Source organism: Balaenoptera ricei, chromosome 8 (assembly GCF_028023285.1).
Source record: "Balaenoptera ricei isolate mBalRic1 chromosome 8, mBalRic1.hap2, whole genome shotgun sequence".
Taxonomy (NCBI): Eukaryota; Metazoa; Chordata; class Mammalia; order Artiodactyla; family Balaenopteridae; genus Balaenoptera; species Balaenoptera ricei.
Window position 1 is genome coordinate 78,590,298 of NC_082646.1, and position 72,089 is coordinate 78,662,386.

The 72,089-nt window shown below is 36.3% G+C and overlaps 1 protein-coding gene and 1 long non-coding RNA gene across 2 annotated transcripts; one reads left to right on the top strand and one right to left on the bottom strand.

The window, feature by feature from the left end:
* Positions 1 to 37,290: 37,290 nt before the first annotated feature.
* On the bottom strand, positions 37,291 to 38,624 carry LOC132369894 (NF-kappa-B-activating protein-like). Its single transcript, XM_059929601.1, has one exon. The coding sequence runs from the start codon at positions 38,593 to 38,595 to the stop codon at positions 37,339 to 37,341; it is 1,257 nt and encodes a 418-aa protein (XP_059785584.1). The 5' UTR covers positions 38,596 to 38,624; the 3' UTR covers positions 37,291 to 37,338.
* Positions 38,625 to 42,709: 4,085 nt separating this feature from the next.
* On the top strand, positions 42,710 to 54,048 carry LOC132369895 (uncharacterized). Its single transcript, XR_009504485.1, has 3 exons — positions 42,710 to 42,852; positions 44,042 to 44,117; positions 53,666 to 54,048. It is a non-coding gene; the product is annotated as an uncharacterized LOC132369895 (long non-coding RNA).
* Positions 54,049 to 72,089: the final 18,041 nt, after the last annotated feature.

The following is a 72,089-nucleotide window of genomic DNA, read 5'->3' on the forward strand; positions in this document are numbered from 1 at the left end:
CCCAAACTCATTCTACGAGGCCACCATCACCCTGATACCAAAACCAGACAAAGACGTCACAAAGAAAGAAAACCACAGACCAATATCACTGATGAACATAGATGCAAAAATCCTCAAAAAAATACTAGCAAACAGAATCCAACAGCACATTAAAAGGATCATACACCATGATCAAGTGGGGTTTATCCCAGGAATGCAAGGATTCGTCAATATACACAAATCAATCAATGTGATACACCATATTAACAAACTGAAGTAGAAAAACCATATGATCATCTCATTAGATGCAGAAAAAGCTTTTGACAAAACTCAACACCCATTTATGATAAAAACCCTCCAGAATGTAGGCATAGAGGGAACTGAACTCAACATAACAAAGGCCATATATGACAAACGCAGGCCAACATCGTTCTCAATGGTGAAAAACTGAAAACATTTCCTCTAAGATCAGGAACAAGACAAGGTTTTCCACTCTCACCACTATTATTCAACACAGTTTTGGAAGTTTTAGCCACAGCAGTGAGGGAAGAAAAAGAAATAAAAGGAATCCAAATCGGAAAAGAAGAAGTAAAGCTGTCACTGTTTGCAGATGACATGATACTATACATAGAGAATCCTAAAGATGCTGCCAGAAAACTACTAGAGCTAATCAATGAATTTGGTAAAGTAGCAGGATAAAAAATTAATGCACTGAAATCTCTTGCATTCCTATACACAAATGATGAACAATCTGAAAGAGGAATTAAGGAAACTCACCCATTTACCATTGCAAGAAAAAGAATAAAATACCTAGGAATAAACCTACCTAAGGAGACAAAAGACTTGTATGCAGAAAACTATAAGACACAGATGAAAGAAATTAAAGATGATACAAACAGATGGAGAGATATACCATGTTCTTGGATTGGAAGAATCAACATTGTGAAAATGACTATACTACCTAAAGCAATCTACAGATTGAACGCAATCCCTATCAAACTACCAATGGCATTTTTCACAGAACTATAACAAAAAGTTTCACAATTTGTATGGAATAACAAAAGACTCAAATAGCCAAAGCAATCTTGAAAAACAAAATCAGAGCTGTAGGAATCAGGGTCCCAGACTTCAGACTATACTACAAAGCTATAGTAAACAAGACAATTTGGTACTGGCACAAAAACAGAAATACAGATCAATGGAACAGGATAGAAAGCCCAGAGATACACCCACGCACATATGGTCACCTTATTTTTGATAAGGGAGGCAAGAATATACAATGGAGAAAAGACAGCCTCTTCAATAAGTGGTGCTGGGAAAACTGGACAGCTACATGTAAAAGAATGAAATTAGAACACTCCCTAACACCATACACAAAAATAAACTCAAAATGAATTAAAGACCTAAATGTAAGGCCAGACACTATCAAACTCTTAGAGGAAAACATAGGCAGAACACTCTATGACATAAATCACAGCAAGATCCTTTTGGACCCACCTCCTAGAGAAATGGAAATAAAAACAAAAATAAATGGGACCTAATGAAACTTAAAAGCTTTTGCACAGCAAAGGAAACTACAAACAAGACGAAAAGACAACTCTCAGAATGGGAGAAAATATTTGCAAATGAAGCAACAGAGAAAGGATTAATCTCCAAAATTTACAAGCAGCACATGCAGTTCAATATCAAAAAAAGAAACAACCAAATCCAAAAATGGGCAGAAGACCTAAACAGACATTTCTCCGAAGAAGATACAGAGATTGCCAGAACCTCATGAAAGGATGCTCAACATCACCAATCATTAGAGAAATGCAAATCAAAACCACAATGATGTATCACCTCACACCAGTCAGCATGGCCATCATCAAAAAATCTACAAACAATAAATGCTGGTGAGGATGTGGAGAAAACGGAACTCTCTTGCACTGTTGGTGGGAATGTAAATTGATATAGCCACTATGGGGAACAGTATGGAGGTTCCTTAAAAAACTAAAAATAGAACTACCATACGACCCAGCAATCCCACTACTGGGCATATACTCAGAGAAAACCATAATTCAAAAAGAGTCATGTACCACAATGTTCATTGCAGCACTATTTACAATAGTCAGGACATGGAAACAACCTAAGTATCCATCGACAGATGGATGGATAAAGAAGATGTGGTACATATATATAAAATATATATATATTTATACTCTTTTTATTTATATAAAAAGAAATGAAATAGAGTTATTTGTAGCGAGGTGGATGGACCTAGAGTCTGTCATACAGAGTGAAGTAAATCAGAAAGAGAAAAACAAATACCATATGCTAACACATATATATGGAATTTTAAAAAAAATAAAGGTTCTGAAGAACCTAGGGGCAGGACAGGAATAAAGACGCAGATGTAGAGAATGGACTTGAGGACATAGGGAGGGGGAAGGGTAAGGTGGGACGAAGTGAGAGATTGTCACAGACATATATACTCTATCAAATGTAAAATAGATAGCTAGTGGAAAACAGCAGCATAGCATGGGGAGATCATCTCGGTTCTTTGTGACCATCTAGAGAGGTGGGTTAGGGAGGGTGGGAGAGAGATGCAAGAGAGAGGGAGATATGGGGATATATGTATAGCTGATTCACTTTGTTAGAAAGCAGAAACTAATACACCATTGTAACGCAATTATACTCCAATAAAGATGTTTAAAAAAATTTTTAAATGGAAATAAAAAATAAAGAACCACTAATGTTTTCTAGCTGATGAGGAGGAAACAGTGGTTTCAAGTCAGAAGGGAAGAATTAGGAAGAGAAGCCAGTTTAGCAGAATACAACAGATTCTCTGTGATAAAAAACGTTGAGGGAAAGCAAATGTTGAGGCCTATGGATTAAAATATGGCTCAGGGAAGTAGGCAAGATAGTAGGGCTGGAAGTGGAAGTGACTCCTGGACTATATGGTTCTTTTATACCTCAATATTCTAGGAAATTAAGGATTCTTACAAGCAATTTATGCATCCAACCTGACTCTTACACATTATGGTGTGGTTTTTAAATTTTTTTATTTTTTAATTTGAGGTATTTTTATATAAATTGAGCTGTTGTTGAAGCTACTCTATTCTGATTTATAAGTACCAATTGGTTCTTGTTTGTTTGTATTTTTTAACAAATGCAACAAAATCTAATTAATAAAAACATTTTTAAATAGGATCAATTTTTTTTGGACAGGGCACTCATATGCACTTTATAATTGTTCCTGGATATTTGCCATTATATTTGTTTTCTATTTTCAAAATGGTGGCTTATTGATTTGTTGGTTGAGCAGATTGATTTACTGGAAATATAATTTCTGCATAACCTTTGGGTAGCCATATTTCCTTCTCATTAAAAGTTTTCAGACTTCCCTAAAGCATAACTTGACAATTTCTGTTTTTATTTTTCAGGAAGATTTTTATCAATTTAGGTTAGTTTAACAAGGTAGCACATATAACAATCAATTGTGAATTTCCCATCCAGATCCCAGAGAGAAAAGTATAAAATGATTATTTTCACATTCTTCTGCCTGATTAATTGTAATTGTAAATGATGAATTATTCAAAATGTTTTATTTATTGGTACTAAATAGTTTATCTAGATTGTATAGTTCACTTTGTAAAAAAATAAAAGGAAATAAATCCTTCTTAGATTTTGATAACCTGACTATAAATTATTAAAAGTGAGACAAAGTCTGACTTAGCTAATAACCACAATTCAAGATAGTTGAAATCCATTTAGTTTATTCTATTTATAATCATATAGAGTATTATTAATTGGCAGAATAGATCAAGTAGAAGTAATATTAAAAAGTGAAATATGGTCCAAATTCATTAGTCTATTGTCATAAGCAATAGAAAGCCAAGATTTTATTACATTTGGGGTTATTTCTAAATTGAAAGACATGGGTTAATCACATACCCAGGAATCTTTCTACTTATCTGAAGCTCACATTCTTCAATTGAATGATGAAATGTTTTATACAAAAAATAAATGTTTGTGTTGATAAAACATGAGCAAAAGAGAGCTCTTGATTAAGGCAGTTAGTTTACTGAAAAGCCGTTATTCCTTCCCTATAATTTTTTAGACGAGAATTCAGTTTATTCTTGTTAGAAAAAGTCACTGCTCTAAGTAATATAGATTACTGTAAACGATTTAAAAAAAAACTGAAAAACTTTAAATTGTTGCTTACACACAATTTCAAACAATAAAATCCAATGACAATAATTTTTCTTCATATTTCTTAGGACCACACCTAAAAAAATGTGAGGGTTCTTTTGGCTTTTTTTCCTTGTTCAGGATTCTTTGAAATATGGTCTTTCTTTCTGAAAAATCTTTGTAATGAAAGGCCTGTCCTTTCAACCCATCTGGTTCCAGTTTCCTTAATTAGTTTACCTTTACTAATAATGCTTTTTATTTCCTTATACAGACTTAAATCATTGTCTAGTATTCTTTTATTTCAGTGTGAGGGTTCCCTTTAATATTTTTTATAGAATAAGTCTGCTAGCAATAAATGCTTTCAAATTCTGTTTATGTGGGAATGTCTTAATTTCTCTTTCATTGTTGCTATGTATAGAATTCTTGGTTGATAGTTTTTTGCTTTCAGCACTTTGAACGTCTTCCCACTACTTCTTCGCCTCCATAGTTTTTGATAAAAAGACATCAGTTAACTTTTTGAGGATCTTCTATATTTGAGGAGTTGTTTTTATCTTATTACTTTCAAGATTCTTTTAGTCTTTGTCTTTCAATAATATGATATTTGAGTATAAGTAGAAGCCCTCTTAGTTTATCCTATTTGGAGTTTGTTGAGCTTCTTGAATGTTTATATTAAGGTTTTGCATCAGATTTGTGAAGTTTTCAGCCATCATTTCTTCAAATATTTTTTCTGCCCTTTTCTCTCCTTCTGGGACTTCCATTATATACATGTTGGAGTGCCTGTGTTTTCTCAGAGATCTAGGAGGTCACGTTCAGTTTTTTTCATTCTTTTTTCTTTCTGTTACTCAGACTGGATAGTCTCAATTGATCTATCTTCAAATTTACTGATTCTTCTGACAGGTCAAATCTTCTGTTGAGCCCCTGTAATGAATTTTTCATTTTAGTTACTGTGCTCTCTAACTGCATAATTTCCTTTTGGTTCTTTTCTATAATTTCTAGCCCTTTATTGTCTATTTGGTGAGACATTATTCTAAGATTTACCTTTTACTTCTGGAGAAATGGTTTCTTTTAGTTATTTGAATGTATTTATAATAGCTGATTTAAACTATCTAGTAAGTCCCATGTTTGGACTTCCCTATGGTCTATTGCTACTAAAATATTAAATGGTATGATATAGTAACTGAAAATCAGATTCCCTCTCCTTCTCAGGGTTTTTATTACTGCTGTTTGTTCTTGTTGCTGTTTATTTCTTTAGTAACTTTCCTTAACCAATTATGCACATCTGTATTCTTTGTTGCATGTGACCACTGAAGTCTCTGCTCAGCTTAGTAATCAGCTAATAATTGGACAGAGATCTCTTTAAATTCCTTGAACCAACAAGCCTCCCACTCTTTGTTGAGATGTTTTGTGTGTATATTAGGGAACGCCTCCAATGTTCTAGCAGTTTGTAACTTTACCTTAACCTCCATGTTCTGCTGGCACAGAGACTCGATGTTAGCTAGAAGGTAAAGAGTAGGGCCTTTTCAGGTCTTTTCTTGGTATATCTACAGCCTTACATGTGCGTGTTGTCCTCTAGATCCCTAGGAATATTTTGGAACTTTTCAAAACTCCCTATGGAAATCACATTCCCCCAATTTTTTTCTAATTTTTTGTTGAAGTATAGATTATTTACAATATTATGTTAGTTCCAGGTGTACAGCACAGTGATTCAATATTTTTACAGATTATACTCCATTAAAAGTTATTAAAGATAATGGCTATAATTCCATGTGCTCTACAATATACCCTTGTTGCTTATCTATTTTATAAATAGTAGTTTTTACCTGTTAATCCCATACACCTAACTTGCCCCTCCGCACTTCCTTTCTCCTCTGGAAACCACTACTTTGTTTTCTATACCTGTGAGTCTGTTTCTATTTTGCATATTCATTCACTTTTTTTTTTTTTTTTTTTAGATTCCACATATAAGTGATATCATACAGTATTTGTCTTTATCTGTCTTATTTCGCTAGACATAATATTTTCTAGGTCCATCCTCATTGCTGCAAATGGCAATATTTTATTCATTTTAATGGCTGAGTAATATTCCATTATATATATATAATCTTCCTTATTTATTTATCTGTTGATGGACATTTGGGTTGCTTCCATATCTTGACTATTATAATAGTGCTGCTATGAATATTGGGGAGCATGTATCTTTTCAAATTAGTGTTTTCATTTTTTCTGGATATATATACTCAGGATTAGAATTGCTGAATCATATGGTAGTTGTATTTTTAGTTTTCTGAGGAATCTCCATACTGTTTTCCATAGTGGCTGTACCAATTTACATTCCCACAAACAGTGTACAAAGGCTCCCTTTTCTCCAGATCCTCACCAACATTTGTTATTTGTAGACTTTTTGATGATAGCTATTCTGAAAAGCGTGAAGTGATATCTCATTGTGATCTTGATTTGCATTTCTCTAACAATTAGCGATGTTGGCATCTTTTCATGTGCCTGTTAGCCATCTGCATTTCCTTTTTGGAAAAAACATCTATTCAGTTCATCTGCTCATTTTTTCATTGGGTTGTTTGGTTTTTTGATATTGAGTTGTATGAGATGTTTATAAATTTTGGATATTAACCTCTTGTCAATCATATCATTTGCAAATATTTTGTCCCATTCTGTAGGATGTCCTTTCATTTTGTTGATGATTTCCTTTGCTGTGCAAAGGCTTTTAAGTTTAATTAAGTGCCATTTGTTTACTTTTGCTTTTATTTCTTTTGCCTTGAGAGACAGATCTAAAAAAAATATTGCTATGATTTATGTCAAAGAGTGTTCTATCTATGTTCTCTTCTAGGAGTTTTATGGTCTCAGGTCTTACATTTAGGTTTATAATCCGTTTTGAGTTTATTTTTTATATGTTGTGAGGAAATGTTCTAATCTCATTGTTCTACATGTAGCACTCCAGTTTTCCCAGTGCCACCTACTGAAGAGACTGTCTTTGCTCCATTGTATATTTTTGCTTCCTTTTTATATTTTTGTCATAGATTAATTGATCATAGGTGCATGGGTTTATTTCTGAGCTCTCTAATTGGTTGCATTGATCTATGTGTCTGTTTTTGTGTCAGTACCATACTGTTTTGATTTCTGGAGCTTTGTAGTATAGTCCGGATGACACCTCCAGTTTTGTTCTTCAAAGTAGATATAGAGGGAATATCATATCTCAATATAATGAAGGTCATTTATGACAAACCCACAACCATCACAATACTCAGCAGTGAAAAGCTGAAAGCCTTTCCTCTAAATTCAGGAACAAGACAAGGATGCCCACTCTTGCCATTTCTATTTAACATAGTATTGGAAGCCCTAGACTCAGCAATTAGGAAAGAAAAAGAAATAAAAGTCATCCAAAATGGATGGGAAGAAACAAAACTCTCACTACCTGCAGATGACGTGATACTTTATATAGAAAACCCTAAAGTTTCCACCCCAAAAAATTAGAATAAATGAATTCAGCGAATTTGCAGGATAAATGATTAATATATAAAAATCTGTTGCTTTTCTCTACACTAATAATGAACTATTGGAAAGAGAAAGTTTAAAAAAAATCCCATTTTAAATCACATCAAAAAGAATAAAATACCAGGGACTAAACCAAGGAGCTGAAAGACCTATACTCTGAAAACTATAAAACACTGATGAAGGAAACTGAAGATGATACAAAGAAATGGAAAGCTATCCCATGCTCTTGGACTGGAAGAATTCATATTTTTAAAATGGTCGTACTACCCAAAGCAATCTACAAATTTAATACAATCCCCAACAAAATAACCCTGACATTTTTCACACAGGAACAAATAATCCTGCAATTCATATGAAACTTCAAAAGACCCAAAATTGCCAAAGCCATCTTGAGAAAAAAAGCCAAAATTTTCCTTTTTTTTATTCTGCCTCTTGTTTGTCTCAACAGGTATTGCGATCTCAGGCAGCTGTGATGTTAAACAATAGCCAATAACTGTTTCTAACAAAAGCACTGGAGATAAAGCTTTTATCACTGACTGAGCTCTGGGTTAGGTCAAATAAAGACAAGTACTTGAATGGGGCTTTTCTAGGGAGCTGCAAGACCAATCAAATAATGACAGTTCTCTGAAGATGAGGCTGTTCAGGAGTTTCAAATCCATTCCACCCCTCCAGGGGCTACTGAACTGCGGTTTTTCACAGCTACCATGGTTGCAAGGCTGCCTATTTTCAATGCTACCACAGAGTTGGGAATTGGGGAATGGGAATGTGGTAAAGTTAAGTGTGACAAAGCTTGCTGTTCTTATAGAAATTCAGCAATTTTTCTTGAATAAGTTCTCCTCAGATTGCTGTAAGCCTTAATTTCCAAAGTTCTGAAAATGTTGATTTTGAATTTTTTAGCATCATGCTCATTCTTTTATGGAGGAGTAGATTTTCAAAGGTCATGAGTCTTCCATTCCTTAAGTGCGCCTTCATTACATCTTTTGTTTCTAACAGCCAGCTTTTGAAATCAGAAACTGTGATTATGTTATTTGTTGTTCTAGCACTTAGTTTATCTGTCTCCAGTATTTGATTAGTAAAGTCATGTTTGATTAAATAATTCTTTTCTTTTGGTGTTTTATCCATATTAATATTTCCAAGGTTCTGAAGCTAACCAAATCATCAGCCATGCTGAAGAAAGCTTAAACCAACATAAATTTAATGAAAACATTTTATAAGAGACTCAATATACGGTGACATAGATCAAATCATCAATATTATGTAGACTTTTGCTAGCAACAGGCAATGAGCTAGACTTTGTAACTCAAGCTAGATAGAGGAGCAAAATCCTATTGTTGTAGTGAATTTGGTAAAATGCATTACCGAATTGGTTATTACAATAATAACCATCAAGCTTTGATGTAAAAAATGGAAATGATCCATTTCTTAATGTAACCTTAAGTGAGAGAGACCAGTTAGGAGACAGCAGCTAGATTCCAAGCAAAACACAATAGCATCTGGATAAAGTTAGTTGGAGGAATTGAGGAAAATGGATAAAGATGTTAGAATATTGATATTCAGAGACAGTCCCCTGTGACTGCTGAAAGACACATATCTTTCATCTTCACAAATTTTAATAGGCATATGTAATTCAGATGACATTTTATTAAAATATTCTGTACTTGTTCTATGATTATTTATTTTGATTTAGCAGTGCCATTTTATTCTTCGAAAAGCTTGTAAATTTTTCTATACATGGAGCTGTATATCTTCAACTGTCCTCTAAACTAGATTAAGTGAAAATAGGGAAAAACCCAACCTAGTTAATATGTTTTGTAAATAAATATTAAATTATTTTGTTACAGGTGATGTAGAACATGAAAAAATCATGACAGCTTAGTTCCAAACTCTCACGCAGTGGCTGAAGCTCCTCAACAACAGAACTAATTTCTATTGATCCAACCTGCATTTGGATATTTAGAGTGATGGGAAATTCACTCTTGCACATAGGCTGCTTCACAATGGGTTAAATTAGATTGTGGGAAATGTCTTTTTAAAATTTACTCTAAATCTGTTTCACTATAGCATTTGCTATGATTGTGCACCCTAGAGCAGGATTTCTCCATTTCAATATCATTAAGATTTAGGGTTGGAAAATTATTTATCGTGGGGGGTGTCCTGTGCATTGTAGAGTTTTTAGGAGCATCCCTGGCCTCTACCCTCTACATGCCAGTAACACATTATCCCCCTCATTCATGACAATCAAAAATGTTTTTAGATATTGCCAACTGTCCCCTGAGGGACAATATCACTCTAGTTGAGAATTACTGCCCGGGAGTAATTCAAAAGAACAAGGCTATGTATTAATAATGATCTAGTCTCAAAATCTCACCCTGCCAAGCAGTGTGATCTTGGGCAAGTTATCCTCCCTTTCTGAGACTCAGTTCCCTTACTTTTAAAGTGGGGTTGATTCTATCTACCTCACAGAGATGGCATCAGATGCAGTGAAAGCAGATGCAAAGCACACAATATGCTTCCTAGTATGCAACAAATGATCAATAAATGCTAGTTCCTTTTAAAGCCTCAAAAAAGTTCTTGCTGGCCACATAGCACAGGGAGATCAGCTGGGTGCTTTGTGACCACCTAGAGGGGTGGGATAGGGAGGGTGGGAGGGAGACGCAAGAGGGAGGAGATATGGGGATATATATATATGTATAGCTGATTCACTTTGTTATAAAGCAGAAACTAACACACCATTGTAAAGCAATTATACTCCAATAAAGATGTTAAAAAAAAAAAAGAATTAAGAGACTAGTATGAACAGAATCTCAATCTAAAAAAAAAAAAGTTCTTGCTGGTTGATTGACTCTGGTATACAGCTATATATTAAACCACATACAATTTAAAGAAAAAACTTGAGCAGTATATGATGACAGACTTTACAAATAGGAATAATCATTCCTGCATTCTGAAGCAGCCATGGAAGTGTGGGAATACACTCCGCCTAAAAATACTCAAAGTGAAAATGGATTTCAGCCCACAGACACACATTGTACTTTTATGACCTTAAGGGCATTGCCAATTGTGTTGGCACTACTATGCTTTCCTGCAATCCATTCTCAATAAATGTTATGTTTGCAATTAAACAAAGGCAGAGAGAGAGAGAGTATCTTAAGGAAGAATGGGAAGAATGCATTTTCGTAATTTAAAAAAGCCCCCAAAGTTTTCGAAGAAAAGGACATTGCTAAAACATTACCAGAGTTAATTAAATTCAAATGACACAGAATATTTCAATGTGTATTGCATTGTATACATTGCTACAGTTTAAAAAATGACTTGCTGCATTCAGAGATAAAGTTAGACCAAAGACCAATTTTACAAACTCTTTTCTTTCCTTTAATATTAGTCTTACTAGATAACATACAGAACACCCAGTTAAATTTGACTATCACATAAACAACACATAAATTTTTAGTATAAGTATGTCCCAAATGTCACATGGGACATACACATACTAAAAGATTATTTGTGTTTATTTGAAATTCGAATTTAACTTGTGTAAAAGAAAAATCCAAATGGAGTCAGTATTGCTAAGAGAGCTCTCTAAAAAGGAGCTGGGAGGCCATTGAAAAAGTGTGACTTATGCACTCCTCAGCCCACATGGAATCTGGTCTTTTGAACACTTGTCTTAATGCAGGCATCCAGAACATGTGCCCAATATTCCAGAAACTCAAAATACTTATAGAATGCTTACCCTAAAATAATTTGTGACAACCTAACACTTAAGGACAAGTATCTCCTTTCTTGCATCAGAGTCAATCATAATTCTTGAACAGCCTTGTGGTTTTTGTCTTCATAAACCCCTGACTCTTTCTCTTTGCAATACCCTTTTCATTTTACCCCAATTTGTGTCTCACAAATTGCAATTCTTAAGACCTGAAATAAAGCTCTTTATTCTTTGCAGCCTTGATATTGATTATTGTTCTACACTGGGCATCTTGTTTTTGCTTTTGTTTCTTTGTTTGATTTTTCTAATACTGGCAAACCTACTCAATATGTATTAAGCTTAATCTAGGTTCTTATCATCTTTGCCCTGGAATAAATGTTCCCAGTCTCTGTTCTCATTCAATCTCCCTACTCCAAAGAGCACAGAATGATGTGTTGCTCGCCATGGACAGAGGATCATGTCCATACATAGCACCTTTCAAAACAATGTACCTTCAACCTGCCTTTACTGTTAATTACCCCCTTCTCCTCCAAAACACACAAATAAACACATTTCTTCCCCTAACAGTCTGTGCCCCATCCACATCATAGTTTTTGTACGATGCTCCTTCTGCCTGTAACAAGCTTTCTTTTCTGCATCCTCCCATCTTCTGCCTACTGTACACCTATTCATGTATCAAGTTCAAACTCAAATGCAGCCCCTTCTGTAGGCTTCCCCTACTGCAGACAGAGCTAGGGAGTTTCTTCTCTATGGAACTGTGCTCTCACTTAACTGTACATCTATCCCTATTGCAGTACTTACTTTATATTTGAATTACAATTCAATATGCATTGCCCCGCAATAACAAGAAACTGGGTAATGCTGTTAGTAATGAGTTTCTCAACATACTCTCCACTCTTAAAATGGGAAAAAAGGCAAGCTAACATTTCATCTTGGTATGGGGAAAGAAACAGGAGATTGGGAACAGATACTATAGGCAAGCCCATCTTGGGAAGCATTGCAGGGGGTAAACAGTGGATACTTGTCTCCAGTGTTCCCTGGGTCCAACTTCCACTGATTTGTAAATAGCACGGGCTATCCAAAAGCTTCCTGAATCATTAACAGTGTCCAGGAAAGCCACAACACCATAACTGTCTCCATCCTCATTTCAGCTGGAACAGACAAGCACCACTAGTTGACATTAAATTGCAACTCTTATAGGATAATATAGGCTGAATCCTGGAATATGAGCAAGGCTCGTTCTGTGCAGACTTGCATTCAGTAACCTTCCAATAATGCTACATTATTTTTTCCAAGAGTTTATATTTGAGGAAACCACTTCTCAAGTTAAGGCAGGGTATTCTGTGTTATTTTTCCCCAAAATATTTGCTTCATTGGACAGTGACTTCCGTAAGTACAATGACTATGGTTTATTCATCTCTGTAATCTCAGAGCCCAGCATAGTGCCAGACTCAGGATAAGTAATTCATAAAAGAATACAAGTATTTGTTAGTGACTAAATGAAATACGGTGTATCATTTGCTCTGTCAAAAATGGAAACTACTTAATCTGGTTTTAGTATGAATATACAAATTCATCCCAGTTGCAGAAACATGCCATTGATATCATCACTCATTTTCAACACCACTTAGTTCTCCAATAAAAAGATATTTTTAACATTCATTATGCTAGTTAATAAAACTTCTTGTATAGATTTTGATAACACTATTGCTATGTACTAAAAACATCACACTCGACAGTGTATATTCATGATTAAGGAGCCCTAGGCACCAATTAAACACACCTCCAGGGAGTTTTTCACACCTTAACTAAAAATCATTAAGGTACAGATTTGACTTAACTTGTATATACACAAACTGAATTGTTTATCCTGAAGTGTTTTTAATTAATAATTTTTAAAATAATTTCTAACACCAACACTACCACCATATCTCCTGTTCAGGGATGGTGGTATCCACATGTATTCAAGTATTTAAATAATACTGAAGAAACTTGTTTCCTTGACCTCCGTCCACAAAAGTCACCTGTCATTTTAATGTGACTACATTTCAGGGTTTTTTTGTAATATACCCTATTTTAAGGAGTTAAACATTTTTTTAGTTGACTAATATGTTTCAATGAAACAATTCACACAGTTAAAAGTGATTCAATTTACATATCTCTTTAGGAGTTCTCATATTGATAAATTTACTTTTTAAAGTAAAATCTTCTGAAGCCCACGTTAACTGCTTTGTTTCAGAAATATGGTAAGCTACAAACCAGCCTCTTCACATTCAACCTTACCCAAAACACTCATGCATTACTCCATATCAGTAGAGGCTTTGGGTTCAACTTTTTTTTTTTTTTTTTTTTTTTACCTTTTTGACCGTTTCTTCTTTCATTTTATTCCCTTTCCTCTTTTCCTTACTGGCTAAGCCTGTCTTCTATAAGCTGCATGAAAATGCGAGAAAACACCTGCAAATTTTTTTAAGTGTTATTTGGCTGCATTGAATTGCTCTCCAGAACAATGCTGTATATTATATTACAATGACATAGATTATAATAAGAATGGAGCTCTTTTCTCATTATGATGAATATAATGAGATTTTCAAAACACACTGCTAAGTTTCCTATCTCTTCCTTAGATGCTGTACATAGCCCTGTTTCATGATGCTATTATTTTTTTGGAAATTGAAGAAAAAATAGCTAACAGTTTAAAGAATCTGTGACACACACTTTATATATGTATACTACAATCTCTCCAATTTAGGAGACATTTCCCTGTCACAGCACTGTTCAGTCCATAATTCATCTGTTTGCCATTGAGTTTAGGGGAATTTTGAATTACTAAAGATGATGTATAGTGTAGTGGAAAGAATTCCAAACTAGGAGTCAGCTGATCTGAGTTCTAGTTTCAGCCCTGTATCAGTTTCCTATTTCTGCTATAATAGATTAACACAAACTTACTGGCTTAAGATAACATGAATTTATTATCATATAATTCTGTAGGATACAAGCCTGATACAGGTCTCACTGGGCTAAACTCAAGATGTCAGCAAGGCTATGCTCCTTTTGGAGGCTCTAGAGGAGAATCCATTTCATTGACTACCAGCTTCTAGAGGTTGCCCCCATTTTCTTGTCTTGTGGCCCCCTTCCTCCATCCTCAAAGCCAGCAATTTTGTATCTCTCCAACCATTCTTTGCCATTAACATTCCCTCTGACCCTGATCGCAGTCAGGAAGAGTTCTTCTAAAGACTTGTGAAATTAGATGAAGCCCATACAGACCATCCAGGATAAGGACCTCATTTCAAGGTCTTTAACCATATTTGAAAGCCCCTTTTTTTCATGTAAGGCAACATATTCACAGGTTCCAGGAATTAGACATGGACATCTTTGCGGGGCAGGGGGGACATTATTTTATCTACCAGAAGCCTTGTCATTAGTAAATCATTAATCACTTTAACTCTTGGTTTCCTCTTCAGCAAAATGAGGATAATTAATCTCTCTGCCAACCAGAGAGTGGTCTTTTTTCCCTTTATTCTTTGTCCCTTTTCCTAAGAATTGTCATAAGGCTAAATACGGTAATAAATGTGAAGTTCTTTGCATATTAGAAATCAAGTTATCATTAGTCCTGCATTTGTATAGCAGTTTGCTAGGTTATTTATTAATTCATGTATTTAGCAAATAACTATGGAGTACTTACTATGTCTCTAATATTATTCTATATTTCACAGCTATAGTAGTAAACAGAGTGCCTAGTGTCATGGAGTTTCAACGAAAAGATAGAGAATTTGCATAATTGAAAAAAAAATACGGATTCTTTATTCCCGTACTCCAATAAAGATGTTAAAAAAAAAAAAAATACCAGGTGGCTACTCCAGTTAGGGTGAACAAGGACTACATTTTTAAGGAGGTAAGCTGAAAGCTCAATGACAAGATCAGAAATTGATCTTGGCCTTCAGATTGGCCAATTCAGATTGGCCTTGCAAGATAGGAGAGAGAGTATTCCAGTCAGAGAGAAAGGATCTGTGATGAAACAGCAGGGAGGCCTAACTGAGCATAATGAGCAAAAGGGAAAGAGGTAAGATCAGTGCGGTAGGCAAGTAATTGACAGAGTTAGTAATAAGAAGGGAGAAATGGTGAGGACTGAAATATATGTTCATGATGAAGACCACTGAAGTTTCCCTTTTTCTATTTTATTGATCTTAAAAGATAGCTGCTAAAATTACTTGCTTGGAGAGGAATTTGCTAAAGTCAATACAGTTTTTTTTAATGAATGTGGATAATAAAGTAATATAATATTAAATGATTCTGTAGGAAATTTGGAGAAGATAAGACATTAAAACCAATACTTAAATACTATCAGTGAAACAACTAATAACAGAGTCCTGAGAAATGCTTGGTCTTTGTCAGCTGTGGTCTGAGAATGAGAGAAATATTGTCTTCACTAAATATATCTTTATCACCATTACTCTTAAATAGGAAGTTTAGCTGAGTACTCTAGTTGAGTAATTTCCCATTGATATATAAGGATATTGTTCCACTATCTTCTGGCATCAATTTTTACTGAAGAAAATAACATTTTATTCCTTAGTAGGTAATTGGCCTTTCCTTTCCTGTTTTTACCAATTATTATTTTCTTCTTGCCTTTCGTTTCTGAAGTTTTACTATGAAATGCCTAAATTACATTTTTCTCATCCTTCTGAAAATTCAGTATGGTTTTCAAATTGAGGATATATATCTTCTTTATTTAATCTTTCAACTATTATCTCCTCAAATGTTGCCTCTTCTACATGCTTTGGTTTTAATTTTACCTATTTGTATTCCCTATTTCCTTGACTTTTACCCTTAACTTTACTATTTCTTTCTTTCCTGATTCCGTGTGTCTATTCTTATCCAATGTTCTAGCTTCTTTTATTGAAGTTATTGCCATTTCCTCATAAACATAGTCACAGCTTTAACTTCTTTTACCAAATACTGCTTCACATTCATCTCACAAATTTCCACATGCAGTGCTTTTATTGTCATTCAGTTCTAAGTATTTCATCATTTTATCTTCATGATTTCCTCTTTAACCAAGTAATAATTTTATAGTTTATTTTGTTTTAAGTTTCAAAGCATATGGGATTTTAAACTATTCTTTGGTTACTGATTTCTAATTTTAATGCATTTCTATCTTGTTAACAGAGAACATAAGCTGTACAATACCAATTCTTTTGAATGTATGAGTCTTCCTTTGTGATCTAGTTGTGTTGGATACTCTGCCCAGATTTCTTCAGGGCTGACTCACCTATGCCCCAGCTGCTGGGAATATCAGCTACTCACAGCTCCCAGCATATCCTTCACTGGAAATCACCCTCAGGTGCAGGGAAATGCCTCTGACAAGGTTATGCTCCTTCTCTGGTGCAATTTGTAGCTAGTGAGAAGTCCCCTTATGTCAGTTTGGAAAAAACTCTGAAAGTCCTTCCCAACCCCAGAGCTCCCATTAGGGATGTTGAGCTTCACTTGTAACCTCACTGTGGGTCAGTTTCCTCATCTGCCTTTCTCATTAATGTACCGGCATCTCTCTTAAGAGTATATCCCTGTAAAAATTCTGCATAAAACTCTCTACCTCAGATTCTGTTTCCAGGGGACCCAATCTAAGACATTAGTACAAATTTAATGCTGTGACTGTGGCATGTGTATTAAGGAGAATGGGTATTCTGTGTTTGTTGGTGTAAAATTCAATAGGCACATTTTATATGGAGCTGATTCATGTTTATTTTTTGTCATCTTGATCTAATTTTTTGAAAGGAGTTCTTAAAATCTTTCAACTACACTTAGTATTTTATCTATATCTCCCCAATATTATCTAGATTATAACTTTGTGTATTTTGAGACTATATTGTTAACCACATATGTAGTCAAGAACTTTATATATTCTTGATCATTATCAGTATGTAGTGATTTTCACTGATGCTTGCCACTTTTTGCCTTTAGGTTCTTTTGGTTGGTTTATTTGATATTACAACTGTACCAAACTTTTACTTAGCTGCTATTTGCCTGCTTCACCTTACTTTCTATCTTTTCATTTTTAATCATTCTGTGTATTGTAGCTCTATGTGTGTGAGATGATTAATAAATTGCAGACATGCTCAACAGGGTTTGCTCTACTATGAGGGGAAAGAATGGCTCAGAGTAGAGGAGAGCCAGGGATTCTATCTATTTTCTCTCCTCCAGGTATGTCAGCATCATGTACTCACTTAACCCTTGGTGGATAATTTCCTACCCTGTGGCTGCAATAGGACAGGAAGGACAGAGTTTTACCACCCATGCATTGTAGAGTAATACTCAGCCTAGGGTGAGCAGCCAATAGCGATGGACACAGTCCAAACTGGACATTTTTGAGAGAGAATATTAATATTTTAGTTGATATTTACACCAGGACAACTGACATAAACCAGGACTGACCTGAAGAAATTGGCACATAGAGTCATCCTAATTCTCCCCTCACCTTCCACCTCCATCCTGTAGGCTAGGTAAATAGAACAGTGTTTTTGAGGGAGAAATCCAAAGAGATGGAACGAAAGGAAAAGTCTAAAATTCTGCTCACAACTGAAGAGAATTTTCTTCACCTTAAAAAAGAAAGGAAAACCTGTATATAGCAAACTCAATATTTTGCAAGAAAAATTAATAAGGCACAATGCATATCTCGACATGTCCTGGAAAAATCTCTGAATTAGATGAATAAAGAAAAATCCTCTAAGTATCTATGCAGAAAAAAACAGTTAATCTACAAAAAAACAAGAACCATGCTTACCTCAGATCCCATCTTAAGATGCTTAATGTCAGGAAACAATGAAGTAATTTATAGAGAATTTGAGAAGGGAAATGATGCGATCTTTAAAGACTACAGTCAGCCAACTTATCTCTTACACATTGATAGCATAAAAAAGACATTCTCAAATACACAAGAGCTAAGAATATGCCACTCACTTAACTTGGGTAACCAGGAAGCCAAACAGGAAAACACAAGTGAAAAATTCATAGAGTAAAAAAAGCCTGGAAAATGTTCCTATGGGGATATACAGAAAGGTAACATCCAAATCATCAGAATAGTGCTGATGCCAGTGAGTACTATATAGATTAAGCGCAGCACAGCATTGAACCTGCAAGAAAGTGGAAGTATTTAGAATTCATTTCACAATGACACCAAAATGAAGCTTTAAAATAAACAATCTCATTTTAAATTATTATCTTGTTCACTGAGAATAATACCATAATACTGAACAAATAATTCCCCCTCCAAAATAATTTTCTCATGCAAGTTTATCAAAAAATTTAAAAGTCTAATAAATATGATTGCAACCTTTTTTACTGACGAACTTAAGTCATTCTTGAAAAACATCTTACAAAGAAATATGCCAGAATGTTGATGTGACTTTCCTTGGTTATCTGGATAAGATTGATTTCTTTATTCATGATTCTTCTCTGTAGTTTAATATAGTAGTAAACAATTTACTTTGTAAATAAGAAAATAAACTTCATATGAAAAAGAACCGAATGCCCAAATCTAGATTTTCCAGAGAAGCATAAGTTATTAATTATAAGCTCAGGTCAACCATTCCGCTCATCTTCATCTTATCCTCCTGAATTATATTTCTAGGAATTGTTTTTATCTCTTGAAAAAGCAAGAATATCTCTCCAGGCAACAGAAGATGATGGAATATATAAAGAGGAAGGGAATTTAGGTATGTTTTAGTACAGTGTTTCAAAACTAGGAGTGATTTTGCCCCCAGGGACATAATGACAATGCCTGGAGACATTTTTGGTTGTCACACCTGGGGAGAGAGTGGGCTACTGGCATCTAGTGGGTAGATGCTGGAGATACTACTAAACATCCTATAACACACAGGCCTGCCCTCCACAACAAAGAATTATCCCTGATTAAATTCAATCCTCTGATTTTATATATATTTAAACACAAGCTCAAAGAAATTGCAACTTTTGCCCAAAGTTGAACAACTATTCTGTGACAAAGAGAGTAGGCAACAAGTGATAGTACATGGTGAAAGGAGAAAATTACAAGTGATTATATGAGTGTAGTTGTTTCTACCCTAGAAGTAGAGAAATGGCCAAGGTGAGGCTCCAAATTGTTCACATGGACAATTTGCAACTCTTCTTTGGGCAAGGGCCCATGCAGTCCCCCAACTGGGCAGATGCTGGCTTTTCGTGCTGTCCATCTCTCACCTAGCCCACCACATAGGCTCCTGAAGTCCATCAAGGTGGTTATTCCTGCTTAAATTTATAAACAGGAAGATTGCTCTTCCTCCATAGTTAATGAGGATCTAAAAAAGGGTGCAGATTTTTTAAGTCTCTGCCAGACACTGTTTAACAATATCATCACTCAGTCTTTGAGGAGAATAAATTCTATCTGCCATCTGCCAGGTCACTGGCCCTAAAAGTTTATAGCTTCATTAATTTTCTTTATGTGGACATAGACAAGGCCAAAGCCTCAACCCCCTACTTGTTCTTTATAAGCATATCTTCCTCAGACCATTAGATACAGGCAGAGATAACCAAGTTGAAGCTATTATGGGCAAGGGTAGTATTTGAATTTTAACTTTCTTGGTGTTAAAGTCAAGGATTATGCATAGTCTCTCAATTAGAACTATCAATTTTGAATCATGTTGCATTTAGTCAGGGGACATTTGGTCTGTGAGGCTGGAGCAAATTGTGTGAATATGCTACCCATAGGGAGGTACCAATTTATAGGGGTTTCAAGGAGAAAATAAACTAATATGATCAAGGGGAAGCCTAAGTAATATTCAGAAAAATAATACCAAGTTCCCACAAAGGTAAAGCAAGAAATAGGAGATTTAACAATGAAGTGAGATATCTGACATTTCAAGAGCAGGACAAAGTTAAGGTCAGGTCAAAAACCATGAATAGGTTAAGAATTTTTTGTTCTCTTTTTGTGATGCTTTTTCTATGTTATTTGGAAAAAGAAAAAAAAATAATTTTCTTAAAGGGACTGTACAGAGCCCAATAATTAGGATTCAATTTTAGTTCTAGCAAAAAATTTAAATGCCAGAGCTGAAGAAAGAGATTTGGTTTTCTTTGGTGCAGAACCCAAGATAAGGGAGCTCAGTAATGCAACAAGCAATGGAACAATGCCGCCCTTTGCAGCAACATGGATGGACCTAGAGATTGTCATACTGAGTGAAATAACTCAGACAGAAAGACGAATATCATATGATATTGCTTATATGTTGAATCTATAAAGAATGGTGCAAATGAACTTATTTACAAAACAGAAGTGGAGTCATGGATGTAGAAAACAAACTTACGGTTACCAGGGGATAAGGGGGGGAGGGATAAATTGGGAGACTGGGATTGACATATACACACTATTATATATAAAATAGATAACCAATAATAACCTGCTGTATAGCACAGGGAACTCTACTCAATACTCTGTAATGGCCTATATGGGAAAAGAATCTAAAAAAAAAGAGTGGATATATGTATATGTATAACTGATTTACTTTGCTGTACACCTGAAACTAACACAACACTGTAAATCAACTATATTACAATAAAAATTTTAAAAATAAATAAAAATAATATTCACGTTTGTATTAAACTGTGTTATTCTACTGATTCAAATACAAGTTGCAATTGTCAAGATTTACAAATTCATATACATACACATATATATGAGTGTGTGTGTTTGTATATATGCATTCACACAATAGAAAGAGAAACAGTAACACATGCAGTGGTTAAACTACAACATTTTTAAGAAAAATTTGATATTAAATATAAAAAACAGGGACTTCCCTGGTGGTCCAGTGGTTAGGAATCTGCCTTCCAATGCAGGGGATGTGAGTTCGATCCCTGGTCGGGGAACTAAGATCACACATGACCCGGGGCAACTAAGCCTGTGTGCAACTACTGAGCACGTGAGACACAACTAGAGAGAAGCCTGCACGCCGCAACCAAGATCCTGAGTACCACAGCTAAGACCTAATGCAGCCAAAAATAAAATAAATAAATAAATATTTTTAAAATGTTTTTTAAATATAAAAAACAATGCTGCAGGATGGCAGATCATGCTTGCTCTCTATACTTTCATCAGTTGGATTTTAGAAAAGTATAAACCTTTTAAGAACCATTTTCCAAATAAACATAAGCCAGCAAAACAATAATGCTTCATAACAAAAAATCAACTGAACAAAGTAAACAATAAGAACTCAAAAATGGTATGCAAACATAATTTTGAAATTCTATAATCACACTTTAATATATCTCACTTTTGGAGAAAGTCTTTTGACAGTGCTCTTATTTTCAATTATATATATTATATTCTGTACCAAGTTGGAATGAAACTGAGACGCTCTATCATGTTAAACATCTAATTTTGATAAAACTTGGAAAAACAATCATAGAGACAATTAACTGGATGACTTTGTCTTGTAAAAATATGTGAGGAGGAGAAAAACTATGAATAAAGACATGAAGAAAGTACAGTGAAAATATTTGGGCTGATTTATACATTTCAATACAAAACAAAAATTTGAATTGAGAATATATTTCATTTAGAGCAAATTGTTCTGAGCCTACCAAGTACCTCTGTACACAGTCAAGAGATTATTTTCTCTATCAAAAATACGATCCAGCAAAGAAGAGTCACTTCAAGGTGCCCACTCTTCCAAATGTGCTAACCAGAGGACTGTAGACAATTTTATCAAAACTTTAATAAGACCATATTAAAGTACATTGTTCATACAATATTTAAGATATAGCCAAGAAACTAATTAAAGCATGTGAAAATGTACTAAGAATAATTAGTATGCTTATCTTATTTTTAATGCTCAGTCAACATAATGAAGGGGTGGGTGATATTTACTTACTTGTTTTAACATTCAAGAATATTTTTTAACTAATTTTGAAAATAGCCTGAAGCATAATAAAAGCAATCTGGGGAGTAATGAACAATTTTTTTTTTTGAAATATACATGTATATATATATAGATGATAAATAGGTAGATAGATAGATACACACTACTATATGTAAAAAAGATAACCAGCAAGGACCTACTGTATAGCACAGGAAACTATACTCAATATTTTGTAATAACCTATAAGGGAAAAGAATCTGAAAAAGTATACACACACACACACACACACACACACACACACGCATATAAAACTGAATCACTATGCTATACACCTGAAACTAACACAACATTGTAAATCAATCATACATCAATAAAAATTTAAAATATATATATTTTATATATATTATATATAGAGAGAGAGAGTGAGAGTTAATTTTAGGGTATCTTTACATTCTCAGAAGTGTCGTTTGGACAATAAATCATGTGGTAAACCTGCCTTGCTTATTCTCTTTTAGATCACCTTCTTCTCATAAATTGGGTTCAGCCAATGGACAAAAAACTCACCTGTATAAGCACCTTATAAAGAAAGGCAGAGGGGAAAGTGGAGGAGAGGGAAGAGAGGGGAAGAGGAAAGGGAGGGGGAGTGAAAGGGGAAGAAGGAAGGAGTGAAGAAGAGGGAAATGTCTCCAACACCCGGGGGAAAAAGGGGCCAAAAGGCTACCATGATCTCTGTTATACCATTTAAAAATTTCCTTCTGATTATCTTTCTATTTTAATTTTTTTTAAATTGAGGTATAATTCACTAATAAGTCTAATGCAAAAAGCTGTTCTATGTACTGTTCAACGTACTTCTCTGCAAATTTTTATCTTTGTAGGCAGCATATGGCCACTACCCAGATCAAGATTTATACCATGTTCATCTCCCAGAAAGGTCTCTCCTGCCCGTCCCAGGCAACGTGATCACTACAAAATCAGAGAGAGGAAGTCGCTATTCTAATTTCCATCTCACCATAGATTAATTTTGCCTTTGTCCTTCAAATTCAAATAAACATAACCATAGAGTATGCATTCTTTTGTGTCTGACTTACTTTGTTCAAAATAGTGCTTTTGATATCCATCCATGTTGTGGTTTGTTACTTTTTTGTTACTGTGTAGTATCCCATTGTCACTATTAATTCATTCTCTTGTTAATAAACACTTAGTTTGTTTTCGTCTTAGGGTTATTACAATTAAAGCTACTATGAACATTTTGTACAAATCTTTTTGTGGATATATCAGCTTTGTTCTCTTAGATATATATCTAGGTGGGAAACAGCCGGGTCATAGGATGGTGGGTATATATTTAACTTTATTAGAAACCATGAGAAAATTTTCCAAAATATTAGAACTATTTAAGAGAAATGTGTTTCAAAAGGAATGTATAAGAGTTTCAGTTGCTCCAACATTTGGTAACATTAGTGTTTGGGGTTTTTTGGGTTTTAATTTTTAGCCACTCTGATGGAAGTATAGTGATATTGTGGTTTTAATTGGCAATTCCCTCGTAATAGTATCAAACAATTTCTTCATAAGTCTATGATTCATTTAAATATATTCTTTTTGAAGTGCCTGTTCAAGTCTTCTGCTATGGAGTGTAGGGATCGTGTCTTTTTCTTATTGATTCATAGGAATTTATATATTTTCTGAATATGAGTCCTTTGTCAGTATTGTGTATTGTATTAGGAATATTTTCCCCAGTCTATAGTTTGACTTTTCTTTTTTTTACCAGTGCTTTTTGATGAGCACTAGTTTTTAACTTTGATGAAGTCAAATTTATCATTTTTTTCTTTTTTTGCTTAGTGCTTAATATCTTCACCTACGCTAAGGTCACAAAGACGTCCTCCTATGTTTTCTCTAGCCCTCACACTTATATCTATCATCTATCTCAAATTAATTTTCATATATGGTATGAAATAGGTGTCAAAGCTTGTTTCTTTTTCCACTGGACATCTAATTATTCAAATGCTACTTATTAAAAAACCTTCCATTCTTCCATTGAATTTCATTAGCACCTTTTGTCAAAATTATTTTTTCTTTACACCAAAACAGAGAGGGTAGATCACTTTGCTAAACAGTCATTATGCAGTTCAGCACAAAATGTCCTTCACAGAGAAGAGAAGAGAAATTCGAGGTCACCTTGGGGATATAAGCAAGCTGGACCTCTCATTAGCTTTTATAATCAAAAGCCAGCCTCATTGCTCTCTCCCTCATTTCTTTATAACCATTTCTCATTCACACCAGTTACAAGGAATGAATGCCCAACTGCTATTTTTTTCCAATTTCTATTTTAATTATGTGATTCCTGATCAAAACAGTTATTACCAGATATACATGGCTTCTGAATGGCCTTTACTTGAAAATCTCTTTTGCTTGTTCCTGGGGTGACACGTCCTTTAGTGCTTGGAAAAGTTCTAACTTGGGAAACCAGACACAAGTCCTTCTCTTCATTGATACTGTGAATGATCTTGGGCATGTCACTGATCAATCCTTGTTCTTAATGTCCCCATTTAACAAATGATAGTGTTACACGGCTGATCTAAAAACCCTTTGGCTCTAACATTCTAGGATTCAGTGAGGGAACTAGGTGTTTTGACTTGATTAACTGCCTGTGCTTCATCATCCATTAGCGTGCTTGACAGCAGAGCAAAAAGTGAAGGGTTTTTTTCTCCCACACTTCTTTCATCCAACTACCCAATCCAATTAACTCCAATTAAAATTTGTAGTTTGTAATTAGTTTGTCTGATAGGTTTTTTAAAAACCTTATAAATGTAAATCTTTGGTCTCCCTTTTTCAGGCTTGGGAGCTGTCTTGCTCCTTTTAATTTGAGCTCCTCTCACCCATTTGTGCCACTTCTGATTCATTATTCTTTGTTCTTGTTTATTGATTGTCTTTTTTCCCCCTTTTCTCCTTATAGTGATAACACGTTGCTTAAACAGAATTTAGAAGAAGAGTCAAAAAGATTTTAAATTACCTAGAAACTATTTCATTCACAGGAGAATTTAGCATTGTTACAGGACCTCGAGCCCAGTTGAAATATGTCAGTATCTCGGACACAGGCTTTAAACACTTTCCACACTGTATATCGTAAATCTGTGTATCACGAGAGATGACTCCTCTTGTGACCTGCTGAGGCTGATCATCAATTACGTGTTCTGAGAAGTGCCAAGGAAACCCCTCACATCCAAATATATTTCCCATAGTGGGAGATGTTCACTGATGCTTGGTTTTGTAAATTTTATTTTTGTTTATTTCCATTTTATTGAACTTATGTACATCAAAATAATTTACAAGGAATCTAAGTTTCATCAGGGCAAAAGTTTTTGTCTGCTTTTTAACATTCATATTCCTAACACCTAGAACAATACTAGAAAATAATAGATGCCTGATAAATACTTGTTGAATGAATTAATTTATAAATTTAAAGCAAATGAACAAAGTAATTTAATTGTACTGTGTAATTTGTTATTTTACCTCAAGACTCTTGTCCTCTACTACTAAAGATTCATTGATAACAACATACCTTGAGTACTTACTGTGTGCAAGCTACTATGCTCAAGGTTTTAATAGGCATTCCTTCATCTACTGTTCAAAACAATTTTGTGAGGGAGTTACTATTACTATTTTTATTTTTTTTTGTTTTTTTTTTGTTTTTTTTTTGTTTTTTTTATTTTTTTAATTACTAAATTCAGGTTTAGAAAAAATAAGTAACTTACTGAAGGTATTAGAGTTAGTAAGTAGTAGAATCAGAATTATAACTCAATTATTAAAAAAAAATCAGAAAAATTTAGACATCAAGAAAATAGAAAAGCAGTTCTACCACCCTAACATAACTACTGTGAGAACTGTATCATAATTCTGCCTAACTGTCCTTCTCATGAATCTTTGGTTTCATATTATGGCATCAGAATATATATTTTTAGAAATTATGTTCTAACTTTTACACCTGGTGATAACTTGTCTTTATAGCTATGCCATTAATAGTCACATATGCCATTAATTAGTTGCCTATCAGAAGCCCATATAATGACACTACCTTGGGGAGTAATCCCTTCTCCTATAAGGCTAAAATCATTCTCACCTAAAAAGCAATAATGATTATACTATAAGATATTATTATTGTTCTTACTATTGCTAGTAGTGATAGCCAATATACATGAGCCAGGCATTGTGCTAAGTACTTTAGATGCAGTACCTTATGTGGCAAAATATGCTTTTATTAACAAATTATACCTTATCAGCCCTTATTAGTGTGTTTGTCAGTTCTTTATCACGGAGAAAGCTTTGAAAGCAATGAGAAAAATGGGGTGGTAAGAAAGAGGCCCCAGATAGAAAGGTTAGAAAAATGAAATAGTCTGTCTTAATTTTCCTGAGAGACATAATCAAGAAGTCCTTTATTATGAAGAACTAAACTGAGCAGAAGCTTATATGTAAATATCATTTGCTCACCCTTCCAAGCCCTGTATCTTTTTCCTCCTCCACCCTTTCTATCCACTCTGCTATTACTTTGTTCCACCTCTTCCTTCCTATCAAACAGACCTTTACAACAGCCTCTCAAGTGTCTTCCTAACTCATTCCAAGCAAATGCCACAGGTCCCTGAAACATAGTTCAGCTCTATTAACTACCCACAATTCCCCCAAAAGCTCCCTACTTCCCAGGGAACCACCCACAAACTCCTCTCCCTTTCATAAAAGGCAAGGTTCAAGTCATTTCCTCTTCCTGTATTATCATAAAAAATGCAATGCCCCAGTACTTTTTCCAAATCCTCTACACAGCCTATGCCTACCATCCACATGCTTCAGGTTCCATTATGTATTCTTCCAAGTTAGTAAATGAGTAATAATCCACATTACCATGTTCTGTGTCTTGTCTTGTAGTACTCCTTCCAATCCCTACATACACTCAGATTTTACCCAAAGGAAGAGCCACAAAACATTCTCGCCAGCGACAGGCTCAGGAGAGGCAAGGGGATGGTGGGGAGGGGAAGAGCTGGCATTGTCTCAGTGCCAATGTCTATTGAGTGGCAAGGACTATGAGTCAGCTGGCACTATCACTCTTTTAATTAGAAACTTGGCTTAAAGAGGACTGAGTTCCTACAAATACCTCACATTGTGACATTACTAATTTGAATCCTGATCAGTGGGACAACAGAGCCTTTTCTTAATCACCATACTCAATCATACATGTGTCTGTCCTACTCCTTACCTTCCTGGATCCAACTTTGCTATTTCTCCTCCTTTTTATATCTTTGCCTTTCTTGGCACCATGTTTCCAACCATGATCTCAATCATCTTGTGATTATAATTTTGGTTTTCCACTCTAGCAACACACTTGATTCCAAGTGGTCCAAGGACCTGCTCAAGAGCAGAGATCTTGATCAAGTCTAGGCCACTCCCCAAAACAAACAAAGTACACATCCTCCCACTTTCTAGTGTGAAATAATCCAGATTTCTTTATACTTCCCTGGGAAAACCAAACCAGGCCTTAAGGATATTCCTATTAATATTAAGTAATAGTAAGTAATAGTAGAGAAAGAAGAGTTGATCCTTCAATTTTATATGCTACATGAGCAACCTTCTGTCACTAGTCATATTGTGTTTATCTCAAATTTCAAGGGGTTTCTCCCCTCCTTTTAGGATGTTCTAATCACTGACTTTTTGAGTATAAAAATATGTTTCCAGACTTCTTTCCTCATTCATTATAGTTTTGTTATACACTTTTTCCTAAACTATTTCCCCCATGTTGGAAGACAGGGACTGAGTCTTTTCTTGTATCCACTAGATAAATGTTGGATTAAAACTCAGAGTAGCTATAAAATATGTCCAACTCATCAGTTCCCATTTTTAGAACTTTTGCCAATTTTATTAAAATATCCTTTTAATCTCAATCTCAAATATTTAGTAAATATCCCCAATAATATGGCTAATACTTGTAACGGACATTTATTGAATGTTTACTATATGATAGGTACTTGTGTAAAAGCTTTACATGTATTAACACATTTATTCCTCACAACAGCCCTATGATATAAGGTACTTCCTTTATCACCACTTTACTAATAAGGATATTAAAGGATAGGTTCCCAAAGCTATTAAGGTCTGAGCTCAGACAATCCATTTTCAAAGCCTAGGAAATTATTCATCACACTATAGCTACTTTTCTATATTTAGCCCACATTTATTGATTAAAGGGAAGCAGATTTTTTTTAAATGTTGGTAGATGATGTCATCACAAGATGGTTGAATTAAATATCACATTTGATACTAAAACTGACAGGTGTATTATCAATTATCAAATCTAGCTTCCTTTCTCTTCCAAATAAAATAGGTTAAAATAAAATAAAATGATTCATAGAGAGATCACATATTTGTCCCAAATCATGGAGATTATCCGGGATTTGAACAGAGATTTCCTGACTCCAGTGCTAATTTTACACCATCACACAAAATCAAATATACCCAACCTTTTAAGACAATGTATCCTTGATTTTGCTTTAGCATGATTCTCAGGTGTTTTCGACCACTGGACCATTTCATCAAGGCAAAACTCCCTGACCTGTCAGTTCCCTTCTCTCCTTTATACTTCTACAGTGCCAAGCTTAAAAAAAAAATCATCCTAGGATAATTACAAAAATAACAATTTTTATAGTCAATCAAGGAGAGAAAATAAATTATAAGCCAATCAGTCTTATACATGTCATAAGGCAAACTATGTACCTAGTCATACAGTAAACATTTTTAAAAATTGCTGTTCCCTGGAGAGGATAATGAAACTGTTGCCCATTAATAGGGTATATATTTTAAATTCCTCTCTACCTGGAATATTCCATTCCTCAGCAAGACTTCTTCCACACTGCACCCAAACCTTCAATCTTCCCTGCTAATTTCTTCTCCTTTGTTTCCTTTTAAAATCTTCTCCTTTGGGATACCTTCTCTGACACCCACCATATGTGTAATGCCATAGAATCATGGACTTACCTCCTGATACAGTATTTATAACAGAGTACCCAGTGATTAACTGTCTGTGTTCTCCCCAGGACACTAACATATTTCAAGTTACACTGTGTCCTATGTCCACATACTTAGATCACAATGTATTTCTTGAATGAATAAATGAATGAGCATCATGAGTTTGCACCAAGTCATACCCTGCCCAGCCTGGCTCCCTGATGACCAGCATTACTTATTGGCAAGAGCTCTGGTGACCATGGAATGGAGCAAGAATAAGAGGCCTCATCTTATTATATATTTAATATATTATTATACATTATAAACGAACATGACCATCATCATAGACTTGTATGTCCACACTCCTTCCCAAAGCTTACTTCTCCACCCCAAAAAAACTCTCCATGAACACTAAAATAGTGACTCCAATCTTTTATATTCTTGGCCACACTTTAAATTCTAGAATTTGTATCCTAGGGGTAGAGTCAACATGGTGGACTAGGAGGACGTGGAATTCACATCTCCACACAACTAGGGCACCTACCAGGCACCGGTGGGGGACCACGGACACCTAAGGGGATGGGAGGAACCCCCAGCAACCAGGTGGGGTTCTGTTTTACCTTGTTGTCGTTGATTCATTTATATTTTTATTTTTTCTAATAAATCTTTTATTTTTCTACTTTTATTTTATTCTTTATACTTTGTCATTGTTCTGCTCCTTTTGGTTTGCCTCCTTTTTTGTGTTTTTTCTTTTTTTTGTTGTGGTTTGTTTTACCTTGTTGCAGTTGTTTCAATTATATTTTTATTTTTCCTAATATATTTTTTATCTTTCTAATTTTATTTTACTTTTTATTCTTTGTTATTGTACTGCTCCTCTTTTTCTTTCTTTTCTTTTTCTTTTTGCCATGCCATGTGGTTTGTGGGATACTGGGTCCCAGGCCGGAAGCTGGGCCCAAGCTCCTGTAGTGGGACACTGATTCAAAACCACTGGACTAACAGAGAACCTCAGACCCCAGGGAATACTAATAGGAGTGAGGCCTCCCGGAGGTCCTCATCTCGGCACCAAGACCCAGCTCTACCCAACTGCCTGCAAACTCCAGTGCTGGATGTCTCAGGCCAAACAACCAGAAAGACAGGAATACAGCAGCCCCGATCAAAAAAAAAAAAAAAAAAAAAAAAATGAAACGACAAAAAAATATGTTACAGACAAAGGAGCAAGGTTAAAACCTACAAGACCAAATAAACGAAGATGAAATAGGCAGCCTACCTGAAAAATAATTGAGTAATGATAGTAAAGATCATACAAAATCTCAGAAACAGAATGGAGAAAATACAAGAAATGTTTAACAAGGATCTAGAAGAACTAAAGAGCAAACAAACAATGATGAACAACACAATAACTGAAATAAAAAATACTCTAGAAGGAACCAATAGCAGAAAAACTGAGGCAGAAGAACAGATAAGTGAGCTGGAAGATAAAATGGTGGAAATAACTGCTGAAAAGCAGAATAAAGAAAAAAGAATGAAAAGAATTGAGGACAGTCTCAGACACCTCAGGGACAACCTTAAACGCACCAACAATCGAATTATAGGGGTTCCAGAAGAAGAAGAGAAAAAGAAAGGGTCTGAGAAAATATTTGAAGAGATTATAATCTATTATATAAGTGGAAAACTTCCCTAATATGGGAAAGGAAATAGTCAATCAAGTCCAGGAAGCGCAGAGTCCCATACAGGATAAACCCAAAGAGAAATGGGCCAAGACACGTATTAATCAAACTATCAAAAATTAAATACAAAGAAAAAATATTAAAAGCAGCAAGGAAAAAGCAACAAATAACATACAAGGGAATCCCCATAAGGTTAACAGCTAATCTTTCAGCAGAAAATCTGCAAGCCAGAAGGGATTAGCAGGACATATTTAAAGTGATGAAAGGGAAAAACCTACAACCAAGGTTACTCCACCTGGCAAGGATCTCATTCAGATTCAACGGAGAAATCTAAAGCTTTATACACAAGTAAAAGCTAAGAGAATGCAGCACCACCAAACTAGCTTTACAACAAATGCTAAGGGAACTTCTCTAAGTGGGAAACACACGAGAAGAAAAAGACCCACAAAAACAAACCCAAATCAATTAAGAAAATGGTAATAGGAACATACATATTGATAATCACCTTGAATGTAAATGGATTCAATGCCGCAACCAAAAGACAGAGACTGGCTGAATGTATACAAAAACAAGACCCATATATATGCTGTCTACAAGAAACCCACTTCAGACCTAGGGACACATACAGACTGAAAGTGAGGGAATGGAAAAAGATATTCCATGCAAATGGAAATCAAAAGAAAACTGGAGTAGCAATACTCATATCAGATAAACTAGACTTTAAAATAAAGACTGTTACAAGAGATAAGGAAGGACATTACATAATGATCAAGGGATCAATCCAAGAAGAAAACATAACAATTATAAATATTTATGCACCCAACATACGAGCACCTCAATACATAAGGCAAATGTTAACAGCCATAAAAGGAGAAATCGACAGTAACACAATAATAGTGGGGGACTTTAACACCCCACTTATACCAATAGACAGATCATCCAGACAGAAAATAAATAAGGAAACACAAGTCTCAAATGACACAATAGACCACATAGACTTAACTGATATTTTCAGGACATTCCACCTGAAAGGGAAAGAATACAGTTCCTTCTCAAGAGTACATGGAATGTTCTCCAGAATAGATCATATTTTGGGTCACAAATCAAGTCTCGGTAAAATTCAAGAAACTTGAAATTGTATCAAGCATCTTTTCCAACCATAACACTATAAGACTAGATACCAATTACAGGAAAAAAACTGTAAAAAATACAAACACATGGAGGCTAAATAGTGCACTGCCAAATACCAAGAGATCACTGAAGAAATCAAGGAAGAAATTTTAAAATACCTAGAATCAAATGGTAACAAAAACACAACGACCCAAAAACTTTGGGACACAGCAAAAACAGTACTAAGGGGGAAGTTCATAGCAATTCAAGCTCACCTCAAGAAACAAGAAAATCTCAAATAAACAATCTATCTTTACACTTAAAGCAACTAGAAAAAGAACAAAGAAAACCCAAAGTCAGTAGAAGGAAAGAAATCATAAAGATCAGAGCAGAGATAAATGAAATAGAAACAAAGAAAATAATAGCAAAGATTAATAAAATTAAAAGTTGGTTCTTTGAGACGATAAAATTGATAAACCTTTAGCGAGACTCATCAAGAAAAAAAGGGAGAGGATTCAAATCAATAAAATTAGAAATGAAAAAGGAGAGAGTACACGTGACACCACAGAAATACAAAAGATCATAAGGGACTACTATAAGCAACTATATGCCAATAAAATGGACAACCTGGAAGAAATGGACAAATTCTTAGAAAAGTACAACCTTCCAATACTGAACCAGGAAGAATTAGAAAATATAAACAGACCAATCACACAGGTAATGAAATTGAAACGGTAATTAAAAATCTTCCAACAAACAGAAGTCCAGGACCAGAAGGCTTCACAGGCGGATTCTATCAAACATTTAGAGAAGAGTTAACACCTATCCTTCTCAAACTCTTCCAAAAAATTATGGAAGGAGGAACACTCCCAAATTCGTTCCATAAAGCCACCATCACCCTGATAACAAAACCAGATAAAGATATCACAAAAAAAGAAAATTATAGACCAATATCACTGATGAACATAGATGTAAAAATCCTCAACAAAATACTAGCAAAGAGAATCCAACAGCATATTAAAAGGATCATACACCATGATCAAGTGGAATTTATCCCAGGGATGCAAGGATTCTTCACTATACACAAATCAATCAATGTGATACATCATATTAAAAAATTAAAGAATAAAAACCATATGATCATCTCAATAGATGCAGAAAAAGCTTTTGACAAAATTCAACACCCATTTATGATAAAAAGTCTCCAGAAAGTGGGCATGGCATAGAGGGAAACTACCTCAACGTAATAAAAGCCATATATGACAAACCCATAGCAAACATCATTCTCAATGGTGAAAAACTGAAACCATTTCCTCTAAGATCAGGAACAGACAAGGATGTCCACTCTCACCACTATTATTCAACATAGTATTGGAAGCCCTAGCCACAGCAATCAGAGAAGAAAAAGAAATAAAAGGAATCCAAGTCAGAAAAGAATTAAAACTGTCACTGTTTGTCAATGACATGATACTATACATAGAGAATCCTAAAGATGCTGCCAGAAAACTACTAGAACTAATCAATGAATTTGGTAAGGTTGCAGGATACAAAATTAATGAACAGAAATTTCTGGCATTCCTATACAGTAACAATGAAATATCAGAAAGAGAAATTAATGAAACAATCCCACTTACCATTGAAACAAAAAGAATAAAATACCTAGGAATAAACCTACTTAAGGAGGCAAAAGACCTGTACTAAGAACACTATAAAACACTGATGAAAGAAATCAAAGATAACATAAACAGATGGAGAGATATACCATGCTCCTGGACAGGAACAATCAATATTGTGAAAATGACTATACTACCCAAAGCAATCTACAGGTTCAATGCAATCCCTATCAAATTACCAATGGCACTTTTCACAGAACTAGAACAAGATATTTTACAATTTGTATGGTAACACAAAAGACCCCAAATAGCCAAAGCAATCTTAAGAAAGAAAAACAGAGCTGGAGGAATCAGGGTCCCTGACTTCAGACTATACTACAAAGCTACAGTAATCAAGACAGTACGGTAGTGGTACAAAAACAGAAATATAGATTGATGGAACAGGATAGAAAGCCCAGAGATAAATCCTCACATATATGGTCACTTTATCCTTGACAAAGGAGGCAAGAATATACAATGGAGAAAAGACAGCTTTTTCAATAAGTGGTGCTGGGAAAAATGGATAGACACATGTAAAAAATGAAATTAGAACACACCCTAACACCACACACAAAAATAAACGCAAAATGGATTAAAAACCTAAATGTAAGTCCAGACACTATAGAACTCTTAGAGAAAAACATAGGCAGAACATTCTATGACATAAATGACAGCTAGATCCTTTTTGACCCACCTCCTAGAGAAATGGAAATAAAAACAAAAATAAATGGGATCTAATGAAACTTAAAAGCTTTTGCACAGCAAAGGAAACCATAAACAGGATGAAAAGACAACCCTCAGAATGGAAGAAAATATTTGCAAACAAAGCAACTGGCAAAGAATTAATCTTCAAAATATACAAGCAGCTCATGTAACTCAATATCAAAAAACAACCTAATCCAAAAATGGGCGGAAGACCTAAATAGACATTTCTCCAAAGAAGACATATGGATGGCCAACAAATACATGAAAAGATGCTCAACATCACTAACCATCAGAGAAATGCAAATCAAAACCACAAGGAGTTATCACTTCACACTGGTCAGAATGGCCATCATCAAAAAATCTACAAACAATAAATGCTAAGGAGGGTGTGGAGAAAAGGGAACCCTCTTGCACTGTTGGTGGGAATGTAAATTGATACAGCCACTGTGGAGAACAGTATGGAGGGTCCTTAAAAAACTAAAAATAGAACTACCATATGACCCAGCAATCCCACTACTGGGCATATACCCTGAGAAAACCATAATTCAAAAAGAGACATGTACCACAATGTTCATTGCAGCACTATTTACAATAGCCAGGACATGGAAGCAACCTAAGTTCCCATCAACAGATGAATGGATAAAGAAGATGTGGCACCTATATACAATGGAATATTACTCAGCCATAAAAAGAAACAAAATTGAGTTATTTGTCGTGAGGTGGATGGACCTAGAGTCTGTCATACAGAATGAAGTAAGTCAGAGAAAAACAAATACCATATGCTAACACATATATATGGAATCTAAAAAAGAAAAAAGAAAAAATGGTTCTGAGGAACCTAGGGGCAGGATAGGAATAAAGACGCCGATGTAGCAAGTGGACTTGAGGACACAGGGAGGGGGAAAGGTAAGCTGGGATGAAGTGAGAGAGTGGCATTGACATATATACACTACCAAATGTAAAATAGCTAGCTAGTGGGAAGCAGCCACATGGCACAGGGAGATCAGCTCGGTGCTTTGTGATCACTTAGAGGGATTGGATGGGGAGGGTGGGAGGGAGATGCAAGAGGGAGAGGATATGGAGATATATGTATAGGTATAGGTGATTCACTTTGTTGTACAGCAGAAACTAACACAACTTTGTAAAGCATTTATACTCCAATAAAGATATGAAAAAAATAAAATTAAATTAACTTAAAAGTAAAAAAAAAAAAAAATAGAATTTTCATCCTTGAAGATTGCATTTTATTCACAGGTATTCCACCATTTCCTCAGTCTCCTTTCAGCATTCAGCATTATCGAGTTGAACATTTGACTATATTGCTTCCTTCACTTTACAGAGATCCCCTGTGTTCCTGTAAATAAGCCATTTCCATGTTATACTACACTTTTTGCCATCCAGCAACAAGGACTCACCTATATAAAAGCTTGCACAAAGCCCTCAGTTCGATATTGCATCTGCTGTAAGTCAAGGTAATAATATGTATACTTAGTTGCTTCCAAAGCAAATTTTACACATCATTTAAAATTTGACAGCTGGCCCAATAATGAAGAGTTTGCCTGATTCTTGCATACCACAGCCAATCTGTTGAAAACCACATTCCTAAGAGGACTTTTCCCACCTGCACATCTCTGACCACCAATGAAAATCATTTCACCATGGTTCTTTTGAACTCAGGAACTCACCCCTTCCTCAAATAAAAATTGTAATAACATAACCAAAAGTGATCTCAGAACAGGGAGTTCTTGATTTTCCATTCCAGCAAACTTCGATAGCTGCACTGTTATCATAAATGTTCCCATTTATGCTAGCATTATTTTATCATCTGCTGAATCTGCTTTGTGGAAAGAAGATGTTGAAGAAAGGAAGCACAGAAAGTCACCTAGTTTTCTGGAAGTCTTAAGGGCAGTCACCCTGATCCTCTCTTGTATGTCCTTTCCATATATCATGATGGACCACTTTGCCACCCTTTTTCTTTAAGGAAATGAAGAAGTGAAACATCAAGATTCAGTTAATGTGATAAATTCACGATGTCTGGGGATCCATAGGGAATTTTTTTTCACTTTATAAGACCCAAAGCCACATGGTGACATTTTGTCAGTCAAAATGTGTGTGTTTATGAGGGGCGGGGAAGGTAGTAGGTGGGTAGGCATGCACACACTTGTGTTTAGCATTCAAGTGTACTTAACAAGAACTAGATTTCATCTTTTTCCTTAAGAGAATGGAAAAAAAGAAAAAAACACACAGAAGCCATCCAGTATCTTAGTCCCTAAATCCCAGCCAGACTAACAGATTAACTGCATTTCTTTTTTTTTTTTTATTTGAAATAACCATTTTTAATTAACCTATTAAGAATTTTAAAACTAATGTTCACATTTTCAATTCAACAAGTCTGTGGGTTAGTTTGCTTTTTGGTTTGTTTGTTGGTTTTGGGGTGGAGGTAGGGACTAAAATCAAAATACATTACTTCCAGAGCTGACAATAATATTGTAATACACAAGTCAACCTTCAAATTCCAGATTTGCTTTTTTCAGCCATGCCTTCATTTTGTTAACAAAAGTGGCCTCCTGTGTGTTTCTATCAAGTCCATTTATAACACATTCAACATAGAGGAATGATAATTTCTCACAAGTTCAGTTGGGATGGGTTGGGGAGTGGGCACCATGTAGAGCTAATGGGAGCACTGTCCCCTGGTGTGAGAGTTCAGTTTCTCACCTCACCAGCACCTTCTCTCAATGCCACCTCCCCCAACACAGTAGAGTTTCATTCATAATTTGGATTTTTAAACCAGAAGGTTGTTTTGGTCAATCCAAAATAACCCAAAGAGCTTGCTAAAGTTACATCAATAAGCAGCTTTTTATAGAAGGACTGAAAGAATTAAGTAGAAGGCACAGTAGCACTGTAAAGGTTTTTCAGATCATGATAATCTTTTTGTGTGTATATATGGAACCCAAACTTCCTTTTTTGTTGTTAAAAATGTCTGATGAACAATCAGAAAATCCTTATTTGTCCTCTTTCCCTTTAGTTTTTCTGTATACCATCTCTCGAAAACTGGCCAGAATCTTGTTTTCTCTCTTTCTTCTCTCTTCTAGGTTAAAGGATGCAAGGGCTCTCTTCTCGTCAGCACTATAGATCTGGTTCTCTTTTCGCAGTCGCACAGCCTCCATTCGGCGATGCCTGCTACCACTCATTACGTAACCCGAGCATTCAAATGATGCAATTTCTTCACTTGTCAAGCCAATTTCACCTCTTCGTGGGATACGTTTTCCAGCTTTTACATATTCAGCCATAGCTGCACCTTCACCAGGTAACAGAGCATGGCCATAGTTCAAAGGTTTATCATCTTGAGAGGCAAGTGTTTTGGGAGCCTCTGGGCCAATCAAATCTGAGGGTTCTTCAGGCTTTGATCGATCCCTCCAGGGATTCTCCAGAAACTCTTCTTGGGACTCTTTAGAACTTGAATCACTGGAATTTTTTCTGCTCTTCTTAGACTTCTTTTTCTTATATTTCTTCAATCTGCATTTCTTCTTCTTTTCCTTTTTCTTGGCTTTCTTTGCTCTCCTTTTTGTATCTTCATCACTGGAGTCTGTTTCAGAATCAGAGTCACTGTCACTATCATCAGAATACTTCTTGTGTTTTCTTTTAGATGATTTTTTCTTCCTCCTTTTCTTGGATCTTTCTTTTAAATGACTAGACTTCTTCTTCTTCTTCTTCTTTTCTTCTTCTGAAGTATAAGCTGAAGTGGTGCTTTTCTTTGGCTCTTCGTCCTCTACTGGTGTATGTTCATCAGAGTCTGGTTCTGGATTCTTTGGAGAAAGTCCCCATACTTCAGGAGCTCCCAATTCTCCAATCCTCTCTCTCTCACTTAATCTCTTCTGCCGCAGGCTCTCTTCCCTCTCCTTGTCCAGGAGGCTAGGCCATGGCTTGTCGCTCCCATAGGAGCGTGAGTAGCCGCCATAATAGGCGGATGAGGAGGCAGAAGCGAAAGGGGTGCCCCGTGGCGCGGAGGGCCGCTCTCGAGAGCGTGACCGCGAGCGGGAGCGGTAGGACTGGTTTCGGGAGCCTTGGCTGGGGCCACTCAGTTGATGGCTAAGGCCATTCCGGTCCCCGGACCGAGAGCAAGAGTGCGAGCGAGAGCGGCGGCCCTGCGGGGAGCGAGAGGATTTGCTGGTCTTAGGTCTCTTTGACGAACTGCGACGCTTCCCCCCGGAGCCCGAGGCCTCCCACTCCGGGCTGCGGGAGCCAGACACCGGAGCCATAGCTGTTGCTGGGTCCCCGAAGCCGTGGGAGAAGGGGGCGCTCTCGCGAGTTGGGAAGATCTCCGTTGCTTTGGCAACCAGGACCAGCAGCCGCAACACCACCCGAACCTGATAAAACCTTGGAACTTAACTGCATTTCTTAACCAATAATTAACCTTGTATCTCTACCTTCCATCCCTCCCACTCTTACTATCCCCCCTACATTTTTTTGTCATGAAAACAAAGCCTTGATTTTACCAAAGTTAAATTCAATGGAAGAGATATGACAAGCCAGATGAAGTGTCAAAAATGATAAATAGGAGGAAAGAAGATGGACCTCTGTTTTATTTTCATAGCACTTTTTCCAACCCTCTATTCTAACACTTACCATATTGAATTGTAAATGTAATGCAATGGCTTGCCCACCAGTGTTTGACAAATGATGAATGAACAAATGATATAACATGGATTGTACTGAGCCTGGAAAGTTTCACAGTACCATAAGCAACTGAATTCAGTGCTGAAGAATTACTAAGAACTGGATAATCCAGAGGTAGAAAGTGACATGAATAAAGATAGAGAAGAGGGAATGAATGTGACTCACTAATGGGTCAGTATTGTGTGCTGGTCTCAGCCTATCTATAACCAATGTTGTAGCTGGACATGCCTTTGTGGTTCTTATTTTCATGGCAAGATGCCCTCAGCAATAACTATCAGGAAACTTTGGGGGAAAAAAAAAAAAAAGGTTTCTTGCCTACAAGTACTTGAGCATAAAAGGCACACCTGGGGGCATATGGAGAGGTTGTGGATGGAGAGTAGAGAGAGCCTGGGTGTTTTCTGTTTGTTTGTTTTTTTCTTTCTAAGGAAAGAAGGAGCCTGGGGTTCTACTTTTATTGGGTTCAAGGGTAGGGGGCCTAGGGTTTCAGGGGCTTGCTCTTTATTGGTGAATTTAAAACATAAAACTGGGAATTTAAAGCAAGAGAATAGAAAAGACAAGGGACCCAAATGGTCAGTTATCAAAATCAACCAAGGTCTCTAAACAATAAAGCCAGGGGCAAAGCAGGGGTGGGGGCAACTGACTCTTTACCTAGACCTGTGGCTGGCAATCTGTTTATTCAGGATAGCCATCTTTGAAGTAGATGCCTCTCTGAAGTGGATACTTCAGCAATCAAAGCTTTTGTCAGGCACTTGCATATAAAAAAGAAAAAAAAAAGTCATGGTTTACCCTACAGACAGTAGATTAGTCCAGGTACAGAAGTAAGATGGCTTTAGTATCCTTCTTCTTTAGAATTTGTACAGTCTTTCCTACTTTATTTTCCCACCCCAATACTTCTAGTGAATGACTCTGGTCCTTTCAGCTCTTGGTTACTGCCAATTATATGGAGGTTACAAAGCAATGTGAATAAATAAAAGAACAACCTGGAAGTGCACATATATCACAGTTCAATTAAAAGTCTTACTTATTAGGAAATAAAGCTATTTCATTAAAACAGTTTCATTTATTATTAAGAAAATGTAAATAACTTGGGAAAGCATTACCTGGATAACTTGGAGACACTGAGTAATTAGTTATACTTTCTAATGGCAAGAAACTTTCCAGTAGGAAAATGTCATCTGGAACGTTATCATTTACAAGTCAGTAATGAAAACAAAAACTAATAGGAACTTTAATGCAATAACAAAGAGTCAGGGAAATAAATGTCACCAGAATGCAGAAAATAACATCTCTTCTGGCATCTATCATTTAATTTGGTTTTGCTTCAATCCTAGCCTTTAAAAAATGAAAAGCCCCTAGTCACAATCTCTAAGCTTACGGAGGAAGCCACTGTCTTCATTAATTTCCTATTACACAGCAGGTGATGTTAGCATTTCTGAGAAGTCATAACCTCCGGAGAAACTTTGGTAATACATTCATTTCCTTTATCAGTTTGCATTTACTGAGCACTTACTATGTTCTGAGCATTGCAGATCTCTGCAGGGGCGGAGGAAAATGGCAACAATAAGTCAACTGAGACTCAGCTGTCCACACTCTTGACTGTTGTCTGAGAGCCCTCAAGACCTCAGACTGAATTTTAAGCTTAGCATTCCTTTTCAAAAACATTTTAAGGTATTTCATGCATTGTCGAGGCATTATCCTGTTTCCCAGGTCATCTACTGTGTATCTTGGAGTGGCCCTAAACTGCTCTTCCTCTCTCATGTCTGCCCTTACAGGTAAATAGATCTGTTAAAGACTTCTTCAGAAGACACGATTCCATCAGTTCTTGCTCTCTGTCCTCACTGCCACAGCCTGGGCTCATGCTTTTGTTCTCTCTGACCTGGTCTGCTATGATCTTATCCTCCTAATGGATTTATTCTCAGCACCTTCTCCTGGGGGAAAATGTGTGTGTGTGTGGGTGTGTGGGTGTGTGTGTGGGGGGGTGTGTTTTGAGAGCATATCAATTTTACACAAATAAATTTGGAGGGCATTGCCAATTATCTCTGAACCCACCATTCATTTATTCATTCAACAAATTCGATGTCCAGTTCCTGTGCTTTGCACTAGGGCCATAATAATGAGCAATCCTTGCCATAATAATGGTCACTCATAATATTGTGTGATCCTTGCCAATATATAGCTTAGAGTCTAACCTATATATTTAAATATATAAAATCTAAAACTCTCCTTTCACTCAGAAACCTACAAAATATTTGTCTTTACTAGAGGAGAACTGTAAAACAAATTTGCTCTAAATCTGCCTGATACTCCTCCTATTCTTCATAAATCCCTTGATTATTCCTAGGCTTAGATTATTAGTACCTAGGGGTCAAAAGTGTTAAATAACCTCACAAAATTACTTTAGGTTATTGGAACTAACAATACTAATACATTATTTAATAATAACATACTATGTGATAATAATTATTATTATACATTATTATTATTAATGGGGGTGAAGGTATCTATCTCATAGAGTTGTTGGTGTGAGGAGTAAGTTTGTATATGTATGTATAATATCCAGCATGTAGAAGTCAAAAATGTTGACACAAAAAATGTTGATGCATTTTTTTCTTCTTGTTAAGACTCATCAAGAAAAGGATTAAATATCATAAATCAATGTAATGCCACAGTGTTTCATCAAATTATACTCTTTAAATATATCTACACATAGTTTTCTTGATCAATATTTAAAGCTTTTGATATTAAAATTATCGCAGAATTATCAAGCTTTGATTTAAAAATCAAATAATTTTTTCACCCCATTCTATTCTTGATCTGTAAGAGTAAAGAGTATCTGAGGATGCTGTATCCTCAGCACCCCACTGAGATCACTGCTACAGCTTATAATAAAATAAGGAAGCTCACAAGCAATATACATGAGTGCACTTGTCTGAGTTTCAAATGCCTAGAATTAAGGCTTCTGGAAAACATTTCTTATAGGTTTCAAACACAAGGGTGAGATTTAGATCCTTCACTTTTCTATTATAAAGGCCAGTGAGTTCATTACACAGACTTCTCTCAACCTTGTCAGATTCTGCTTCCATCAAGTTGCCCATTTTGGAGAAGGTTCACAGTAATACCTGCTATTCCATGGTCTGTGTTTGTCTGAGATTTCATAATCACTTGGCACCCCTTGCTGTCCTGAACTTTCCTCATGCCCTCTGACAGTCCTGTCCTCCCAGCAAGGTATGAGGGATTTTGACACTCCAAGTTTCACATGTGATGAGGGCTGACTTTATGGCAGCTGCCTTTTCCTAATCCCATTCCCAAATAGCCATGTTGTTTGGCATATGACATTCAACAGGTGTGCATATGTCTTACAAGGTCTGTTGCTGCCAGAGGAGACATACGTAGAAAAGATCTAACACTTGCGTTGACCTGCAGGCATCTGTCATGGCCTGGTAGCCATGGCCACGGGCAGGAATCCAAATACAGAACAAGAGGGCATGCTGCCATCTTAGCAGATGAGCATGTAGAAAAGTAACCAAGAGCCTCTATAACAAGCACCATGGACACAGCAGCAGGACGGGATGTGCAGCCAATAACATTCAATTGACTCTTTATCTGTTGCCTAGGAACCTTGGGTTCATGAGCAACGTCCTTTCTAATTGTGACTTGAGCTGGGACATTCCCATCCTAAGAACCAGTATCTGTGAACTGCCGTGGATAAGTGTTGGGCAGCACAAGGCCAGCTGGATCTTTGAAACCAACAGAGCCAGCAATGAGATCTTCACTTGGGATGAGAATTGCCTCCCCTGGAGCTAGGTCAGCAAATGCAGTCTGTTTGTCAGAGCTAAGAGGTAAGGAATAAAGATGGATCATTGTATGTTTGTGTTCTTTTCCCCTGCTTTCACTCTGAGTGAGCAGAAGAATCAGGGGAGGCACAAAATGGTCAAGAATAAATCCGTCCTGTAATGACAGTCCAGATTGGGGTGGCCTGAGTCAGGGCTAGAAAGAATAGAAAAATAAATGAGAGAAAATTGGACTCTGAATCAGTAAGTTAAAGAACCAGCAGGATTACTCTAGAGGATCATGAGGCTTGGACTCAGAAGTCAGATCATCTAATTCCAACACCAGCACCCCACTTATTAGCTTTGTAACTATGGTCAAATTGCTAAACTCTCTGAGCTGCTCTCCACCGTTTGTTTTAGAGATCTTGGTTGATTTTTACAACTAACCATCTGGGCCACTTGCTTTTTCTCTTCCTGGGGCTTTAAATTCCCACTATTACGCTTTCAATTCACCAACAAAGAGTGAGCCCTCAAAACCTCAGGCCCCCACTTTGACCCCAATAAAAGCAGAACCCCAGTTCTCTCCATGTACAGGTGACCTCGCTGTGTGACCCCAGGTGTACTGGGTAATTTCCAAGATTCATAAATAATAAACCTTATCTCTTTCAAAGTTCCCTGATGGTTATTGCTGTGGGTGACTTTTAATCATAAAAGAATCACAAGGGCCAGTCTAGCTACAACACTAGTTATTGATAGGCTGAGACCTGTACAGAACACTACTACAAATAACAATATCCAGTACAACTACCACAATCCAAGAAACTATCATCTCCCTCCTGGATTATTAGAATAGGCTTTTTTCCCTTCTTCTCCTACTTTTTTAAAAATTAACTTAATGTTTTTATGTTTCCATTTTTTTCTCCTTTATTGGCTTATTAGTCCTACCTCTTTGTATTTTTTTTCAATCATTGCTCTAGGGTTTACAATACACATCTTTATTATGGTTTATCTTCATTTAATATTATAGCACTTCACATATAGTATAAGAACATTACAACAATAGACCTCCATTTTCTCCCTCATCTCCTTTGTGGTGTTATTATCATACATTTCACATCTACATAGTTATAAATTTCATTTGTTATTATTTTTGCTTTAAACAGTCAACTATTTTTAGAGAAATTAAAAATTAGAAAAATTGCATTTTACCATTTCCCACATATTTACCATTTGCTGTGCTCTTCATTCCTTTATGTAGATCCAAATTTCCATCTGGTAGTATTTTCCCTGGACTAAAGAACTACTTTTAAAATTTCTTGAGTGCAGATCTGCTGGTAAGGAATTCTCTCAGCTTTATTTGTCTGAAACAAAAATCATTATATCTCTTATATTTTTCAAAGGTTATTTTGCAGATTATAGAATTCCAGGTTGACAGTTCTTTTCTTTCAGTTTATTAAAAATGTCATTCTATATTGTCGTCTGGTTGTGAATCTTATTTTCTTCCTCTGTATGTAATATATTATTTTTCTCAGGCTGCTCTTAAGATCTTCTTTTTATCATTGCTTTTCAGCAAGTTGATTATGGGGCGTATTAACGTAATTTTATTAACATACAGTCAGCTAAGAAATCGTTGGGCTTCTTGAATATGCGTGTTTGTAGTTCTGATCATCATATTTGGGAATTTTTCAGGCATTATTTATTCAAATATTTTTTCTCCCCTCACCTCTTTTTTCATGTACTCCAAATAAATGTATGTGGTTAATCAGAAAAATAGAATGAAAAGAAAAATCTGATGCTGATTTTGAGACAGCTATGTGTTATTCAAATCTAGATATCAAGAATGAACTTAGAAATGTATACCTGGAGCCCAGTACAGGTCTAATGAGGAATCAGAAATTTGGACACAATATCCTTAGTTAGGTTCCAAGGAACATTAGTTATGCAAGATGTTATTCCAAGACGGGTTCCACAAAAAATAAGTTTGAGTAAGGCCTAATACTGGATCTTCTTAGTGAGTCACAATATTTATCAGCATGCCAAATGCCATGAAAAGATTGATTGTTAAAAATCCATTGTCTTCCAAACTTAGTAGTACACATAATTTTTAAATCAGCAGTCCTCTTTGCATCCCTCAGAATACCATATTTGGGAGTCATCAGCTTTAGGTAAAAGGTAAAGCATGGACATGGGCAATATTCCCCAGGGAGACTATGACAAGTGACGTGGCAAGACAGATTTCCCTACATGTTTGTTCTGTTAAACTGAAAATGAATAAAGGGGGAAAGGCATGTTCAATTGGCATGCCCTAACTAAAGGAAGGTAAGGATAGCAATGTGGAAATACAGGAAAAAACTTCGTATAATGAAGAAAATTACTCTTGTAGGGGCACAGCTACCTAATCCATCTTTTTTGAAGTAGCTGGAAAGAGATACCAGAAAGCAGCTGCTGTAAATCAGGGAGACAGTATCTGAAAGTACTTAAGAGCTCAGATTGTCAGTGTGTGACGGTAAGCAGGTTTCTTAAACTCTTTAAGGCCCAATATACGCATCTGTAAAATAAGGATAAGAATAGTACCTAAATTATAGTGTTTCAGCCAGAAATAAATGAAACAATGACTGTAAAACAATTTGCATAGATTTTGTCCTATAGTGAATACTCATTAAATATAAGTTTCTATTTATTTTTTTTACAAAGAAGCATGGAAGACACAGAAGAAAGAAATGCATGGCTTTAGAGTGAAGACGTTTTTACTAGCAAAGAGAGGGATATATAATCACAAAATCAAAAAGAAAGATAAGAACAAGCAATGTGTCAAAATATAGAGACAGAAGTTTAAGTCCTGGAACTTTCCATGTTATTCTAGGGCTTATAGAGAAGTCACCTCACCTCTGTATTTCTCAGTTTCTTTTTCTAAAAGTTGGAATAAAAATACTCTCTTGGCTGGGTTGTTGAAAAGATTAAATGACATCACAAATGTGAAGTCTCTGTAAAGGCACACACATCATGTACGAAATATTAAATGAGGATATTTGTATTAGTCCAGGTTCTCCAGAAAAATGGAATCCTTAGGATATATAATAAATTACAGGAATTGACTCATGGTTATGGAGGCCAAGAAGTCCCATGATCTGCTGTCTTCAAGCTGAAGAACCAGGAAAACTGGTGGTGTAATTCAGTCCAAGGCTGAAGGTCTGAGAATCAGAATATCAGTCTAAGTCCTGGACTGAGTCCAAAGGCCCAATGTCAGAGTGCAGGAGACAATGGATGTCTCGGCTCAAGCAGAGAGAAAAGATTGGCTCTTTCTCCACTTTTTGTGCTATTTAGGTCCTTAGTGGATTGGATGACTCTCATCTGCATTGGTGAGGATGATTCACCAATGCATCAGTACTCAATCTACTGATTCAAGTGCTAACCTTTTCTGGAGATACGTTCACAGACACATTCAGAAATGTTTTACAGCTATCCGGGCATTCTTTAGTCCAATCAAGTTAACATATAAAACTAACCATTACAATATTATTAATGAAAATAGTATAGCCATAAATAAAAAGAGCAGCAATATCTAGTCCAGATTCCATGAGAACTATTATCATCATATTTATATCAAAGTGGAAAGTGATGCAGAAAGAGGTTCAGTGATTAAGCAAGAAATCCCAGAGATGCAGAGAAAGAGCCAGGATTAGAATTTCAGATTTTTTGGCCACATGTTCAGTTCTCCCAGTACAGACTTGGAACTGTTATAGCCCTTCCTAAGTCTGGATCAATGACACTTTATATTCTGGTCATGAGAAAATCCCTCTATGCTGCTGTTTTGATGCTTTGCTGCTGGCTGAAGAGTCCAAAGCTACACTGTACAAAAACCACATATCTCCCTCGAGGTCAATGATATTGACATTTTCTGCCTGATTTGGAGGTGCTTTGTCCACAAGCTACAGTAAATCTGATTTAGTCTCATTCTCCATATCACTGATAATTCTGACTTTGGCAGGAACATGTATCATGCCATAGAAACAAAGTGAAGAAGAGGAACTAGATTCTGAGATACAAGTGTGATATATGATGAAGGATTCTGCAGTTTTGTTTTTGTTTTTTTTTTAATCTAGAAGGAGGTTACTTCCAAAGAAACTTCGAAATAATTTTTTTTTAGCACACTGGATCAAATCCCACACAAACAAATTTTTATCACCACCTATTCTGGCTTACTAATAGCCTGTTCAACCAACTGTGCAAATTTAGTCACAAAAGCACCTTTGTACATGGTGACACAGGATGGAGGAAGTGTTAGGAGGGGAAAAATAACAAAATATATCTTAATGAGAAATTCCATAGAGTATCTCTAAAACCAAGGTAAAAACCTAGTTGAGAGATATGGAAATAGCCATTATCTTTTCTCGTAAGGTGCTTTGGGTATTATGAGTCTCCATTCATGATGCATGAACCAATCATGAATGTGTACTTAGCCCCCAAAATAAATTTAAAGAGAAACACAAAGAGAGCCTCAGCCTACCCCCTCTGCTAATTTGTAGTGGAGATCTGTTTTGTTGTTGTAGCCCTTCTCCATTCTCTGCTTTTTCTATCAGGAATCAATGCTTCCACCTTCCATGTGGTCCTGGTGAAGCTGTCAATTACAGCTGTGAACATGTAATTAAGGCCAGCCAATCAGAGACTCTATCTCTCTAGTACTGTGATTGGATTAAGAATGGACACATGGCCTAAAGAAGTATAAGTCTTCCAGATAATAGATATTTGGAGACTGAGGGGGGTGCGGAAAAAAAAAGAGTTCTTTTTTTGACTCACAAGCTATAAGGATATAAGCTTGGTTATCTCTCCTACCACAGAAAGTCTGAGAACTGAACCTACATGTAGAAGGAAGAAGAGCTAAACGATGGAGACAGAAGAGACAGACAACAACAAAGAAAACTTCAATAATACAATTTATGTCACTTAATTCTGATATGCAGAATCAAGTGGTTCCAAATATATAAGCCAATATATTCTCCTTTTAGCTTCAGGAGTTTAAATTAGATTTCTGTGGCTTTTGGCTAAAATAGTGCTAATACAGTATATACTGTATACTGTAATACAGTAATATATTGAAGTCTTTCATGATCATAATCTCTAGGACCATGTTTTAGCAGTACAAAATAAATATAAACCAACTTGCTTGTGATACTCCTTTTGACTAGGGGACATGATTTATACAAAACTAAGAATATGAGATAGGGGCAATCTTTAAATATTGCTGATCTGAGTCACTCAAAAAAGTTTGTCTTTAAAAGAACACTGAGAGGGACTTCCCTGGTGGTCCAGTGTTTAAGACGCTGCACTCCCAATGCAGGGGGCCTGGGTTCGATCCCTGGTCCGGGAACTAAGATCTCACATATTGCAACTAAGCCCATGCGTAGCAAGTACTAAGCCCATGCTCTCTAGAGCCTGCACGCCGCAACCAGAGAGCTCACACGCCACAACTAGAGAAGCCTGCATGCCACAACAAAGACCCAGAATAGCCCAAATAAATAAATAATAAATAAAAATAAATTTATAAAAAATAAAAAAATAAAAGAACACTGAGGAACAAAATTCAGGAGATGCACCATAGATGTAACAATGAATATTGACCCCCCTCCCTGTTTAGGGGGTAACTATCCTTTCTCCACACCTAAAACTAGCTTTGATTAAAGTTGATAAAAGATTATTTCATCAACTGCATTTTTCTACATAAGTGATGGAAATACCAAAATTATTTTGAAATATTAATCAATGTTTTTAACCAAGATGTTTCTCATTACCCAACCCCTTCTCCTAATTAGAGCAACTAGGCTTCTGGTCTTACTATTCCAGGGATGGGATGACCCAGCAGAATGCTTAATTCAGTTTGCAGCTTTCAAACTGTAAAAACCTAAACAGAAAAAAGTCAGAAGGAAATGAAGAAAGCTGAGAAAGGGGGTGATATTCCTGAGAAGCTACTCCCAGAAACACTAAAGTAGAAATGGCTACAGGGTACATGCCTGTACAGCCCCTGGCCCCACCCCATCCCCCAGTTTCCCATAGCTTCAGAGTAGACAGGGAGAGCAGTCAATGGTTTTCCATGCTCCCAGGAGGCACTCTGAGGCAGCAGAAAGAGCCAGACCTAGGGCAAAGGACAGCACAACAGCAATTTGTAGGAATCAATGGCTCAGGACTAGGCCAGATGACTGACATCACAGAAGATGTCTGCATGTATAGATGACAGTCAGGAGCCAGACATCAATGTGCCCTGCAACATGAGCTACGAAATTCAGCCACCAACCTGGGGGAGAGGGGCAAGGACCTTGAACTGATTGAGATTTTAGCTCCTATCATCAGGGGAATGAGCTCTTGAAATAGAATTATACTGAGTCACAGAAAAACAAAGGTTACAGTTCTGAAGCACTAGACAGAGAATCATACTTACTAGTGAAATGTTAAAAATAATTTTTCAGAATAAAATAACCAACAAAAATTTTAAGTCTTTTATTCAATATTTGCATTTGAAATTATGGATCACTAAGTTCTGTGTTAAATTTAAAAAGTCACTTTTGTTGCAGACAGTACATAACTCTGAGCCGTGGCCTCCAAGACTCTGCATCTCTTGGACTTGTGTCTGGGGATATTTCCTCTTCCGGTTATCAAAGAATCTTCTACCCTAGGCCAGCATAGCATAACGATGAACTATTAACCCTAAGTAAGGCTAAGCTCAAGAAGGTGGCCCACTCAGCACCCCTGCTGTACAACTGTCAACTCCAAACCCATCCTTTCCTCTAATAGAGGGTCAACAGAACCCATCTGTACGTGAAGCAAAGCACTGAGAAGTAGGGGAAAGCAATTCCCCATACTCCATGTTAGAATTGTCTACTACAAAGAAACAACATCTTTATCTTATTCAGCTGTGATGACGCATTATCCTTTTCTTCATTTTAAGAAGGGAATAATAAGTGTTGAACACAAAATACACATCAGGAGTTATGCTAGATACTTTATGCGTGTTGTCTCATTTAATCCTCACAACAGCACTGTCTGGTCAGTTTTATTCCCATTTTCAAATGAGGCCAGTGAAGCTCAGAGAGGTTTAGTGACTCATCTTAGGTCATATAACTCATAAGGGGGAAATTTTGAATTGAAGTAAAATTAGCCTGGCTTTGAAGCCTGTGCACTTCAACTCCACCACACACCTCCCAAATCTGAACTACATTAAAGGGTTCAAATTTTGACTTGATGGCTTAGTGTTAACTGAAAATTCATTAATCACTGTGTGATGTTTGAGCAATGCTCATCCTTGCTATTCTTTGGCCAAGCATCCTCTGCTCCTTTATATTCATAAAGCTGGGTTTTCTCATCTTCTCATCTAAGCTAAAATGTTACTTCCTAAGAAAGACTGACCCTAATGACCTTATCGAAAGTGGAAGATTAGCCACACAGTCCCCAACACACATCAGCAGAGTTGTTCTCTGTATTTCTCACTTCCTGAGATGATCTCTTTCATCTATTTTCCATCTCCTCCAACAGAAAAACCCCCATGTGCCCTTTAGCAGGTTTCTGACTTCCATTCTGTGTCTCTATCCTGATATCACAGTAGCCAGAATGATACTTTTAAAATATGTCAATTATTACATTCTTCTACTCAAACTTCTTAAAGTCCTCCTACCTCATTCAGAGTGAAATACCAAGTCCTTACCCAGTTCAGTCTCCAACAGTCTCTCCCTCTACTCTCCCCAACTCTCTCTGCTCCAATCACCACTTCTTGAACAGGCCTCAGGGCTGTGCCCTCGCAACTCATCTGCCTGGAATAGTAGTTGCCTTGATATCCTCACTCCCCACTTTTTCACTTCTCTCAAGTCACAGCAAATCATTATACCTGGTTGCTTAAAATATTAAAGAGTAACAATATATTTTCACTTTTATAAACAGTTACTTTACAGGCACCCTCACAAGGCTAATTGTTTGTTTCTACTGAACTTTAAGTATGCAAGTTTCTAAAGGAGGAAGTAAAAATTTGCTCATCTTGCTATTTACAGAAAAAAAAAAATAGATTTAATCTACCCCCTACTGGCCAAAGATTTAAATGACCTCATTTGGCTTTTTTACCATTCTACTTTTCTTTCATTTCTATAAACGAGCATGTATATATTTCCTTCATTGGTTCATATTTTTATTCATTCACTCTTTTATTCAATGTACAGTTTTGAATATCTACTAAGGAGTCAGTGGTAGAGATACAAAAATGAACAACACCCAGTTCTTGTCCTCAAAGACCTCACAAAATCAAGGGAGAGACACTCCTAGAAACTATTAGAAGGGACACCATGAAACGTGCCATCTGCTGTTTCCATGGGGGAGTTCTCCATTTAACTATTCCAGAAACTGAGAATTACAAAAGCAAAAAGAGCATTCTGGAATCTCATTTTTAGAGGGCTAGTGTAATAAGAGACATGCTACAATGATGACATTTAATGTTCATACAAAATAGTATGTTCCTTTTTATATTTGTAAGTATCTCAGTTATAGAGATTTGATTATGGCTCCATACTTTTCTAAATCCATTGTTTGGTGCTTGCCCAACCTGTCACATAGTTGATACCTTTGATGAAATCCAAGGGAAAGAGTAGGAGAAGGCAAGGCCAAATTTGGTACTTATTTATTTATGATACTATGTAGCTAAGTGGTATCTCTCTTCTGCTGGTTCCTGGTCCTGGCTTCCACCCACCCCAACAATTCCTCTTGAGTAGGAAGAATGAAGAGACAGTAGAAGAAAGAATAAAGTATGAAGCGCAGGAATCACTGAAACATATTTTTCTTTCAGTTATAATTTATTTGTGACCAAAAACTTGCATGTTGGTGGAAGAGGACTACAAGCAAAGTGCATGTAGGAACTCAGTTTATTCCTGAGTGCACAGGGTTATGGATACATAGAGGATGTGGCATTTGATTCTACTGGGGTAGAGAAGGTATTAATTGTAAAGAATTCTAGATTATGGAGGTTCTGAAATATGATTTCATTGCCTTGTTATAATTTGTGTGGCAATTTATATTAAGATACTTCCATATAAATAATAGTATATTATGTAGATCTGTGTTTGTGGGTGTGTGCACTGTGCATGTTTATGTGTGTGAATTAACTTTAATTTGCACCCTAGGGACAGCTACTTAGAATTTACAGTGCTGCAATCAAGAATCCACATTCCAAAGTGAATATGCCAGCATTTCAAATATTTATTCTAAATATATTCTAATAACACAGCTGTTAATTTACAAAAGGAATGTTGATTTTCCCCATTGGTAAAAATAAGTGGCGTTCAAGACCTCTTGTTAACTAGAAATATTTTATAAGCTCCAGGGCCTTTTCCTGAACCACATATCAAAATCTGCCAAGTGCTCAACACCTTCAAAGCATCACTTTAGCTCTAGAACTTATTTGGGACCTGGGTCCCCCTGGTCTAACAAATGCTCCTATCACCTTATCCAATAAGAAGGTGGCTAACCTAGAGTCCATTTTAGAAAGAACCGTTCAAACATGGTACATTTGGAGTGTTTCCAGTCATAGAATGGGGTGTCACATTACAGAAACAACAGTTCGTGCCTGCTCAGTAGTAAAGTGATATAAGAATTTGGTAGGAGACCCTGTAACATCTCATTAACAGTGAGGTGTGAGCGAGGGAACTATACAAAGTCTATTGCCTCTCACCTCAGAGGCTTCTGCTGCATACCGCCCTACCCACTTAGATCAGTTTACATAATAGGCCTTCACCAGGGACCACTGTCTTTCTTTAATCTACTTTGAATCATAAGTCTGGGGCGTGGAGCTACAACAAACAAGCCCTCCTCATTTACAAAATGTTTCATAGTTTTGGAAATCATTTTAAACCCACATAGAGGAATAAATGATTCACAATGCCCCAATCACCTGAGGCAATTCTGAGGGGTCATCTTCCTTGAACAGAGTCTGGGGTACAATGGAAGTAACACAATCTAGATTAGACATATCTCAATTATCATACAAGAAAACCTATTGTAAATGCCTCATGATTGGTGCTGTAAGAAATGAGTGTACAAAAAAATAACCCTTTAAAACATCTGTTAGAAAGAGCACAAACCAATCCTCAGTTATTTAAATAGGTAATCTCAAAGAAGTACATTTTTGGTTAAAAGTTTCTGTAGAAGGAACATTATCTATTTGTTCTCCCAGTTTCCTAGACTGTATTAGTGGAGTTTAATAGGAAAAAATAAATAAATAGAATGGTATTTTGAAGCATCTTAAATCTTCATAAAGTTTATCTGCTTCCAAAATGATGTAAGTAGAGGAGCTAAGGGCAAGCAACAGGAGAATGTGATTGCTCCCTTAAGGTAATTGGTATGTGATTATTCCTTAGTAGGAAGTTGTGTGCTGCATAATTTTCTTATTGTTCATTGCTGCCACTTCATTATAATCTGAAAAGATTTGAACAAATCCAAAAATAAACAACAAATTCCCTAAAATGCTAAATTATCCTAATGGCACTAAACATCTTTAGATGTTTTGATAATCAGTAAAAAAAATTTTGAGGTTTGAAGGTAGGGGTTATATTAAAAATCATCTTTATTGTAGAATTTCAGTTAAACTGAATGTGCACACAGTACAGACATCCTAAATAAAAGCACACTGCACACACAAAGAGTACAGATGGTGATTAACCTGTTGGTATAGTCAGTATAGAATGGCAAATAGAAGAATTCCATTCTAGGAACTGAATTGTCAATGTTTGTCTAAAATGCTCAAATCAAATACATAATCTCTAAATCTTTACTGTGAAGCAGAGTATCAGCCAGGGTTCTCCAGAGAAACAGAAGAAACAAGAGATATTTATTTATATGATGATATTTGTTATAGGAATTCTCTTATGCAATTACGGAGGCGAAGAAGTCCCATAATCTGCCATCTGCAACCTGGAGAAACCAGGAAAGCCAGTGGTGCAATTTAATGTGAGTCTGAAGGTCTGAGATCCCGCAGCACTGATGTCTGAGGACAGGAGAAGATGAATGTCTCATCTCAAGCAAATTCACCCTGCTTCTGCTTTTTTGTTCTAATCAGGCCCTCAATGAATTGGATGATGCCCACTAACATTGATGAGGGTAATCTTCTTTACTCAGTCTACTTATTCAAATGCTAATCTCTTCTGGAAACACTCTCACAGACAAACCCAGAAATGATATTTTACCAGCCATCTGGGCATCCTTTAGCCCAGTCAAGTTGACATATAAAATTAACCATCACAAGCAGTGTAAAGCATAGAATTGAGGCAATTCTCTAGATAATTTAAATTTGAAAGAGACACACACACATTTTACCTTAAAATAATCAGAGGTATAGGTTTAAATATTTTGAATAGATGAAACTAATTCTCTCATTCACAGGTAATCAGCCTAGAGTGGAGTTTTGCTATTATTCTGGTACAGTGACTCATGTAGACATTCAAAACAGCCATGCCTCCTTAATTCTATTATTTTTCAGATCTGGAACAATTGCTTTCAATCTTAAAAATTCGACTTGGGTAGTTTTAGGGTGTTAAGACTTTTTCCTCTGTCCTTGTTAACTTTGTTTCTAAACAAATTGAATTTTGTGATTAAAGGTGAACAATGAGAAGAACTTACTGGTCCTTTTTGTTGTCTTCTGGTTGTTGTTATTGTTGTTGTAGACAGGAATAGAACCATACTGGGAGTAGATATAGTGTTTTATGTTGGCTTTCAAATAGATATTGGTAAATAACAGTGCATTGAATATCAAGTGTAGTAACTGCACAGCATCTCCCAACCCACGTACTCTCCACCTGACGGAGGAGAAAGATGGGCCCCAGGGCAAACGGTTTGAGCTCATTCCTTGTGGACTCTGAGACGGGAATAACACGACAGTTGAGAGAGGAGGCTGGACACTGTCCAGATAGAAGAGAAGAGACCACGTATTCCTCATTCTTGAAGTCAGGAGACCTCCCCGACTACACATGTACAGAAAAGCTCCTTGGAGGTCAAAAGGGGAGTGATGCCAGCTAATGCTCTTACCCATAGGCCTCTTCGGTAGAATCCATCTTGGCTAAGAGATTCGCATGCACGTGGGAAAATCCCGAGCTATACCAAATACGGACTTTGAACCAGGCAAATCAATATGATTGGCCAAAGGAAACCAGGAAGAAACGCCCCATTAAAGTGATTCAAACTGCCACGAGGGCACGACTCTCTCTCTGAGGCTGCCCATGTGTCTATCCACACGTACTGTACTCTTTTATCTCCTAATAAATACTTTTCTTGTTTCACTACTTTCCGTCTTTGTGGGAATTCTTTTTCTGCAAAGCCGTATGGCCAGGGCCTTGTCAGTGACCAGTGGTCTAGTGGCTAGGATTCGGTGCTGTCACCGCTGTGACCCAACTTCAATCACTGGCCAGGAACCGAAACCCTGCTTGAAGCCACTGCAGACTGAGGCCACCGGAAATCTCACCCATTTCAAGGAAAAGCAACCCCTCATTCTTTGAATTGTGCCAGCAGAACTACCATGCTTCTGTATTGCTTGACTTCTGCTTCAACTTCTTGTTCCACATGCTGAGCCAATCAGAGCCCTAACCTGGGATTTACAGGATTCAGAGATAGTGTAGCTGCTGGTGGTATAAGCTTAAAAATACAAAACTCAAAAGCTGTCACTGGCCATACCAATTGCCAATCAGGAGAAATCCATCTACAGTAGGAAAAAATTAAGTTAACCCAGCAGCAAGTAGGGAAAAAAAAAAAAAAAAAGGAGAGCAAATCCTGGTAGTAATTGAGACTCAGCTCTATTCCTTCTGTTTCCCCAATTTTGTGTTAAACTATTCCTTTGATTCTTTGATCCAATAAATTTCTACTTTAGCCCAACCGTGATTTGGGCTTACTAATTTGCAACTAAGCTAACATTAATTGACATATAATATCTGATTATCTTATTAATACCAGCATAAACCAATCAAAGATAACGCATTTATTATGACATGGAAAGATCTCCTAAATCACATTTTAATCTACTCTAAAGCTGACATATAAACAAGATGAATCTTGTTATATACACCCCCATCCCCAAAATAAAATTGTCTGTTTAACACTCCACATCTGATTGTGTTAACTTGAAGCCCAAATATACAATTAGAATTTTCAAAATGCTGTAAATTTGGATTTAATTCCATATTGGTTTAAATTTGTATAGGTTTAAAAATTTTAATACCAAGCTTGTTTCCACCTCAGGGCATTTTCACAAGCTGTTTCCTCTCTCTGGAATACTCTTGTCCAGATACTTTCATGGCTCATTCTACCTCATTAAGTCATAATAAAATAACACTGTTTTTGAGAGACTTTTTCATATCAACTACACAAAGTAGACTATTCCAACCTCTAGTTACTTTCTATTATGTTATCCTGTTTTGTTTTCATTATAGCTCTTTCTGAAATTCTTATCTGTTTCTTGTTTTTTCATCTCTACTTTGTTTAGACTATAGACTTCATATAAAAAAACATATCTGCCTTATTTATGAAGCACCTAGAACAGTGCCTGGCACTGTAGGCATTCAATAAATATCTGTTGAATGAAAGGAAGGAAGGAAAGAAGGAAAGATGGAAAATCAGAATGCAAACTCAATTGATGAGGTTTTTTTTTAATTAAATAAAAAAGATTTCAATGTTAGGAATGCACCATAGGAGTATTACCCAGGATTATCAACTGGCTACCAGCAAAGCTTCTGAGGGACAGCACCTCTTGGGACACGACATTTTCAGAGTATGGATTTCCATCTTAAAATTCCAGAAGCTGCATATTCTTATTTATCCAAGTATGATTCAATTTTCAGTGGTAGCCGAACACTCAGTTAATCACACAAGACATTTTAGCAACCAAAATGCCACTGTGTTGCTTTGTAATAGATGAGCATAATGTTTGTATTCCATCCCAGGGTCCCATCCTTCCCCCTTTCCATATTTAACCTTACTTCCTACCAGTATAATGGTATCAAGTAAGCCAACTGAATAATCAAACCATTTTTTGATAAATACAAAATTCAAAGGAGAGAAGTAAATTGGTTTTGGGAAGCTACTGAAACCTCAGCAAATGCAATATATCAAACTTAACTATAACTGAATAGTTAAGAGATATGCTAGCTTGATCCAATATACTGTATTCTTTTCCTGCACAATATTGAATACACATTTTTAAACTCTTTTCTCTATGTAAGGCATTTCTCTTACATTTATATAATTTTCCCTTTATAAGTATTCATTTTATATCCCTGTTCACCACAGGATCTATCTTTCAGAGTTGAATTAACTTAGCTAACTCCCATGGTACAAAGCACCCCATGATTTTAGCCTACACAGACTAATTTTAATATTCACCTTTTAAAAAGCCTAATGAAGTCCTTATGATCTTAGATACTGTGGGGAGAAAGAAATTTTCCTCTACCCTTTTAGGTTCTTCTGCCTAGTCTAAGGATTAAATTGACATGAGACACATTAACAAGAGAAAATCAAACAAAGTTTAATAACATGTATACATGGGAAAGACCCAGGAGAACTGAGTAACTTTCCAAAATGGCTGAAACCCTCACTTTAAATAGCATCTTCAGCTAAAGACAAAAGAGGATGGTAAGCGTAGGGGTTTGGGACTTCACAAGGGAGGAAGGCAATTCACATGAAGAAGGAAAAGCAAATGTTTGGTAAATAAATGTTTGCTGGGGCATACAGAGACAGTGGGACACAGAGAAGAATTTTTAACAAAGAGACTGCTAGGTTCCTTTGTCTACCACACTAGTTCATACTAGAGTTATCTATGGTGATAGCTCTATTTCTGGAACAGACCCCCTAAATTCTTCAGGCAGTTAGGGGCAAGGTCAAAGATTCTTCCCAAGTCTTTTGGGACTTGATTGTTTTCAGCTTGAAATAATCCACATGCAAAAGAGACATTTTGGAGTGGGAAATTTTGTTTCCCTACAGTATACATATTTTTCCTTGACTTACAATGGGGATACATCCCAATAAACCCATCGTAAGTTGAAAATACTTTGAATACACCTAACCTACCAAACATCATATCTTGGCCTAGCCTACCTTAAACATGCTCAGAATAGTTATTGCATTAGCCTATAGTTGGGCAAAATCATCAAACACAAAGCTTATTTTCTAATACAGTTTTTAATATCTCTTATAACTGATTGAATGCTGTACTGAAAGTGAAAAATAAAATGGTTATATGGGTACAGAATGGTTTTAAGTGTATTGTTTGCTTACCCTGTTGATTGCATGGCTGACTGAGACCTGTGGCCTGGTGATGCTGCCCAGGATCACAAGAGGGTATTGTACTGTATATCACTAGCCTAGGAAAAGATTACAATTCAAAATTCCAAGTATGGTTTCTATCTCTTTCACACTATGACAAAGCTGAAAAATCCTAAACTGAACCATTGAAAGTCAAAAACTGTTTGTAAATGGGACATGAGCAAATAATACAACTCCAAAGGCTCTTCTCCCCAACTGATATCTGTCTCCTCTGAGATAACTTCACCTCTCTCCTGTATTGCTCTTGTTTCCTTAGTACTATTCAACCCAATAGAATAAAACAAATGTCATTAAGTGAGAAATAAAAGTAATATTGGGCAACTTTTCCCTAATGAAATGTAGTTTATAGAATACTAAGCAGTTGTCAGAAACAATGAATTAGAGTTACATTCAGAAACACAGAGAGATCTTTAAACCACAGGATTGATTTAAAGAAATAAAAAGCATATTATTCATGTAAATTAAAACACATACATACATAAAATATTGTATGTATGCTTATGTGTGGACCTACATAACAATATTGCATGGATTTTCAGTGAGACATACATATCCGAAGGCATATATACAAAACATTAGAGTAGATGTGGAGATGGATGGGGGATGGGAGTAAGGAGTGGAAGTGTGGATCAAGTACGAAGGTCAAAACAAGGTAAAACATGAAAGGATGGATGTTAATTACCTGTCACAAACTGTACAGTATGCTTGACTCATCTCAGTACATCTTAGATCCCAAAAAACCTAAAATATTTTAATAAGTTAGATGTATATAAGCTGACATGGAGTGATGTCTGAGTTATAAACTAAAAGAGGTAGTTGAAGAGAAGTTTGATCCCATTTGTGTAAAATAAATACTTGCATATGCACACATACCTATGCTCCCATATGTTCAGAAAATTTCTGAGGAGATTGATTAGAGATGGCAGAGCAGAAGGACGAGCTCTCACTCCCTCTTACAAGAACAACAGAATCACAACTAACTGCTGAACAATCATCAACAGGAAGACACTGGAACTCACCAAAAAAGATACCCCATATCCAAAGACAAAGGAGAAGCCACAGTGAGATGGTAGGAGGGGCGCAATCACAATAAAATCAAATCCCATAACTGCTGGGTGGATGACTCACAGACTGGCGAACACTTATACCACAGTAGTCCACCCACTGGAGTGAAAGTTCTGAGCCCCACGTCAGGCTTCCCAATCTGGGGGTCTGGCAACAGGAGGAGGAATTCCTAGAGAATCAGACTTTGAAGGCTACTGGGATTTGATTGCAGGACTTCGACAGGACTGGGGGAAACAGAGACTCCACTCTTGGAGGGCACACACAAAGTAGTGTGCACACTGGGACCCAGAGGAAGGAGCAGTGACCCCACAGGAGACTGAAAGAGACCTACCTGCTAGTGTTGGAGGGTCCCCTGCAGAGACAGGGTGGCTGTGTGTCACTGTGAGGACAAGGACACTGGCAGCAGAAGTTCTGAGAAATACTCCTTGGCGTGAGCCCTCCCAGAGTCTGCCATTAGCCCCACCAAAGAGCCGGGGTAGACTCCAGTGTTAGGTCGCCTCAGGCCAAACAACCAACAGGGAGGGAACCCAGCCCCACCCATCAGCAGACAAGTAGAATAAAGTTTTACTGAGCTCTGCCCACCAAAGCAACAGCCAGCTGTACCCACCACCAGTCCCTCCCATCAGGAAACTTGCACAAGCCTCTTAGATAGCCTCATCAACCAGAGGGCAGACAGAAGAAGCAAGAAGAACTACAGTCCTGCAGCCTGTGGAACAAAAACCACATTCACAGAAATACAGGCAAGATGAAAAGGCAGAGGGTTATGTACCAGATGAAGGAACAAGATAAAACCCCAGAAAAACAACTAAATGAAGTGGAGATAGGCAACCTTCCAGAAAAAGAATTCAGAATAATGATAGTGAAGATGATCCAGGACCTCGGAAAAATAATGGAGGCAAAGATCGAGAAGATGCAAGAAATGTTTAACAAAGATCTAGAAGAATTAAAGAACAAACAGAGATGAACAACAAAATAATTGCAATGAAAAATACACTAGAAGGAATCAATAGCAGAATAACTGAGGCAGAAGAACAGACAAGTGACCTGGAAGACAGAATGGTGGAATTCACTGCTGTGGAACAGAATAAAGAATGAAAAGAAATGAAGACAGCCTAAGAGACCTCTGGGACAACATTAAACGCAACAACATTCACATTATAGGGGTCCCAGAAGGAGAAGAGAGAGAGAAAGGACCCAAGAAAATATTTGAAGAGATTATAGTCAAAAACTTCCCTAACATAGGAAAGGAAACAGCCACCCAAATCCAGGAAGCAGAGAGAGTTCCATACAGGATAAACCCAAAGAGAAACATGCCGAGACACATAGTAATCAAATTGGCAAAAAATAAACACAAAGAAAAATTATTGAAAGCAGCAAGGGAAAAACAACAAATAACATACAAAGGAACTCCCATAAGGTTAACAGCTGATTTCTCAGCAGAAACTCTACAAGCCAGAAAGGAGTGGCATGATATACTTAAAGTGATGAAAGGGAAGAACCTACAACCAAGATTACTCTACCCAGCAAGGATCTCATTCAGATTCAATGGAGAAATCCAAAGCTTTACAGACAAGCAAAAGCTAAGAGAATTCAGCACCACCAAACCAGCTCTACAACAAATGCTAAAGGAACGTCTCTAAGTGGGAAACACAAGAGAAGAAAAGGACCTACCAAAACAAACCCAAAAAAATTAAGAAAATGGTCATAGGAACATACATATCGATAATTACCTTAAACGTGATGGATTAAATGCTCCAACCAAAAGACACAGGCTTGCTGAATGAATAAAAAACAAGACCCATATATATCCTGTCTACAACAGACCCACTTCAGACCTAGGGACACATACAGACTGAAAGTGAGGGGATGGAAGAAGATATTCCATGCAAATGGAAATCAAAAGAAAGCTGGAGTAGCTATACTCATATCAGATAAAATAGACTTTAAAATAAAGAATGTTACAAGAGACAAGGAAGGACACTACATAATGATCAAGGGATCAATCCAAGAAGAAGATATAACAATTATAAATATATATGCACCCAGCATAGGAGCACCTCAATACATAAGGCAACTGCTAACAGCTCTAAAAGAGGATTTCAACAGTAACACAATAATAGTGGGGGACTTTAACACCTCACACCAATGGACAGAGCATCCAAACAGAAAATTAATAAGGAAACACAAGCTTTAAATGACACAATAGACCAGACAGATTTAAGTGATATTTATAGGACATTCAATCCAAAAACCGCAGATTACACTTTCTTCTCAAGTGCGCATGGAACATTCTCCAGGATAGATTACATCTTGGGTCACAAATCAAGCCTCAGTAAATTTAAGAAAATTGAAAGCATATCAAGCATCTTTTCTGACCACAACGCTATGAGATTAGAAATCAATTATAGGGGGAAAAAACGTAAAAAGCACAACCACATGGAGGCTAAACAATACGTTACTAAATAACCAAGAGATCACTGAAGAAATCAAAGAGGAAATCAAAAAATACCTAGAGACAAATGACAATGAAAACACGACGATCTAAAACCTATGGGAGGCAGCAAAAGCAGTTCTAAGAGGGAAGTTTACAGCTATACAAGCCTACCTCAAGAAACAAGAAAAATCTCAAATAAGCAATCTAACGTTACACCTAAAGGAACTAGAGAAAGAAGAACAAAAAAACCCCCGCAGTTAGCAGAAGGAAATAAATCATAAAGATCAGAGCAGAAATAAATGAAATAGAAACAAAGAAAACAATAGCAAAGATCAATAAAACTAAAAGCTGGTTCTTTGAGAAGATAAACAAAATTGATAAACCATTAGCCAGACTCATCAAGAAAAAGAGGGGGAGGACTCAAATCCTTTTTAGAGGATTTTAATTTTAATCCTCTAAACTTAGAAATGAAAGAGAAATCACAACTGACACTGCAGAAAAACAAAGGATTACAAGAGATTACTACAAGCAACTCTATGCCAATAAAATGGACAACCTGGAAGAAATGGACAGATTCTTAGAAATGCACAACCTACCGAGACTGAACCAGGAAGAAATAGAAAATATGAACAGACCAATCACAAGCACTGAAATTGAAACTGTGATTAAAAATCTTCCAACAAACAAAAGCCCAGGACCAGATGGCTTCACAGGTGAATTCTATCAAACATTTAGAGAAGAGCTAACACCCCTCCTTCTCAAACTCTTCCAAAAAATTGCAGACAAAGGAAAACTCCCAAACTCATTCTGTGAGGCCACCATCACCCTGATAAAAAAACCAGACAAAGATACTACAAAAAAGAAAAGTACAGACCAATCAATATCAGTGATGAATATAGATGCAAAAATCCTCAACAAAATACTAGCAAACAGAATCCAACAACACATTAAAAGGATCAAACACCATGATCAAGTGGAATTTATCCCAGGGATGCAAGCATTTTCCAATATACACAAATCAATCAATGTGATACACCATATTAACAAATTGAAGAAAAAAACCCATATGATCATCTCAATAGATGCAGAAAAAGCTTTTGACAAAATTCAACACCCACTTATGATAAAAACTTTCCAGAAAGTGGGCATAGAGGGAACCTACCTCAACATAATAAAGGCCATATATGACAAACCCACAGCAAACATCATTCTCAATGGTGAAAAACTGAAAGCATTTTCTCTAAGATCAGGAACAGACAAGGATGTCCACTCTCACCACTATTATTCAACATAGTTCTGGAAGTCCTAGCCATGGCAATCAGAGAAGAAAAAGAAATAAAAGGAATACAAATTGGAAAAGAAGAAGTAAAATTGTCACTGTTTGCAGACGACATGATACTATACATAGAGAATCCTAAAGATGCCACCAGAAAACTACTAGAACTAATCCATGAATTTGGTGAAGTTGCAGAATACAAAACTAATGCACAGAAATCTCTTGCATTCCTATACACTAATGATGAAAAATCTGAAAGAGAAATTAAGGAAACACTCCCATTTACCACCGCAACAAAATGAATAAAATACCTAGGAATCAACCTACCTAGGGAGACAAAAGACCTGTATGCAGAAAACTATAAGACACTGTCGAAAGAAATTAAAGATGATACCAACAGATGGAGAGATATTCCATGTTCTTGGATTGGAAGAATCAATATTGTGAAAATGACTATAATACCCAAGACAATCTACAGATTCAGTGCAATCCTTATCAAAATACCAATGGCATTTTTTACAGAACTAGAACAAAAAATCTTAAAATTTGTATGGAGACACAAAAGACCCCAAATAGCCAAAGAGCTCTTGAGGGAAAAAAACTGAGCTAGAGGAGTCAGACTCCCTGACTTCAGACTATACTACAAAGCTACAGTAATTAAGACAGTATGGTACTGGCAAAAAAACAGAAATATAGATCAATGGAATGGGATAGAAAGCCCAGAGATAAAACATGCACATATGGTCACCTTATATTTGATGAAGGAGGCAAGAATATACAGTGGAGAAAAGACAGCCTCTTCAATGAGTGGTGCTGTGAAAACTGGACAGCTACATGTAAAAGAATGAAATTAAAACACTCCCTAACACCATACACAAAAAAAAACTCAAAATGGATTAGAGACTTAAATGTAAGACCAGACACCATAAAACTCTTAGAGGAAAACATAGGAAGAACACTCTTTGACATAAGTCACAGCAAGATCTTTTTTGATGCACCTCTTAGAGTAATGGAAATAAAAACAAAAATAAACAAATGGGACCTAATGAAACTTAAAAGCTTTTACAAAGCAAACTACAAACAAGACGAAAAGACAACCCTCAGAATGGGAAAAAATATTTGCTAATGAATCAACGGACAAAGGATTAACCTCCAAAATATATAAACAGCTCATGCAGCTCAATATTAAAAAAACAAACAACTCAATCAGAAAATGGGCAGAAGACCTAAATAGACATTTCTCCAAAGAGGACATACAGATGGCTAAGAAGCACATGAAAAGCTGCTCAACATTACTAATTATTAGAGAAATGCAAATCAAAACTACAATGAGGTATCACCTCACACCAGTTAGAATGGCCATCATCAGAAAATCTACAAACAACAAATGCTGGAGAAGGTGTGGAGAAAAGGGAACCCTCCTGCACTGCTGGTAGGAATGTAAATTGATACAGCCACAATGAAGAACAGTATGAAGGTTCCTTTAAAAACTAAAAGTAGAATTACTATATGACCCAGCAATCCCACTACTGGGCATATACCCAGAGAAAACCATAATTCAAAAAGACACATGCACCCCAATGTCCGTTGCTGTGCTAATTTACAATCGCCAGGTCATGGAAGCAACCTAAATGCCCATCAACAGACGAATGGATAACGAAGATGTGGTACATATATACAATGGAATATTACTCAGCCATAAAAAGGAACGAAATTGGGTCATTTGTAGAGAAGTGGATGAATCTAGAGACTGTCATACAGAGTGAAGTAAGTCAGAAAGAGAAAAACAAATATTGTATATTAACCCATATATGTGGAACCTAGAAAAATGGTACAGATGAACTGGTTTGCAGGGCAGAAATAGAGACACAGATGTAGAGAACAAATGTATGAACACCAAGGGGGGGAAAGCAGCGGGGGGTGGAGGTGGTGGTGCGATGAATTGGGAGATTGGGATTGACATGTATACACTGATGTGTATAAAATGGATGACTAATAAGAACCTGCTGTATAAAAAGTAAATAAAATTAAATTTTAAAAAAAGAAAATTTCCGACAATATGCACAAAAACCTTAAAATTTATGTCTGGAGAATAGATCTGGGAGGCAAAAGTTCAATTTTATGCATATATAATCTTTTGACTATTTTTTATCTAGAAGGAGTTAATAAAGGTATGAATTTTTAAAAAATAACTACAGAGATTTGAAGACCAAGATAATTCAGAAGACACAGACAGAGAACTGTGCTTCACTTAAAACTCTGGACACTTTGGAAACAATTCCATAAACATTTATTTCAGATTCAGTAGAATGTGTGGGAAGTAGGGATAATAATATGTGCAAGTTGAGGAAGTTTATATGGATGAGGTATTAATTTAAAAGTTAAACATATTTGTGCCCATGAGAAAACTAAAGGAAGTAAAAAGATAACGAGAAAACTGTGTTTTTTCCCCACAGGGTTAGGGGTCAGGTGGGCTAAGCTGACAAATACTTGTAACGGTATATGTGACCTCAGAATCTTATTCTTCCTGGCAATCCTCCTCTCCCAAGCACATTAAGAAATAGCTCAGCAAACACCGAACACCATGTCATATAAGTAAGCATATTATTTATATAGAGTAAAGGTAGGACTGGAGTACCCATGGAACTTCAACAAGGGAGATCCCAAGGAGATGGGAAGTTTGGCAGGACTGCTGAGCATGTACATTGCCCATGTCCAAAAGCACAGCTCATGTTGAGCCTGTGTGTGTGCTCAGACATTTTTTAAGTGTCTTGATACCCACTGTTAATGCAAGAATACATATAAAACGCTAAAACAGTGCCTGGCATACAAAAAGTGATCAATAAATTCAATTGCTGTGCTCAGTATATATTCAGTGCCTACTACTTAACAGGAATTGTTTGAGGTTCTGTAGGAATATCAATGAACAAAATAAACGAAAATCTAGAATTTCATCAAGGTTACATTCTATTGGGGAAACAGGCCATAAATAAGAAAAATATATAGTATATCAGATGGTGATAAGTGTATGGAGAATGACTTATAAACAGATAAGGCAACAGAAAATGTAAGGTCAAGGCGGGGGTTTCAATCTAGACAGAATGAGATGGTGACATTGGACTAAACACCTAAAGAAGGTGGGGGAGAGTCATGCAGACAGGTGCTTGGAGGGTTCCTACTCATTTAGCATACATCTTCGAACATTTGCTAATCCATGGCACTATGCCAAGTCCTGTGTGCAAAATAATAAAAGTAGCAACTATTGAGCATTTATTATAAGCTGAGCAATGCACTAAGCACATTACTTGCAATATCTTACTTAATCTTCATAAAGGTGATTTTATGAAGGAAGTAGGACTTGGAGAAGTTAAGTGTTTAACACAAAGTCACTCAGTTACGCAGAAACAACACAAGGATTTCACCTGAGGGCTTAGACACCAAGTCTGTTATCTGAACCTCATGTTTATTTATTGAGCATCAGACAATTTTATGCTCCCACGGAGTCTTGTATTTTTCCTTGATAGCACTTAACATTGTATTTAAGATATTCGTCATATAATTACTTCTTCAATGTTTGGGGGGATTTTTTTTCACACTACATTACACACAGTAGGAGGGCAGGGACCAACTGAGCTTCTCTTGTTCACCACTGAATTTGTAGCACCTAACATCGTGTCAAAGTATGTAGGAGGTGCTCAATTCATGTTTTATGAATTAATCAGTATAACTTATCTAACCATGACAATTTCTTTGTAATATTAGACTGGTTGCAATGCGAACATGTTACCTTTCCCAGCTTTCAAAGAAATATTTAATAAAGAAAATTTAAAGGCACTAAATGGCCTTGACATTCTGAGAAACATGATTGAAGTAGGGTTTTTGGAAGATTATTCCATTTTATGTGTTTGCAGTTGATGACTATAATTTTGCCTGTCCAGCATCTATGTTTCAGATATAGCACCTTATCTGTTCTTTGAAATATCATCGCTCTCTCTCCTGAGAGCTCCTTCTGTGGGAGTCTACCCTGTCATCTTGCTTCAAGGATGATTAAATGACTCAGTTATAACATCCACAGATCTATCCTCTGGCCCCAAGTGTACCCAACACAAAGCAGGCTAAAAAGACTCAATCTTAGTCATATGCTTAAACTTTTGGGAAAGAGACAAAAGTTTCTCTGAGTTGCTAACATGTTAGGATGTATATATGGAGTTACTCCTACTCATCTATGCAAATTCATAAGCAGAATCTGTCTGAAGAAAGAAGCCCACAGAGGGAAAAAGATGTCGTTTGTCTTCTATAAAAGATATGGGAATAAACATATTCCTAACAACAATTGTTTGTATCTAAATACATCTATCCTTTCTTTAAAAATTTTACAGAAGTATAGTTGGTTCACAGCGTTGTGTTAACTTCTGTTGCACAGCAAAGTGACTCAGTTATACATATATATCTATTCTTTTTCATATTCTTTTCCATTATGGTTTATCACATGATATTGAATATAATTCTCTGTGCTATACAGTAGGACCTTGTTGCTTATCCATCCTATATATAATAGTTTTCATCTGCTAATCCCAGACTCCCAATCCTTCCCTCCTCCAGTACATCCATCCTTAAATCCATGCCCCTGGACTTTTCTGTTTTGTGAACAATACTTGTTTTTCCTTGAACCAATTTGAATTAGCATATTAGTTAACAATTGCTCATAATGCTCAGAATGAATTATTCCAACTTTAATGGCTTAAAGCAAAAAAAAAAATCACATTATATCTCACAGTTTCTAACAGTCAGGAATATAGGGTGGCTCAGATGGAATGTTCTGGTTCAGAGTCTCTCATATTGTTGCCCTTAGACGTTGACTGGTACTACAGTCATCCAATGGCTTGACTGAAATGGAGAATCCCTTTCTAAGATGACTCACTTACATGGCTGACAGATTCATGCTGGCTGTAGGCTAGAGGGTCTCAGTTTCTTTCAACAAGGGCATTTCCACAGGGCTGCTTGAGTGTCCTCATAGCATGATAGCTAGCTTCTTTCAGAGTGAGCTACCCAAGAGTCCAAGGCCAAGGCTGCAATGCCTTTTACAACCTAACCAACTAAACTTGAAAGTCATACCATCACTTCTGCCATATTCTATAGGTCACACAGGGTCAGCCTTAATTCAGTGGGGGGAAAAAAAACATTCAAAGAGATGAATACCAAAGGTGAAGACATTTAGGAGTCATCTAGAAGACTGTTTACCACCACTAGGTTTCTGTCATTGCATTATAAAGAGTTCTGTCTGAAAGAACAAGTTACATGAATATCAAGTATCATAGGTTCAAAGACCTATTAAAGAAAACAGAGAATAACAAACCAGCCTCATCAAGGTAAGCTCCAGGGAGGAAGGAGACTTGAATCAGGACTTGAACATTGTTTAACTTACTTATTTGTTTAGGTAAAGATGAAAAGAAGGCATTTCAGGCCTGAGAGAAGACAGAGGCAGAAAGGAGCAAAAAGTAGTTTGTTACAGCTGAAGAGAACAGAGGGATCCTAGTGGAATGCAGTCAACAACTGATAGAACCATCTTATGTTGAGGCTCTCTATATTTTTTAGAGAGGTTATATTTCATTTGGTAGCAATTTTCCTCAAAAAATAAAAACAATATTAAAGTGATTGGAAAGGGTAGGCCCAACCCTGGTATCTCTGGTACACACAGTGCTAAACTCAGACTTACCAACTTCTCAGTAGAAAGGTTGTTGGTATCTTATATGGTTCCTTTCAAAGTCTCCATGGGCAAAGACCTGATTCTTATCTTTTCAATGTTGAACGTTCTCTCCTATTCATTTATTCAAGGTTGATTAGATTTAAGGGGACTAGTTAATGGGAATCAAACTCACTAGATGTTGATTAGCAACTTGAAATCTAATTTCTTCATTTATAATGAGAAACATTATTGCCTCATGGACCAAAATTCTCAAGTCAAGTGGATAGTGTGTTCTTTTCCTAGTAGGGAAGATTTCTTGGAAACTGAATTAATATGAGAAAGTTGCTTGGTAAGTGCAGAGATGAAGGAAAGGAAATATGATGATCTTAATTAATTTATAATTAATTGATTTCTCTTCTGTGTGTTTAGGGCACTTGACTTACTTGTTCATTCCACAAATATTTACTCAGCATCTTCTATGTGCCTTGCCCCATATGAGTTGCTAAGGCATGTTAAAATATATGAAAGCTAGTCTCTGCCATCAGTAGGAGGACAAATGGGGAACCAACATTAATCAAGATCTTAGTATGTGCCACACCTTACACTAGGTGATTTATGGCCATATCTTTCAATTTCCATAACTCTATAAGGAATTTAAATTTTACTGAAAATGAGAAGTAATTTTTTAAAGGAAAAATGCAATTTAAGCAACTTACTCAAGATCACAGAGGTAAGTAGTTTCATGACTGTATGTATCTGGGTAAGCTGGGACGAAGTGAGAGAGTGGCATCAACATATATACACTACCAAATGTAAAATAAATAGCTAGTGGGAAGCAGCTGCATAGCACAGGGATATCAACTCGGTGCTTTGTGACCACCTAGAGGGGTGGGATACGGAGGGTGGGAGGGAGACACAAGAGGGAGAGGATATGGGGATATATGTATACGTATAGCTGATTCACTTTGTTATACAGCAGAAACTAACATAACATTGTAAAGCAATTATACTCCAATAAAGATGTTAAAAAAAAACTCATTAGATTGTATACTTAATTGGGGAAATATATCATATGTAAGTTCTACCTCAATAAAAGTGATTAAAGGAAACCATGTCAGAAAACCAAAGAGAAGATTTGTGAAAATACATTTTTGAAAAAGGCTCTTACATGCTGTGAGTTCCCAACCTCCAAACAAGGAAGGAAAGTAAAATGGTACTTCTTTTGCCTCAAGCTTACTTAAAGGTGCTTCCTTGGTACAACTTAGAGAACCAGAATTGTATTCCTTAAGGTTCCCCAGATGATTAGGCCTGTGTAATGGTTAATTTTATTTATCAACTTGGCTAGGTTATGGAGCTCAGTTAGTTTTTTGGTCAAACACAATCTAGATTTTGCTGTAAAGGTATTTTTTTTTTCAGTTGTGACTAATATTTAAATCAGTAGACTTTGAGTAAAGCAGATTACTCTCCATAATGTGGGTGGGTCTCATCCAATCAGTTGAAGGCCTTAAGAGCAAAGACTGAAAATTCCCAAAGAAATAATTCTGCCTCCAGACTACAACATAAATATTCTGCCTAAGTTTCCAGCCTTCAGACTCAAGACCAAAATATCCATTCTTACCTGAATCTCCAGCTTGTCACCTTGCCCTATGGGCTTAGGACTTTCTGGCACCAAAATTACATGAACCAATTCTTTAAAATCTCTCTTTCTCTCTTTCCATATATCTATACCTATACCTATATCTATATCCTATTGGTTCTGTTTCTCTGGAGAACACTGACTAATACAGATTTTGGTACATGGAGTGGTTCTGGACAGCGAGAATCTTAAGGATGAGTTTTTTGAATTGGGAAATCTAAATGCAAGGAATGCAAGGATTCTTCAATATATGCAAAGCAAACAATGTGATACACCATATTAACAAATTGAAGGAGAAAAACCATATGATCATCTCAATAGATGCAGAGAAAGCTTTCAACAAAATTCAACATGCATTTATAAAAACCCTCCAGAAAGTAGGCACAGAGGGAACGTTCCTCAACATAATAAAGGCCACATATGACAAACCCACAGCCAACATCGTTCTCAATGGTGAAAAACTGAAACCATTTCCACTAAGATGAGGAACAAGACAAGGTTGCCAACTCTCACCACTATTATTCAACATAGTTTTGGAAGTGTTAGCCACAGCAATCAGAGAAGAAAAAGAAATAAAAGGAATCCAAATCGGAAAAGAAGAAGTAAAGCTGTCACTGTTTGCAGATGACATGATACTATACACAGAGAATCCTAAAGATGCTACCAGAAAACTACTAGAGCTAATCAATGAATCTGGTAAAGTTGCAGGATACAAAATTAATGCACAGAAATCTCTTGCATTCTTATACACTAATGATGAAAAATCTGAAAGTGAAATTAAGAAAACGCTCCCATTTACCACTGCAACAAAAAGAATAAAATATCTAGGAATAAACCTACCTAAGGAGACAAAAGATCTGTATGCAGAAAACTATAAGACATTGATGAAAGAAATTAAAGATGATACAAACAGATGGGAGAGATATACCATGTTCTTGGATTGGAAGAATCAACATTGTGAAAATGACTATGCTACTCAAAGCAATCTACAGGTTCAATGCAATCCCTATCAAACTACCACTGGCATTTTTCACAGAACTAGAACAAAAAATTTCACAATTTGTATGGAGACACAAAAGACCCCGAATAGCCAAAGCAATCTTGAGAAAGAAAAATGGAGCTGGAGAAATCAGGCTCCCTGACTTCAGACTATACTACAAAGCTACAGTAATCAAGACAGTATGGTACTGGCAAAAAAACAGAAATATAGATCAATGGAACGGGATAGAAAGCCCAGAGATAAAACATGCACATATGGTCACCTTATATTTGATGAAGGAGGCAAAAATATACAGTGGAGAAAAGACAGCCTCTTCAATAAGTGGTGCTGTGAAAACTGGACAGCTACGTGTAAAAGAATGAAATTAGAACACTCCCTAACACCATACACAAAAATAAACTCAAAATGGACTGAAGACCCAAATGTAAGGCCAGACACTATTAAACTCTTAGAGGAGAACATAGGCAGAACACTCTATGACATAAATCACAGCAAGATCCTTTTTGACCCACCTCCTAGAGATATGGAAATAAAAACAAAAATAAACAAATGGGACCTAATGAAACTTAAAAGCTTTTGCACAGCAAAGGAAACCATAAACAAGATGAAAAGAAAACCCTCAGAATGGGAGAAAATATTTGCAAATGAAGCAACTGACAAAGGATTAATCTCCAAGATTTACAAGCAGCTCATGCAGTTCAATATCAAAAAAACAAACAACCCAATCCAAAAATGGGCAGAAGACCTAAATAGATATTTCTCCAAAGAAGATATACAGATGGCCAACAAACACATGAAAGAATGCTCAACATCATTAATCATTAGAGAAATGCAAATCAAAACTACAATGAGATATCATCTCACACCAGTCAGAATGGC

What these genes read in the sequence shown, in the direction of transcription:
- LOC132369894 (XM_059929601.1), bottom strand. Translation starts at nt 38,595, where the DNA reads ATGGCTCCGGTGTCTGGCTCCCGCAGCCCGGAGTGGGAGGCCTCGGGC.